Source organism: Humulus lupulus, chromosome 5 (assembly GCF_963169125.1).
Source record: "Humulus lupulus chromosome 5, drHumLupu1.1, whole genome shotgun sequence".
In the NCBI taxonomy this organism is placed as follows: Eukaryota; Viridiplantae; Streptophyta; class Magnoliopsida; order Rosales; family Cannabaceae; genus Humulus; species Humulus lupulus.
Genome location: NC_084797.1, coordinates 6,170,245 through 6,242,333, shown reverse-complemented (window position 1 = coordinate 6,242,333; position 72,089 = coordinate 6,170,245). Strand labels below are relative to the sequence as shown.

At 35.5% G+C, this 72,089-nt stretch overlaps 3 protein-coding genes and 1 pseudogene across 4 annotated transcripts; all 4 read left to right on the top strand.

Moving 5' to 3' along the window:
• The first annotated feature begins 14,175 nt into the window (after positions 1-14,175).
• LOC133834301 (uncharacterized) lies at positions 14,176-15,238 on the top strand. The gene is made up of 2 exons (XM_062263871.1): positions 14,176-14,794; positions 15,021-15,238. Exons 1-2 carry the CDS (start codon positions 14,294-14,296, stop codon positions 15,099-15,101), a joined length of 582 nt encoding a protein of 193 aa, XP_062119855.1. The 5' UTR covers positions 14,176-14,293; the 3' UTR covers positions 15,102-15,238.
• A 2,983-nt stretch (positions 15,239-18,221) lies between these two features.
• Positions 18,222-19,280, top strand: LOC133834300 (uncharacterized). The gene is made up of 2 exons (XM_062263870.1): positions 18,222-18,303; positions 18,460-19,280. The coding sequence occupies exon 2, from the start codon at positions 18,669-18,671 to the stop codon at positions 19,047-19,049; it is 381 nt and encodes a 126-aa protein (XP_062119854.1). The 5' UTR covers positions 18,222-18,303; positions 18,460-18,668; the 3' UTR covers positions 19,050-19,280.
• Positions 19,281-40,852: 21,572 nt separating this feature from the next.
• LOC133834299 (uncharacterized) lies at positions 40,853-44,783 on the top strand. Of its 2 annotated transcripts, XM_062263868.1 has the most exons (4): positions 40,853-42,074; positions 42,544-43,416; positions 43,950-44,470; positions 44,554-44,783. In XM_062263868.1, the coding sequence occupies exons 2-4, from the start codon at positions 42,634-42,636 to the stop codon at positions 44,690-44,692; spliced, it is 1,443 nt and encodes a 480-aa protein (XP_062119852.1). In that variant the 5' UTR covers positions 40,853-42,074; positions 42,544-42,633; the 3' UTR covers positions 44,693-44,783. The 2 variants fall into 2 exon arrangements, with proteins under 2 accessions (XP_062119852.1, XP_062119851.1); XM_062263867.1 differs by lacking the exon at positions 40,853-42,074 and having other exon boundaries at positions 42,460-43,416.
• Positions 44,784-62,469: 17,686 nt separating this feature from the next.
• Positions 62,470-64,100, top strand: LOC133834298 (cyanidin 3-O-galactoside 2''-O-xylosyltransferase FGGT1-like; annotated as a pseudogene).
• The last annotated feature ends 7,989 nt before the right edge of the window (positions 64,101-72,089 follow it).

Sequence of the window (72,089 nt, the reverse complement as noted above, 5' to 3'; positions counted from 1 at the left end):
TAAAAATATTTCACCAATACTCAAACAAAAAATTAATCATACAAATAAAAGGATTTGAATAAGTAGTAATCAATTTAGTGAGTTTAAAATAGTAACACAATCAATTAGTAAATAGAGAAACAAAACATACAAGTATTAATAAGATTTTAGGATTGATTAGATTAATTATCAAGATTAAATAATACTCAAACAAATAATGCTAACAATGCATAAATAAAATTCTTAGATCTAGAGCTAACCCATTAATACTTGGGATTGTTAAAATCTTACATAATTTTATTAAAAAACCCATGCAACCTTTATAAAAGAACAACAAAAACTTTTAAAACCTATACTTGCCTCTAAAAAGTAACACATTAATACTTAATATAACATGTACATACAAAAAATATAACCTATGCCAAACCATTCTTTGTTCTTCCTATGATAGAGTAGTTAGGAAAAGTTGAGAAGAAAATAATAGAATCATATAAACGAAGATCAATCTCCTCAATTTGTTGGATTCTAATATAAACAAATATAATAAGAAATGAAGAGATCAAAAACAAAAAAAAGGACTGATTAGATTGAAAACATACTAACTACAAACAACATAATCAGATTTCAAAAAAATAAAACCCACTACAAACAAAGTAATAAAAACTAAATAAAAAAAACATCTAAAATTCTTGACCCAAAACCTAAATCCAATCCTAACACAATTTTCCTTCAATAAAACAAAAAATTCATGAATAATTTCAAAAACCCCATGTCAAAAATCCAACCAAACCCAACAGACTGAAAAGCTTCACAAAAGCAATTATTCATTCTTTAATTAGTTAAAAAAAAAACCAAAAATATATGAAATCAAATAGGTTGAAAATCTCATACCGGACAGCCAGAAATAACATCACCGATCGAGATTTAGGACCAAGTGTACCCACAATTTCTAAAATCAGTGTAAGACATCTCCTTGGCTCTCTCCCTGTTGAACTCGGCCTTTTTTAAATACACATCACCAATAGATCTAGAGATCTGCAACACAAAGATTTAGGAAATTATCATTCACATAACAAGATTATCAAGTCAAATCTTAAAACATAGTATTAGCATAAGATGGAAATAAAATCTGCATAACACCTGAGAATTTTAAAGGAATACATAACCTCAAAATAAAATCTGCAATAACACCTCAACCAAGTTTACTCATTTTCATACTTGACCAACAAAAAATTTATAAGATATGATATCCTGTTGATTATTGGGCTTTAGTTAATTAGTTTGGGTTTGACCCAATAGGCTTTAATTATTGGACTTGAGTTAATTAGTTTGGGTTTGGTCCAATAATGTGTAATTTTTATTACCAATTTATAATCTTATACATATAATATTTATGTGTATTTCATAAAAATTGAAGAAATAAACAGCATGATGCACACATCAATCAAGGATATTAATCCAACTACAAAATATTGGACAATTAAGATGATAGTTTCTGAAAAGTCAGTTGTACGAACAAGCCCACAAAAACAATTAAAATATCAAAATTTGACGCTTATTGATGAAGAGGTAAAATAATTATTTTATTCACTAATTTTAAATAATATATTTATCATTTTAATTATTCATTTACAAATAAAAAAACATATTATACCTTAATAATCTCAATGTATTATTATTTTTGACACAGGGAAATAAAGTACAAGCTACAATTTTTGAGTCTAATATCCACACTTGGGAGGATTCTTTAAATGTTTACCAATCATATTACATCACCAATGCACGTGTTATACAAGCAAATCCACGTTACAAAATTGGAGACCATCCATATCAATAGACGATTAACTCAAAGACCAAAATAGAAGAATTATCATAAAATGACGACCATGTACAACAACCAAAATATGACATAGTCAATTTCAAAGATTTGGAGCCTTACAAATGACACCTAAAAACATAGATAATTTAATTTAAGTTTTGTTATAACAATTAAACTCATTTTTATTACAGATTTGTTATCGAATCCCTAATATTTGAAATCCAAAAGTACAGATCTATTAGCAGTTGTAATAAAAATGAGCCCAGCTAAAGATGTAACGACAATGCATGGAATAAAAACAATCCAAGAAATATATCTCATTGATAAGAGGTAAGAAGACAACCTAAAATAATTCAATTTTTTAAATACATAAGAAATATATATTTTTATTTAAATATTAACTATTTCAAATTTTCTTAAACTTTAGTTTCAATCCAATTTGTTTAACCATGTGGGGTCGATTTGTCAAATATGATGCCCAAAAGATATCTGAAATTGTCGATGAAAAACCAATCATATTAGCAACAAACATATCTGTCAAATCATACAGAGGTAAGTATTATAAGTCACAATCTTATAAATTATATAAAAATATATATACTTTTTCATTAACATTATTTCATTTTGAAATTTTTTTAACTTTGTCAACAACTTCATCAAGTAACTTTACCATAAATCATGCACTTCCACAAGCAACAACAATGCGAAAATGGTAATTCATAAATACATATCGATTAGCTTTTAATTAATTAAACATAATTACATAATAAGATTTTTCTAACATTTATATTTATTTTATTATTATTCGGGGCAAATAAAAATAAATTAAAAATAAGAAGTATCATTGCAAGATCTTGTACATATCCATCTGTCTCCCTATCGTCTGTTGGGATTCGTGAAATTGTTAAGGTTGAAAATATTGCAGATTTGATGAAAAGTTTACAACCAATGGAGGTAAAGTGATTTTTATTATTTTCCAGTAAATTATATTCATACCAACATTTTTACTGACTATTCCAAATAAATTGATGTAGATAGCAAAATTCTGGATTCAAGGAAAAATAATTCTAACAAAGTTAGCACAAATATTCTACTACATGTCATGTCCTGCATGTAACTCGGGAACTACAAAAATATACAATGAAAACTTTTTGTGTAAATGTGGAAGTAGATCAATTGCAACACCACGGTGTGTATTAAATAATTTAAACGTTCTAAAAAATGTATCTTCTTAAAATAAACTAATGCTCAAATGAAAATCATATCAATTTCAGTGCCAGGACATATGCGGAAATCAATGAGAACACTGGAAGTATATCTGTAATTATGTTCGGCCATGTAGCAGAAGAGATGTTGGGTTGCTCTGCAATACAATTAATGGAACATTCTGAAGAGGTTTGTTGTGTTTTAAAAAAATCAACCAAAAAAAAATCGTATATACTAAACAAATTTCAGTAATATCATTTTTCAACACTAACTAAAACCTATAAAAAAAAAATTCTCGGGAGAAGAAAGAATATATTGAAAGACTAAGCAAAAAATTGTCAACAAAGAGCTAGACAATACAAATTTATGCTGATTCAGAAAAGTTAAAGCAACAAAAATATAAGAATTTTAATGTCTACTCTATTCAAGAATTGAAACCAGAGGAAGTAGTTGAATTTTCGACTTAGTTTATAAATTACCTAACTAAATCTTTTAAATATTAACACAACGTTTTTCTTTTAATACCATGTAATATATTTTCATTATTTCACATATTTAATATTTATTATGGAATTCATATAATTTTTAAATATTTATGTTTTAAATTATTTTTGTTGACGTCGTTTTTCGTCAACAGATAAGAAGAGCACAAAAACAATGAATGACAATGGCCAAACGAAACAAACAAATCAAACACACGATTTTTTACGTGGTTCAGCAGTTAAATCTGCCTAGTCCACGAGTCTCTGTTATTAATCTCAAGATTATCTCTGAAAAATTCTTTAGCATGAATTCTCCAGAGTTTTCTCTCAAGGATCAGAATTTCGGTCCTTTATAATGGTGCATGGCTTCTCTATTTATAGAGAAGGATGCAGAATACTATCCCACATATTTTGGGTAGTTACTCTTTTGTGAATAAAATAAATGGCTTTAAATGCCTATAATCAGATAAAAAAGGAAACGTCCCTGAAGACCAGGAAACGCATAACTGATTAAATAATATCCCACGATTCTTGGGGATTTACATTAATAAATGAGGATTACATCTCATGTTTATAATACTTGTTGATATTCAAAGCGACGATCGTGTATCTCTAAGGCTCTTGCCTCCCAAGTTTCCCATCATTGCCCGAGCCAATGACATCTCCCGAGCTAACGTGGCTTTCGAGATAGTACGTCGAGCTCAAGACCCCTGCTCCGAAGTTGTTCCTGAAGATGAGGGTGCTCTCAGAGCTACCTTTCGAGATCGAGATCATTTCGAGGTCACGATACTCGAGGTCATGTATCGTACTTTGTAGGCTCGATTTACAATCCTAGAGCATGCCCTAACCCTCACGAGACCATTTATTGCGAACTCAGCTTTCGAGGTCATATTTACTATAGCTCGAAATCTTAGTATAAAAATTTTAAATTCAAACATATGTAGTGCAAAACATAACGTGCATTACACGTACATTCTAACTAGATATTTTTAACAGAAATTATTAGTTTTAACAGTTTCTTATTTTTTTAATGTTAACTTTAACAGAATATTTTTATATTTAACAGAATATTATTATATTTAACGGTAGTTTGTGACTTAAATAAAATAAAAAAATAATAATAAATGATATTTTTGAGATATTTTACAATAATAATTAAAATAAGATATTTTTAGAAATTTTACAATGATAATTATTTAAAAATAATAAATAATTAAACAAATTAAAATATGATATTTTTCAAATATTTTATAATGATAATTATTTTAAAATAATAAATAATTAAACAAATTAAAATATAATATTTTTGAGATAGTTTACAATGATAATTATTTAAAAATAATAAAATCATACGTTTTATAACTTAAATAAAATTTAATTAAACTTAAACTCACTTATTAGAATAATATCATATTAAACATATAATATAATCTACTATGAATTAGCAAAAACTTTTTTTTAAAACTAGAAAGAAACTTAAATTTAAAATCCACGTATATATTTTTTTGATGAAACCAAAAATATATTGAACCACAAGCCAATTACAAAAACAAGCTCACAAAGAGCCCCTCTAGCTGAGGAAAAAATCCACGTATAATATTTAATATTACATTAAATATATAATATATAATCTCTTGTTGTTATTCCTAAATTCAAAATTAGAACAAAAATAAATAAATTATTTAATTAAAATAGGATATTTATTTCAAAATTTATATGACATTAATATAAATTTAATAAAAATAATTAATAAATTCTATAAATAAAACTAAGCAAACGTGCACTTGTATCTAGTATATATATAAATGAGAGCACCAAAAAGATGATGTGATAATCAACAAACTCTTCAAACCACTTTATCTATTTTCATATTTAATATAATTTTTTTATTCATTTTATAAATGATAATAACAATAAATGTAATTTTTTGAATTGAAATGAGATATTTACAAGATATTATTATTTAAATATAAATAAATATCTATATATATATTGTAACATTCTTTATTAATCTCATATTTTTCTCTACTCTAATTTCTTTTTTTTTCTTACTCTCTATAAATTATTTCAATTTCAATTTCAATTTTCAATGAATTCCAATTCATATCTCCAAATTTGATTGATTTACTTGTTAATGATAACACAATCCTCTCGGGTATTTATTCAATTATTAATGTTTGTTCATCTTTAAATGTTTGATATTTATTCAATTATTAATGATTGTTAATCTTTAAAAAAAAATTTAATTATTGATCTTAATATTCTATGATCTTCATCTTATTTTTCTGTCATGTTTTAGATGTTATTAGATGTTTATATTGTGTGGGTATATTGAGATCGTTGGTAGTGGTTGGGAAAAAATAGACATCAAAGTTTTAACAAATTAGTAAGTATATAAGTTAATCGATAAATCTTTAAATAGATTCTGTAGCATCATTAATCGAAAGATTTTCCACCATCTCCAAGGGTGTGGAAGCTATTGCGAGTTCTAATATATTTATATTTTATTTAATTACTATTATTATTTTAAATGAATAAAAAATAGAAAAAAATAATAAAATTGATATAATCATCTTATTTTTTATCTGCTTATTTGTAGTTAATTAATTTACTATTATTATTTTAAATTTAAATAAGCTATTAATTTTTTATTTATAATAATATGTTCATATCTATTTTTGTAGACTTTTTTTTTTAAAACTAAAGATATTTTATAAAAAAAATTATCTTCTTGTATATGAATATAAATTTAATATTAAATAATTCATTTTTATTCTCGGTGGATATTATTAAATATTATTATTATATGTGAAGTTTTGGTACAATTTGAATTGAATCTTATAATTATGATACAAAAGTCTATAATCTCTCAATAATCTTTCCCTTTTTTCAAAAAAAATATGAGCAAATAGAATGGATAAAATCTAAATTTATACCATTCCATCAAAATATGCTATTACATAGAAAATTTAATATATATATATATATATATTGTGGTTTCTACCGACAATACATTATCAGTACAGCCTCTACCGACAACATTTGTTGTCTGTAGAAACCTGTTATTTTGTGTAGTATATGTGTACCAAATGGACGTCGTTGCTGTTATAAAAATTAAACTTGAAGTTTTGCTTTATATAATATATTAATCAAATTTCAAATATCAATTATATATATAATACTCCCGAAATTTATAATGAAAAATAATTATTATAAAATTAGAGTGAATATGTATAAATGTCATGTGTTTGAGGCATTAGACTCCTACATCGTGTGGTCACCACACAATTTAAAAACGTTATAACAATTGGCATATGTTCCTTTATATATATATATATATATAATAATTAAATAAAATAATAAAGGTGCTTTTGGTAAAATAATCTATTTTTTAAAGTCATTTTGAACTATAACCTAATTTTAATAATTATTTGTAAAATTGTCTCTTATAATTTAGACAGTTAGTCGGAAAATTTAAACAACTGGTTGAAAAATTTAGATAAATGTCAATTTACAAAAAATTAACAAAAGTAAGTCAGAGTGCAAAATCACTTAAACAACTAGACTATTTTCACTAATTTCTCATTAAATAAAAGAATTTTTACATTAGCGAATACTTTTTTTTATTACATTATTAATACGTTAAAATATATTTATATTTTCTTATACACTATAAACGTTTATTTATTTTTTTAATAAATCAGTTAGCTTTTCTTTTTTAAGTTATTTAGTGTATATCTATTTTAGTTAATAATTAATTACCACAGATTTCTTTTTTCTTCCAATTCACAAGTTTGAAGAGTCTTTTTTTTTTACTATAAACGTTTATTTTTTTAATAAATCAGTATAGCTTTTCTTTTTTAAGTTATTTAGTGTATATCTATTTTAGTTAATAATTAATTACCTGAGATTTCTTTTTTCTTGCAATTCACAAGTTTCAAGAGTATTCATTTTTTTTTTTTTGCTGTCAAAATGGTTAATACAGGCAGAGTACAGGGAGAAGAACCCCATTCCAAAGTCATTACAATTTTATTACTTAAAATAATCATAATTTTGTGAGTTACGATATTTTTTTATATAGAAACAAAATCTCCAAAACATATATACTCTAAAAAAACATAATTAAAAATAGAAATCAAATTCAAACACATACATATACTTAAAAAGTCAAAAACAAAATCACTTGCAGAAGGATATGCATGTGTATATATAAGAACATATACAGGCACAACATAATATCCTATCAATATAGTTCTCTCTATTAATTATTGAAGAAATAAAATAAGATGGTTTCTTCCAAGTTTATTATCATTGTCATGGGTGTTCTATGCATTGCGTTGCTTTATGCCCCAGGTTAGCTTCTTCTCTTATTTTTATTTTTCAATCACTAATTATTCTATATATATATTTAAGGAGCGACTACATTACATCTACTTTTTTAACAATACCAGTACATCATTTTTCTATTTTCAACACCTAGATAGATATAATCCAAAAAAAAATTATATAACGGTGCACATTGTAGCTATAAAGAACATCTTACAAATTTTTAAGAAATTCTGAATAAATTATGGTACTAAAAACAGAGTTCAAACAGTTTGTTGCACGCAAGTTTTTTTTTTTTTAATACGCGTGTAAAAGTTAATTGTTTGAACATTGTTTTCGGTATTGTAAATTATTCAAAATTTCTTGAAAATTTGCAAGGTGTCTTAAATGAATACAATATACATTGTCATACAAAAGAAATTAGAAAAAAAATTACCAAGATGTAGAAAACACAAACTAACTGCACTACTGTTCTAAAAAAAAGTAAATATGTTATAGTCGCACTATATATATATATAAATATATGTTTGGGGTTATTGCTAATATATATTAGATAATTGTTTATGAAATTATTATTGGATGAATGGCAGAGGTGGCAAGTGCAATACAACTACCGCAATATTGCATAGAATTCTGTAAGGGTGGTTACCCCTGCAATGAAGTTTGTATAGCGAGGGGCTATCGTTCTGGAGGGAAATGCTTATCTGATGGACGTTGTTGTTGTTTTAACAATTAATTAAATACTCTTGGTCTTGGAATATATATATATATATATATATATATAAAGCAGTATTGTGCTATAATTGTTTTAGAATTTTAAATTTGTATTTTTGTTATTTTAATTTATTGCATGACATATATATGTTATGCTTCTGCACTACCAAATAATAATAATAATAATTACGAATTGAAGCATATATATATACACGTGTCTCTTATAAATGTTTTTAAAATTGATGAGAGCATATAAAATCTCTTGTTATATAAAACTATGAATAATTCGAAAGAAAAAAAACTAAATAAAATGAATGTAACTTTTAGATATAATTTTATAAATGAAAACTATATATACAGTAAAGGCTTTGATCTAACAAAATAAGGAAAAAATAGTTCTTCCTTAAATTAAAGAACATAAAAGCATTCATTTAAGAATAGAGATATGATAAAATAAATAACACAATATTTTATAGTAATTTCGGCTTAAAAAATGATTTACATATACTTAGTCACTTTTATTGATATTTAAGCTTGAAGAGTCATAGTTTCCGACGAACGTACGTTATCGGTTGTTCTATAATCCTCCTTCACTTTTATATTACATAAGGATTGCTTTGTACAAGAATGGTGTTTGGGTATTATGAGTTGCCTCTTCCTATTTGGATCTCATCTCCTCAGGAGTTTAGGGTTACATTTAAATTATGGGTGTAAGCTATTGGGCTTGGCCCGTAAATAATACATACAACATTATAATGACATAAATACAGTTGTTTATTTAATTAATGGCGATTTTTTCATATGTGCTAATTCTACCACACAATAGTCTCTTTTCAACAAACAGGCATAAAATAACTATTAAATTTATACTGATTTTTTAAGTTTATTTTAAATTATGGGTTGTTGTTATATTATTTTCCAACTTGTGTATATATTTTTTGTGGTATGGTATATCTTTTTTTTTTATGATATTTAGTTTTTTTATGTTATTATACATAATAGTAGTATATAATTTTGTATTATGGTATATACATTTTAATGGTAGTATATATAATTTTGTTAGCATAAGATATACATTTTTTACTAATAATTTTGTAAGTTTTGTTGGTATATTATTTCGCAACTAAGTATATGTATTTTTTGGTATGGTATATCATTCAACAACTTATAAAAAATGAAAAAAAAAATCAAAATAACTTTAATATAAAAACTAATATACATATACCATAATATTAAAATATTTAAAATAAAATATTAATTTGCTAAAGGGTATATTTGGTAATATGTAACATTAAAAAGGTGGTTAGATTATTTTACTACAAAATTAAAAATGTGGACACCTACTTATTTCACACACCATTAAGGGTTATTTTGCACCAAGTCCAATGTAACTAAGCGACCAAATTTATCCTGTTAGCGCTTGGTAGTCTATTTCGTGAGAACAAGAATGCAATTAGTTATGTTCATCTTCCTTTAAAAAGATTTACATTTGCCGAAAAAATGGGTATACATTCCACAGGTTAATTTTTATACTTTGCACAATTCTGACTTAGTTATGTGAGCAATTTCTCCATTATTTTTTGGTCATATAAGCAGGTGACCTTTATGCTAGTAGTCTCTCTTTAATACTACTTCTAATCGTGTCCAAAAGGCATTATAATTTCCCCGCTCTTTTAATCTACTCCAAGGATTCTCATTGGAGAACAAGAGAGAGATATTGTTAGTATTGCAAATCAAATTAAATGACAATTTCAGGTCTAAAATTTCCAATTATAAAATCTTGCTTATGAGCGACGAGAGTTATGTTTAGATTTATATATAACTTTCTAAAGTGGACGTAATTTTTACATTAACTATATTATTCATTCAACTATACATATATTTGGTGTATTCTAATAATTTTATTGTTCATACACAACACATACCCAGCCACTTGCCTCAAGTGGCAATAATTTTACTTTCTTTCATATTGTTTTTCGTTATTTAAAGAGCTATTGTGTTAATTAAGTTGCATACTTATTCAGAAAATTACAATGTTCGACTTGTTTTGGCTGTCTAAGTTGACAATGAAATACAGCAAATCTAGCTAGTCATACCATTTGCTTGTGTCACCTTTAGTTGACCTACCAATTTATGTTAATAATATACGTTATTTTATTATAATAAAGTTTTTCTTTTCAGTATATATCGGGTGTTTTTGTGAGACTCATATATATATATAGAAAAAAGTTTGAATCTTCTTTTTTCTAATGGTTGTTTTTTTTTCTTTTCATAACTCGGCTAATTTTTCTTCGTATATATATAGTTATTAATGCGGAAGAGAAAGTAAAACAGAAATTATATTGAGAATGAAAAACTATGTTTACAGTAGAGAACTTACAATATATAGACCTAAACAATTACCCAAGGCTAAAGATCAAAACTAACCTACCAGAAAGACTAAGTCAACTATAACTAATTAAACAAGTAAATATTACAAAAAGTAAAGATACAGAAATGAACTAAGAATCGTAATAAACCTAATACCCCCTTTCAAGATGGACTGAATATATCATGTACAGTCATCTTGCTAATGTGTGAGGATAAAGTGGTGGAAGGCAAAGATTTGGTGAAAGCATCTGCCAATTGGAGGTTGTTGCTGACTGGTATAAGTCGTATGGCTGAGCCTTTGATTTTGTCCCTAATGAAATGACAATCAAGTTCTATATGTTTAGTCCTCTCATGGAAAGTAAGATTATTGGCTATGTGGATAGTCGAATTGTTATCACAGTAAATAAATGCCGGAGTTGAGGAAGAAACATGTAGATCTTGTAGTAGATATTGTAGCCAAGTAACTTCACTTGCTGTAGTAGCAAGTGTTCTGTATTCTGCTTCAGCAGAGCTTTTAGAAATGGATGGTTGTTTCTTTGTGCGCCAGGACACTAAGCAGTCTCCTAGGAAGATGCAAAATCTTGTCATAGATCGCCTGGTGATAGAACATGATGCCCAATCTGAGTCCGAAAAGGCACGTGGATGTAGTGAAGAAGTCAAAGAATAAAGGAGTCCTTGTTATGGACACCCTTTTAAGTAACGAAGTAGGTGGTGAACGGCTTGTAAATGAGTAGTGCGAGGGGAAGACATTGTTGGAAAAAATTGAGTGAATGAGAAATTGATGCCTAAAATGGTAATGATATTATCTGAATATTGTGTGATTTATTCTGATTGATTTTGGCAAATCACTTTGGTCAAAATTAAGATATCAAAATAGTGTGTAATTAATTCTGAATGATTGTCAGAAAATCACTTTGGGTAACAACCGATATTACCAGAATAAGTGTGATTAATTCTTATTGGTCATAAGAAAATCACTTTAGGTAACTGTTGATATTACAAGAATAAGGGTAATTAATTCTGATTGATTATCAGATATTAAGATACCAGATTTGTTAGATATTTGGGCATTAATGTACTTGATTAACACATTTTTCAACTCTCCATGAAGCCCTCTCATTCTAGGACATAGATACGGAGCATCACACACTTAGTTTTTTTTTCTTTTTCTCTTCACTCTGTGTAGTAATTTCTGGTGATAGAGGGAATGTTTGTTTCGAGTTCGCCTAAGCAGATGCAGTGGTGCATTCGTCCTGCTTGATAGCTGTTGTATCCTGGGAAGTGGATTAGTTGCTCACGAATCCACTAGCATTGTTCTTGGAGCTTTTTAACCCCTCCACATGTACAGTTGTTGCAGGTACATGTTGGTCTGTAATTTGAAAGGTTTCCCAAATTATCTTGAGCTGCGTATAGTATATGCTGACTATTTGAACATCTTGCTTGAGATTCATCAATTCTTTCCTCGGATTGAAGATATGGGGTCCATTTCTTTGATGAAATATGACCCTAAGGTCATTCTAAATCTCTACAGCTGACTCATCATACAAAATACTTGCAGAGATTTCTTTAGAAACAGAGTTAAGGATCTAATAAATAACAATATTATTGTTACGAATCCAAGCATTATACAAAATTGAGTCTAAAGGAGAGGGTTTAGAAATCGAACCATCAAGGAATCCCAATTTGTTCCTTACTGAGATTGAAAGTGTCATAGCCCTGCTCCAAGAGGCATAGTTGTCTTGGCCAGTTAAAGGCTGAGAGACTAAAATGTTACCTGGGTTGTTAGCATGATGAAGGACATAGGGGTCAGACGGGTCTTCAATCTGGGCTCTTCAATGTAAAGACTTGAGAATTGTTATTGTTATGAGATTTCAGATTGTTAGAGACGACTGGAACTTGAGAGTCAGCTAGTGGAGATGAATCATTGTCACTATCTTGAGATGTTGCCAGAGATCTTGAGCGAGTAGACATGGCACTCGGACAAAATAGTAGAAAAAAAACAAATGTAAAGTAGAAGAATATGAAAAAAAAAAATAAGAACAGAATGTTCAAGAAAAAGAGTAGACGAACGGAAATTGCAGAAGCAAACAGAACAGAATGCGTTGTTTCGTCGGAGAAGAAGACACGGCTGAACGGGTGGTTGGTCTATCGATCGATGGAAAGCTTAACTTTCCTGCTCTGGTACCATAATGCGAAAGAGAAAAGTGAAACAGAAATTATATTGAGAATGAAAAACCATGTTTACAATAGAGGAGAACTTACAATATATAGACCTGAATAATTACCTAAGGCTAAAGACAAAAACTAACCTAACATAAAGACTAAGTCAACTAACTAATCAAACAAATATTACAAAAGAAAATAAAGATACTAAAATAAACTAAGAAGCGTAATAAAACTAAAAGTTATTCTTTCATCTTTTTTCAACCCAATTCATAAAAGAATTACAGAGAGCACATAATTTTTTTACTTTGTTTCTTTCTTTCAAATAGGCAACAATATAGGCATTGAGTTCCTGGTGTGGTGTTGGCCTCACCCTTTGGGAACATCTATTGCTAATGTATTCACAATCACAAAAATTTTATGTACAAAAAAACAAAATAGGAATGATAGCTAGGGAAAGGTCCACAAACGTGTTCTTGAAATTTAGCAACCAAGTATTTCTTATCAATCTGTGTTAATATTATCCTTTCTATTTGTTTTAATTGTACATTGTAGAACACCCTTTTAAATTATTTTTTTGTTTTCTTTTTACAATGTAGCTTACATACAAATTTACAATATAGTTTATATAATAAAATAGATTTAGGAATTATTTTCTTAATTTTATTAGAAAGAAGTTATACTTTGAGATTAGAATATATACCTCTTTTTTTCTCAAAATTTTATTTCTCAACTTCCATTATTACTAATATATATTATTAAATAACCAATATACAGTATACTCTAAGTTTATATTTGTTATTTTATAATTTTATAAATATAATATATATATATATGTATAAGATTAAAATAAAATATTAATATTTTATAAATCAACCAGATTTTAGTTTTTTTTGTACCCATCAAATTTTTATGATTTTTTTTTTAAAATGATCGATCAACAAATTCACATAGGTAATTAACATTATTACATGTCTTGATGGTACTATAACCAAGGGTCCTAAGAACTGATCAAAGTCGTAGATCGTAAACCAAAGACATGATGAATCATAAAAAAAATACCATAGGCAATAATTAATAATATTGAGGCACATAGTTTTTTCTTTTTTAATAATAATTATAAAAAAGGATAGGATTGTATCATTATTTAATTGTTATCGTTGATTTTTTCTAGTCTCTGTAGTACTATATAAACACACTCATAATCAAGAGAAGTACATATATAATATACAAAATGGAAGAAGTACGAAAAATAGCCTTAGCTTATTATGCCAATCTTTCAGATGGGCAAAAAGAGAAGGTTAAGTCTTTGTTCAAGGAAATGGCAGCGGATGGAGATGAGAAAGTAACCCTAAGTGAGTATGAGAACAACTTCAAGAAATTAGGGTTGTCCTGTAACATTCCAAAAAACTCAAGTCTGTTCAAGGAGATATTTCAAGAAAGAAAGACTAGTTTTTTTATGGAACTTGACAAAAATGGAGATGGGAGTCTGGATTTTGAGGAGTTCATTACTTTATTCTACCTCTTAAAGACTGGGAGGCTGCTCTTTTGTACAGGCAATGGATGCCAAGTTTTTCTTGGAGGAATTTTCTTCACTTGTCCTCAATGCTTCGACAACCCTAGAAAGACCAATTTCACTCTTTGCTTAGATTGCTTCAGCAGCAAAAACTATAGCCATAAACATCCACTCCTTGTGGATAATTATGCCTTTCTATTGTCCAAAGTACAACCAAAGGTAATATTACATACTGTGTTATTATTATTATTATTATTTTAGCTTATTAGGTCTCTAGCTACTATACTCGATCTACTATTATTTCTTTGGTTTAACGTCGACCTTGTGTGATCAGTTGCAAAATATATATTATTTCTGTACCAATTAGTTTAAAGAGGAACATATTTTAAATGATTATTGAAGGTATAAATGCATATTAATTATATAGCAATGATTTATATTTCAGAGTGCAATCGCGACAACTTTCGAAGTATTGACTTTTGGAGCTGACGTAATTAGTGTTGCTTCTTTATGTGCCATTATGTAAGATTGCTGATCTTATAATATAAGCAATTCAGCTTATATATTATAAATTTTCTGAACCATGTAAAAATATCTCTGGTCTTCATTTATCTGTTATATTATAATTAATCAATTTGTGAAGGTGTCATTGAAATTCATATATGTTCCTGTCTGTTCATTTTCTTTTCCCGAAGAGAATGGCTTTTAATGACTTTCCCGAAGAGAATGACTTAAGCAATTATCTTTATCGATTATCAGGTTTACTTTGACTCGGTAAACCTAGCTATACTAATTGATTAGTCACCAATAAATCAATCAACAAGTAGTTTCTACCTAAAAAGTCCTCAAATGTTGAGGACATGATGAAATGATCAATACATAATTTTCAATTTCCATGTGATTATCAGTTAATGTACTTTCAAAGTTCCCTTAGTACGTAAAACACGTTTCAACAACTACTTTCAAGACTTCTTACTACTCTAATAACTTATCAGCACTTAATTAAGCTGGGGCCATGTACATACTTTTGTTGTGATGAGTATGTCAAATTAAGTATTATTTTCTTTAAGAAATTAATGTCATCAAGTTGATATTTTCAATCATTTCTTAATTAATTAAGATATGAAAAAATTGTATTATGAAAATTAAGGCCAAAGACGATGAATTATATATGGGAGGATTGCAACTTCTCTCATGCTTATTTATTCTAAATTTTCTATTTAAAAAATCATCCAATGCTCATTTTTAGTAGGAAATATAATTATTTGGTATCTTGTATTTTATCGAAATACAATCTTAGTACCCTATGTTTTTAATAATGCTCATATGGTACTCTGTAGTTTGAAATTGTACATAATAGATACCCTGGACTCAAATTTGAACAATAAAATTTTATCAATATGACCAAATTGCCCTCAATTATATGCAGTTAGGCAATTAAATATGAATTTGAAACTCATATAATTGAAGACAATTTTGTCATATTGATAAAATTTAAGCCTATGATACCAAATATGTATGATTTCAAATTAAAAGATAATAAATAAGTATATCAAATATATATTTCAATAAAACAGAACCAAATGAGTATTTACATTTTTTCAGTATGAAAATATATTGTATTTTTGTATTTTGAATGAAACTTTTTCTATTGTACTATCAATTGGGACTTGTGCATAATTTTACACATGTATTTATGTTTTAATTACTAAAATATCATTATGTGTATAATAATAAATCTATAAATGCAAGGGGTGTTAAGTATGTGTTGCAAAAGAGAACAAAAAAGGAGAATATTAGTATTAGGAGAGAATAGTCTTTTAGTTCATTTTTATCTAAATAAAATAATCTTTTAGTTCATTTTTATCTAAATAAGGATACTTAGTGCTTATTATCGCATTGAAAATTATTCACGAATCATAAATATAAAAAAAATCAAATGAAAACCTACCATACGATACTCCATTTTTCTAATATAACAAATGGAAATAAATATATTATTTAGATTTTCATATTATAGCCACCTTTTTCTTTATATACTTTTATTCATCTGACAGAATTGAGAAATACATATAAAAATATGTATATATTTTAATATATACCTTTGAGTACTGACTCAAGAATTAGGTATAGCCCAATAAATTATATAATAAGAACTAATAAAATAAATTCCACCAAAATAAGTGATTCATTGGAAATAGTTGGATTATAAATATCATATGTATATAGATATATATATATAGTGTCAGATTGTCTTATATCTATCAAGTTCCATTCTTTTAGATCCAAGTTAATGTAGATAGATACTACTAGAAACCCAAACAATATGATTAATAGTGCCATAAAATAAATACAACAATTATCAATAAAAACACCACATAGATGATGGTGCCCTGTTGTTTGTATTCCCAACTTGTGCTCCATTTTTTCTTCTATTCACAATCATTGTGTTTGAATAATAATTATTCTTTACTTCATGAATAAATACAATCAACGTATTTTCCGGGCAAATGAACTCGAGGTCGAGTTCTTCGATAGATGGAGTAAATGATCTAGGAAGGAGAATAGTCAATAATATTCTATAATAATATAATTTATTAGGCTGCTAGTAATTTATTATTTCTTTTATGTTTTATTTTATTATAGTGTCATATATGTTTGTCGGCTACATAAATTTATTATGAGAGGAAATGTAATGGAAAATTGTTATATTTTATAATAAAATCTTAGGTCATAATATATATCTTGTAATTATATATGTTACATTAATGTCATAATATATTATGTGAGGTTAGTTATATGTCTATATGATTTACATAAATTAAATTTCAAAAGCAGCAACTTAACCCCTATCAATATAATGAATGATTTTTATTTATATATTTATTATGGTCAATCTAAACCCAAATATGTATTTTAAAATTAAAAAAAAAACACAATGCCTGAATTGAATCAATTAATATGTAAAAAAAAATAAGGAAACAGCCAGTTTAAAATTAATTTAGTTATAAATAATCTAGGACAAAGTCTACATACGTTAGACTTATAGTCACTGGGCCCTATTAATTCCAAAATATTAAAAGCAATATTAACCATATATCTGTGTGTTTTTCTTATCATTATTTTGGTAGAAAAGTCATGACAACTCAAATGGGCCCTATTAACTCCAAAATATTAAAAGCAATATTAACCACATATTTGTGTGTTGTTCTTATCATTATTTTGGTAGAAAAGTTATTAAAACACGAGTGTTGTTATTTAATATCTTAGAGTGTCCAACACTATATAAGATGACACTTTATAGTTGGTTAACAATACTTTATAATATTTATTAAATTCAAATATGTGAGATCCCATATTTCATTTGCACTAATAACAATATGTTACCTATTTATGGTGTTGGGCAACAATGATGTCCATTAGCATTTCTCTTAAAAAAAAAAAAAAAAACGTGTTCAAGACTATAGACTAGAAACTACGTTTCTACAACTACGTAGTTTCAAGACTTCTTCCTACTCCAACTTTTCAACACATAATTAGGCTATATATATATATACATTGCATCACTATGTTTACCCATAGACTTTTAGTACTTTTACACATAAACTCCCGAGAGAGAGAGAGAGAGAGAGAGAAATGGGAATAATATCAAACAACATCAAAAGAAGCCAGCTCCAGCCAGGAGATCACATTTACTGCTACAGAAAAGCACACATACTCCCACCACGGTACCAAATCTTATTATGATATGTGTTATGAATACAACAATGTTTCTTCAGTTCAATATATATTATTTTCTTATGATCTGATCATATATATACACCATGCATGAGTGTTACTACGTATACTTATATGCATATTATGTATGGAAAATATAATTGTAGGAATTTACATTGGAGAAGACAGAGTAATCCATTTCACAAGAACAAGAGTTAAAGAAAGCAAAAAATCAAACTTCATACTAAAAATTATTTCAAGAAAATCCTGTGAAAAGTGTGATTACAACCCACGTAGGGACAAAGGAGTAGTGAAGTCCTGTGTTGACTGCTTTCTAAAGAAACATAGGCTCTTTCGATGTGAATACAATGTCTCCATGCCTCAGTGTCTCGTCAAAAAGGCAGGTTCATGCAGCACCACATCTTCCAACACTCCTGAGAAGGTGATTCAACGCGCCACCGCAATGTATGATAAAGAAGGAAAAAAGTTTGGAGAATATCACCCTATCGAGAACAACTGTGAGTCCTTTGTTTTCTACTGCACAACTAACTATCGTAAGAGCATTCAAGGAAATTCTTTCAGAGCTCTAATTGAGACTGTTTATCAAACGGCCACCAGTGGTGAACATGATTCTATTAGAGCCATTGGTGAGTCTTTTATAACAACTTTCTTTACGAATAAAGCCAAAAGAATCAATGATGAAGGGAAGACCGGTGAGACAAGCGAGGAGGAAGATGAAGTAGAAGATGAGGATTGAATGATCGATCTGCACCAACATTGGGCCTTGTCCAAACCCAAAAGATTTAGGATTATTTCTATATATATACATCAAGAATAAATAAATTTTTTCTTTTAATTATTGAGATGTGATTTGTGATTTGAATAATATCTTAAATATTGTGTATCTTAAATAAAGTATTTCGTGAACTAAAATGTTATCATGTTATTATTTTTTTTAATAAAAGACTATAAACCATTCATTCTTTTATTTATAATATTGTTTATTATTATTTAAAAATTTTGTATGAAAATCATAAAATTTTTATAAAATAAATCATATTTTTTTAAAATTAAACTAAGTAAATATGTATTGTATGTTGCTTGTACCAGTATATTACATTCCAAGAGATATATAAAAAGGAGGACAACAACAAACTCACAGCAATGGAGCTAGGTCGAGAATTAATGAGAGAGAGAATCCATGAGAAAGGACAAAACAAAAATTTCAAAATAAAAAACAAAAAAACTTACCCTTGATCTTATTTTTACAATTTCACAATCTCATTTTTGCTAAATCATTAAAAAAATACAACAAAAAATAACAAATCTGATTTTTACATTTTCTATAATACCTATGCAATATACAAAATTCATATTAAATAATAAATTATTTTATACATTCTTTAAATATATATACTTATCAAGAGAGAGAATGAGATGTTGTGAGGAGCTGAGGTTAAAGTTTCAGATGAGAGATGTGTGGATGGAGAGGGGTGGATAGAATGTAATGATAGGATAGGTTTGAATCATTTGTTTGGTAAGAGGGAGAGATGAATGGAGAGGGAGAAATGGAGGGAGACCTTCTTCCTCTAAAGTTTAAAGATTCAATCCCTTAAAAAATAGAAAGATCCAAGAAAAAGACAAATAAAAAATACTATGCAAATGATATATATCATTTTAAAAAATAATAAATATTTATATTAAAAAGATAAAATTGTAACTTTAATAATTTATTTCCTTTCCATTTTTCCAACTTACCTCATATACCAAACAACACAAAGGAGATCAACTATCATGTCCATCCATATATCATACTTCAGAGATAGACTGAGAGAGTAGTATGATGTTGAAGTTATATTTGGATATATTATATATTGAGATTGTTGTTTGTTTATCGAGTTTTCCTGAAACTATAAATATAATGAAAGATAAGAGCTAGAAAGAAAGGATCAAAGATAAACAAGCAGAGTTTTTACGTGGTTGGGGCGTTAATGAGCCTTAGTCCACGAGTCTATTATATTATATTTTAGAGAGATTTTGAAAATAGATTTTTCTGCAAGTTTGAGCAGAGTAATTGCTTACAAGAGAAAATATAGGATCCCCGCTACAGTGCACGATTGGTCCTATTTATAGGCAGTCAGGTGCAATGGGCTTAGGCCGGACTAATCCAGGGCCAATAGGGATGTAATTATGGTTTGCTCGCTAATAGAGTCATAATACAAAGAATGTTGTTTAATAAAATATTGTAATCAGGGCCCATTGGGTCGGCTTGGTCATGGCCAAGACTTACAGCTGCCAATAGTACATAATTTCAAACTGGTCTCCGTGGCCTTCTAAGGGATCCAGGGGACAAGATCTGTCAGAGAATTGGCAGTACTTTTTCTTAGAAATAGCGTACGTTCCGCGCGTAACCTCTTCTACAGGTTAGTTGAGGAGACCAACTTCCGTGTTTCTTGGGGACATGTCAGTGTCAGGGGACATCAAACTTGCCATATCCGGACGTCTAGTCTGAGTTCCTTTACTAATGTCCCTGTTTACTTACTAGAGTCCTGGTTCATTCACTAGGACTCGAGTTCATTCTTGACAAGGTCTATTCCCAGACTAGTGAGTCTGCCACCCTATAATGGCATCAGGGAGGATATGGGTAGGTTGGGACTGGGAAGATGAGTGGGGCCTGCATCTTGGTCCTGGCTCCTTTGTTATGGTCGCGCCCACTGAATGTTGCTGGGCCCATTGACGATTGGGCCATCAGGACTTCCTTCTTCCCTGTTCATCGGGCTCAAGATGGGCCCGGATCTCTTTAAGGGGGGCCCACAGACCCATTGCGTCATGCCACGTGTCCCGAGGGGAAAACAATGATAAAATTTACCCCCCAAGTCTTCATTCGTGTTTGCATGGTGGAGACTTGCCTTACTCTCCTGAATCAAATCCAAATATCCCAATTCGTTTTCTAAAAGTCGGGTTCATTTACTTGGGGGCCACTTGAGTGATCCCTGTCCTTTCAAATTCACAATGTTTTATACACGTGTCTTTAAGTTGATGGTGTGTCTGTGCCACTTGCACCCTAAAGACCTGGAAAGAATCTTTTGATGATCCAAGTGACCGATAGGTGTCAGCGCAATTCTCGAGATGTCCTGTATGTACGAAAAAAGTCTATTGGGTACTCGAGTGGGCTGTTTAATGCTTCTGCACCATTTGAGTCCATAGGATGGGGATAGCCTTGAGAGTTTCGACATGGACCATTGGATGAGGCAGGTGCAGATCGTGGATTGAAGAATCCATATTCGACTAGGGAAATTAAATTCATTGCACCATCCAGGACTGTTGGATGGGGAAACTCTTGGGATCCCCACTGTGGACCGTTGGATAAAATAGTGGATTTTTGCCCTATAAATACCTCGACACTCTCATTTCAAACTTTACACATTTTATATATGTAGAGCAGGAAAGGGAGCTTTTTATGTCCCAATTTGCCGACGAGCTTTTCCGGCGATTAGTTCACTTCTGTGTCCATCTGTTTCTGACCAGACCTCTTTACGTTCAGCCATCACACATTTTAGTCTTGATTCAACCAGTAGAAGAATTGTTGTATCATCTTCTCAGATTTAAGGTGGAGATTCTGCCAACTTTGTTGCCTGAAACTCTACAAATTTCAAACCCAACACCTCTTAGTAAGTTTTCTGGTCATTTTTTTCACTGTTTATTCCTTTTTTTAGTCATTTTGACCGTAATGCTATTCCTGTGACCATATAACTGTTAGGGTCGTGACCCCCGTGTAAGGTGGTTCTAGGTGGGATAGTGTAGGTTTGTATTGTAGATTTTCTAGGAGATAATTCCTATTAGTCTAGTTTTCTCTGATCAATTCGGACGTCCCAAGATTAATTTGGGAGAGTTAGAAAAAATTCTGATTTTTAGTTCCCGACTAAAGATCTTGGGATCTTTATTGATCCCAGATCTGGGTCCGGAGGGGACTTCTCCAAGCAGTTTTAGGAGAACTCCCGTACTTTAACCAATTTTCTTCGGTTTTGGTGTTAACTGCTTGGTTTTTATTTTCTTTGTCTCTTCCAAGTCCCTGATCATGAGTCGTGGTGTCACTCTTCATCTGGAAGATTTCGTTCAATCGGGCCCCATAATCCTGGAAGGGCACAAACTTCCCACGGGCAATACATGGGAAATGGATGGGGAGAAGAACGAGTTCCAGAACTATCGAATGTTGGACGCTCTGGAGAAACATCTGGGAGTGGAGTCGACTCCTAAACTCTTCTACAACCGACTGGCCCGGAAGGAGGAGAGGGCCCATACCAGCGTGGGTGAGTTCAGGGCTTGGAGTATAGGCCACGTCAGTGCGGGAGCTACCATCCCGCTCCATAATTACATTGCGAGGTTTCTTAAGTTCGTGGGGATCACACCATTCCAAATTATGCTCCAAGCGTACAAGTTTCTCGCGGGAATACGCATATTCTACGCATCGAAGGATAAATGAATGAAAGAAAATAGATAAATGAATAAAAATGAGAAGAAGAAGAAAGAAAGAAAAATAATGGAAAAATTGAAAGGAAAAAAAAAGATAATGGAAAAAATTGGTTGAAAAAAAAGAAAAAAGAAAAAATAGAAGAATTGTACTAACTGTGAGTAGCAGTTGCACTGGAAGAGGATTGTAGAGGTGAAAGAGACATTTAAAGGCATAATTGATGAGTCTCAATTTGTTTCTGCTGATTATCGTATCAGTCATGCTTACTGAGCTCTTCTCCCTGCTAAAAGTAAAGTGTTTTGGCAAGCTGAAGTATGGAGAATGCTTTCTATTCCGAGACATCGAATTTTTCTGTGGTTGGTTGTGTTGGGTAGGCTTCAGACCAGGGATAGATTGTTCAAATTTCAAGTTTGTGAGACAGTGTGTTTATTGTGTGGAAATGCAGAGGAATATCATCAACACTTATTCTTTGAGTGTTATTTTAGTAGTTGTTGTCTTAAGGAGATTAAAAGGTGGCTGAACTGGTATGCTAATACAAACTCATTACTGATGTTACTGAGATGGATCTCTAGAGCTAAGATGAAGCAGTTCAGGAAGCTAGTTTTCTCTGCTACTGTTCCTGCTCTAGTTTATCAGATTTGGAGAGTTAGGAATGAGTGTTATAGGATGCACAAGGTAGATTCTATATATACAATTGTAAAAAAGATAAAGCAGGATGTTAAAAGTAGAGTTTTAAGCATTATACCTATGAATACAACTAAAACAGACACATATTAGTTTTATTGTATTTGTGATCAAAATTAGGGAGGTGTTTGAGTTCAAGCCTGATTAAGGTGCTGCTCTTTGTACTCACAGATTTTAGCAATATAATTTACTTACTCACCAAAAAAAAAAAATGGAAGAAAAAATAAGGAAAAAAAAGAAAACTGAAAAAGTAATAAAAAATGAAGGAAAAAATTAAAAATAAAATAAAATTATTTTCAAAATAAAAAAATATATAATTATGATAAAAAAAATATAGCATAATTATATATTTTTTCAAATTTATAAGAAAAAAAATCTCATAAATATGAACATTCAAATCACAAAAAACCATAAAAAATAGAAAAATTATATGTCAATATTAGTATAACTTGAAGTCGTTTTAGACGGCTGTGGTCCTCCAAAGAAGTAAGTGTGGTCCTCCAAAGAAGTAAGTGATGACCAATGGTTTGGAAGCTAATCCGAATTATTATAAATTAAATGTCAATATTTGTATAACTTGAAGTCGTTTTAGACGGCTGTGGTCCTCCAAAGAAGTAAGTGATGACCAATAGTTGGAAGCTAATCCGAATTGTTATAAATTAATACAAGTGATACATGTGCTTAATTGCTTGGAAACATCATACCAAACAATGACAAATTAATTCACATTTTCTCTTTTAATTAATAATAAGTCAAAGGTGGGAGAACCAAAAAAACAAAGCAATAATCTAAAAAAGAGGAAATATTATCTATTGTTTTAGTTGACTGCCATCATTGACTTTATATATGTTTCCCGAGACTTATTAAAAAAATCGTATTTTTTAAACGAAAATGTGTGGTTTTGGTCTGTCACATTGATAAGAAGATTAGGGCACAGTGCCTTAATTATGTAACTATCATATTTGTTTATTTAATTATATATAAACATCTATCATCTATATATGGATTTGGATTCCAAACCGCTCTGTACTGTTGCGGTTTGGGTAATGCCCCTGATTATATATTAAAAAAATAGGGAGGTCTGACTTTGTGGTATAATAATGTGTATTTATATGAAAAATGTGTGTAGAGTAATGACTCACATAAACTTAAAAATTTCAATAGATAACTTGACGTAGCTACTGGTTATTGTTATCAATTTGTATATTTAGAATAAGAAATATATAGCTAAATGAGGGTATTTATGTAATTTTGGGCAGTAGTTGAATTTTTAATGTATTCTTAATGGTCAATTCGGTAATTTATCTAAACTTGGTGCAATGCTTTTTAAACCAAGACAAAGAATGTGAAAGAACAATGCACACTAAAGACACTATGAATCACAATTTTATTGATTATTTTGCACAGTTAATCCAGTATGAGATTCACAGTATTTTTTCGTTTTTATTTTAACCAGATTATGTTTCTTGGGTTTGTGTTATTAATTTTTTAAGTTTGAATTGAGTTCCATTGACATATTACACTTAAAGGATGATGAAGATTCGTCATTAACAAATTAAATTTGTTCATCGAATAGAGATAAGAGTATGTTAGGAATAATAAGCAAGTTTTCATAGTCAATATGTGATCAAGTTTGAATAACTCCACAACTTTATATTGTTCCAGAAACAAAGAGGAATATTCAAGTAATTAAAGGATAATACTAACGAAGTAGTGCATAGTAGTTTTTAACCTAATAGAGTTCCTTGAAGTTTAAAATGTTGTTGCAGCTCTCAACTGACATGTTGAGTAAAGTAACGCACGGTACCATAATGGTTTTCCGTTTGCTGATGTTACAAGCACGTCATAGTCAATTGATGAAATATTAGGTAAAAAGAGAAGTTCGCCTTCAAAAATGTCGCATTTGCTAACTTCTTCTGTCACAACCCGAGCCCTAGGCTGTGGCAGAATTGTAATATCCATAACTTGGGTGGTCAAAGGTCAAACTTTGATCCTCGGTGGAAAATAGTCATTATAAATGATCCTTTAATTTATAATAAATATTACTATAATTATAAGTTAAAACAATGGAATAACTCTTATAATTATATATGAAAACATTACGGATAAAAGTATGATCATTTATCTTAATACATAGAACAATAATATCCCCACAGTTATGTAGTCACCAAACAGTTAAATTTAATAAGTCATAAAACACCAAAATAATACTTAGTATCCACCATTCCTCATTTCTAACTATTACATAGCTAACTTAGATATACAGACCGATAGGTTCCAAATTAAATACATAATGTTCAAAAGATAGGACTATGGCACTAAACATATTAGCTTCAGCGATAATTCACCTTATCCACAATTTGCGTCACTAGGATCCTGGAATGGGAGAGATATAGGGGGTGAGCTTATAAAGCCCAATAGGAAAGCAACTAATAACATAGGACTCAAAAGTTCAATAAAAACCCCTGCATGGTTAGCTTTTTAAAACAAAACATACATCATCATGTATAAACCAAAATAGAGAGAAACCATAAATAATTATAAGAGCATAGCTACCAGTGCACATCACACCGTCCACTAGACCCCTAGTTTCCGTTACCCACCATAGAAAATCCGACATCCTAAACTCCTGATAACCACCACTATGATGACACAAAGACTAGGTCGTGAAACAAAAACATGCACAAATCATTATCACTATGACTCTCATCGGTATAACCAATTGCAGGTAAGCATGAAAAGAAAGAAACATATCCCCTTTATATTTTAGAAAATTGGGCAGCATAACAACTGCATTTGAATAAAACCCAAAAATCATAACCTGCATAATTAAGTGAACAAAAGAATATATTTGGCACTCAGTGCCCTCAGAACAGAACAGAAAACATGCAGATTAAGTTTTCCATTTTTCAAACATTTTATAAATATCAAAATTGGAATATGTTTAATGCAATTCAATACGAGTAAAACAAGTCCAATAGTCAAGTTGAGTCCCTACCTCTTAGGAATTTTCAATCCGAGCCCAAACCGACACTCCCAAGCTTAACGATTATCCTAAAGTGATTTAAATTGGATCTATATATCACAATTTTCCTACGAGCATCAAATGAGCAAATGATTATCATTATTGAATTTCTTATTCAAAATCGTGTCCAACGACATATAATATGACCATATTTAAAATTTCAAGTTCCGAAACCTCACCCAAGCGGTGCACACTAGCAGTTGATAGCGGTACCGGAAACGTCGACGAATATATGCATGGCATATATCAAAACGATCCTCTCGAGTAGTATATCACGGAAGTACAGATCCTTTGCCCAAATGACCTTCGATGCCACGCGGAAAATGCTTCCAAAGGGGCGGAGATACCCAAAATCTCGCCGGAGAAAAATGACGAGTTGATTGTAATGACTTAGTGGGCGACGTTCCTCCCTTCACGCTGGTTCCAACGGTGCCACCCACTCACCGAACGAAGGTCTGCGTTCGCCGGAAAGTGCGGTCAAAGTTTTGACGACGAAACTTTGACAGCTCCGTTCGTGTGTGTCTTAAGTCCGATGGCCCTGAGATTTTGGGGATGGGGTTGTCGTCGGCCACTGGTGCTCCAGCTCCGGCACGTGGCGGCAAAAGGGAACTCCAGAAACGACTTTGTGGTAGCCCGACGTGGGTTGTTGTAGAGAGAAAAAGAAGAGAAAAAAAATAGAAGAAGAGGAAGGAGAAGAAGAAGTGCTCGGGAAGAAAAAGGAAAAAGAAATAAAAAGAAAAGAAAAGAAAAATCTGCTTATTTTTAAAACAAGTGGGTCCCACCACTTAAATAATATATATATATATATATATATATTCTTTTTTTTTTCTGAGTCTTCACATTCTTCCATCCTTAAAGAAATTTTCTCTCGAAATTTATTATTATTCTTTCTTTTTTTCAAAAAACAACCTCAAGCTGAAAATTAAACAAATGAGGATACTTCTCATACATCTCTGACTCTAACTCCCAAGTAGCCTCGTCTTCTCTATGGTTTCGCCATAAGACCTTGACTACTGGAATCTCCCTATTCCTTAGCACTTTTAACTCTCTCGCCAAGATTCTGATAGGTTGCTCTTCATATGTCACGCTCTATTGAAGAGGGATAGTCTCATACTCAATGATGTATGATGGGTCTGGAGTATACTTCCTCAGCGTCGACACATGGAACACATTGTGAACGTGCCCCAACCGCGCTGGTAAGTTCAATCGGTAAGCGACCTCCCCAACCCTCTCGATAACCTCGAAAGGTCCAATATACCTTAGAGCTAGCTTACCCTTCACTCCAAACCTCGTCACACCACGCATGGGAGTAACTTTCAAGAAGACATAGTCACCAACCTCAAACTCAACTTCTCGTCGGTGGAGATCAGCATAACTCTTCTGACGACTTTGAACAACCTTAAGTCTCTCTTGGATGCCTTTGATCTTCTCTGTGGTACTAGCGATAATTTGAGGTCCAATTGTGACATGCTCATCTAGTTCTGCCCAACACAAAGGTGATCTACACGGTCTCCCATATAAGGCCTCATAAGGAGCCATGCCTATACTAGCCTGGTAGTTGTTATTATAAGTGAATTCCACCAATGACAAGTGTTCTCCCCAGCTACCCCCAAAATCCAAAATACAAGAACGAAGCATGTCCTCCAAAGTTTGGATAGTCCTCTCAGATTGTCCGTCTGTCTGAGGGTGGTGAGCGGTCTCAAGTTAAGTTCAGTTCCAAAAGATTTTTGCAATGCTCGCCAAAACCTTGATCTAAATCGAGGATCTCTATCAGAGACAATGCTGGAAGGTAACCCATGTAGTCGAATTATATTATCCACATAAAGTCGAGCCAGTTTAGAAACCTTATAATCCTTCCTAATTGGAATAAAATGAGCAGATTTGGTCAAATGATCAACAATCACCCAGACAGTGTCATGCCTTAATGGCGTAACGGTAATCCTGTCACAAAGTCCATTGTGATCTTGTCCCACTTCCATTCTGGTAGAGGTAAGGGTTGAAGCAACCTCGAAGGTCTCTGGTGCTCAACTTTAACCTGCTGGCAAACCATACACTTAGCTACAAAGTTAGCCACATCTCTCTTCATACCTTCCCACCAGTATTGTCTTTTCAAGTCTTGGTACATCTTTGTACTTCCAGGATGTACAGAAAATCTATACCTATGAGCCTCGATCATAACAGACTCTCTAAGATCAAGAATATTTGCAACAACCAATCTTCCCTTATGGTATAAGAATCCTTCGGCATTGACTGTCCATCCATCTAACTGCTCACCGTTTCAGATTCGATTCCAGATAAGTCTCAATTTCTCATCTTGCCACTGACATTGCTTAACTTGCTGAAGTAGCATTGGTGTAACCACTATGTTTGAAACACAAGCAATATATTTTCCGTCATAGTACTCTAATTCATAATCACCCACAGTGATCGCTCTTTTCCAATCCTCAAGAGCTAAACAAGCCAAAATCCCATGAGGTTTTCTACTTAATGCATCAGCGACCACATTGGCTTTTACAGGATGATATTGCAAAGTGAAATCATAATCTTCCATGTACTCGACTCATCTTCTTTGCCTCAAATTTAAGTTTCTTTGAGTGAAGAGGTACTTTAAACTCTTATGATCATAATATAATTCAAACTTTGCCCCATATAAGTAACATCTCCAAATTTTTAAGGCAAAAATCATTGCTGCAAGTTCCAAGTCATGTGTAGGGTAGTTCTTCTCATGTGGCTTCAATTGGCGTGAAGCATAGGCAACAACCTTGCCATTTGTCATGAGAACTCCTCCTAAACCAATACTAGAAGCATCGGTGAATACCACATAAGGCTCATCACTATTAGGCATAGTGAGAACAGGCGTCGTAGTCAATCTTCGCTTAAGTTCTCTGAAAGCTTCTTCACAACTATCATCCCACACAAACTTTAAATCCTTCCTTGTTAGCTTTGTCAAAGGCATAGAAATACGAGAAAAATTCTCCACAAAGCGACGATAGTAACCTGCTAACCCAAGAAAACTTCGAACCTCAGTAGCGTTCTTTGTTCTTCCCCACTGCAAGATAGAATCTATCTTTACAGGATCCATAGTAATGCCTTCTTGAGATATTACATGCCCTAAGAATTTGACCTCGGTCATCTAGAAGTCACATTTCTCTTTCTTAGCATATAATCGATGGTCCCTCAAAGTTTGCAACACAATAGTTAAATGTTTTGCATGGTCCTCAGGTGTCTTGGAATACACCAAAATATCATCAATAAAAACAACCACAAACTTATCCAAATAGGATCTAAAGATCCTATTCATAAGGTCCATAAATGTTGCAGGTGCATTTGCCAATCCAAATGGCATCACCAAAAACTAAAAGTGTCCATAATGCGCTTTAAAAGCAGTTTTAGGAATATCATCTTCCTTAATCCTTAATTGAGGATAGCCTGACCTCAAATCAATCTTGGAAAAATACTTTGAACCTCCGAGCTGATCAAACAACTCATCTATCCTTGGCAAATGATACTTGTTCTTAATTGTCATCTGATTCAATTTTCGATAATCGACGCACAGTCGCAAGGATCCATCAGCTTTCTTGGCAAACAAAACTGGAGCTCCCCAGGGAGAAGTATTGTTTCTAATGTAACCTTTATCCATTAGCTCATCCAATTGCTTTTTCAATTCAGCTAACTCTGCAGGTGCCATGCGATAAGGTGTAGTAGAAACTAGTTGAGTCCCGGGAATCAAATCAATGCAAAACTTGATCTCTCTATCAGGTGGTAGTCCTTGCAAATCCTCAGGAAACACATCTGGGAAGCCACTAACCACTGATATCCAAGGAAACTTGTCTAGAGGCCTAGACTCATCCTTGATTGCAAACAGACTCCCATAACACTCTAAGTTTCTTTTCCCACCAAAACATGCCTTAAGGATAGGATTATGCCTTACTGCATTCATGTTGGGCCGATATACTATGAAATCTCCACTTGGAGTTAAAAGAGTCACCCTTTTTCGTGAGCAATCTACAATGGCTTGGTACTTAGACAACCAATCCATGCCAAGAATCACATCAAATTTTCCCATAGGTAACACCATCAGGTTTCCTAATAAATTATGCCCTTCAAGCACAATACAAACTGATTTGCAGATGGTTAATACTTCACCATGCCCTCCCATAGGTACACTCAACTGCAGTGTAGGACTAAAAGTTTCCCAACTCAAACCCAACATGCTAGCAAACATTAATGATATAAAAGAATGCGATGCACCAGTATCAAATAATACATGAGCCCAAGAATGTGAGATAAGAACCATACCATCCACAACTCCATGGCATGATCCTCCTTGCGCATCATCACCACCAAGAGCATAGGCTTGGCCAGAGGCTTTTTCCTTTGCTTTCCCTTTTCCATGACCAGGATGGTTTGTGCTTGCACCATAACTTCCTCCTTGATTGAACCCTCTCTGACTTCCAACAGAAATAGGAGTTTGGAAACTCTGCGAGTACCCCTGGTTGAATCTTGAACCTTGGGGCTTGAACTGATGTTGATATTGGGATTGTTGCCCTGGTGTGGGTGTGAAACCATAGGATGAAGTCTGAGACTGGTTACTCGGACGCAGTTTCTCAGATGCCTAGCCAACAGCTCCTCGGAGATGCAGCACCATCTCCCAGCCAATCGGACACGCACCAAATCCGCTCGGACACCTCTTGTTGCACGGCTCCTCGGATGCACACCATCTACTTGGATCAGCACCCAGCCGCTCGGATGCATGTAGCTACTCGGACACATGCAGCCTCACCGCTCGGACATGCCTTTAGCCACTTGGACACGCATAGTTGCTTCGCTATGCGCCTGGCTACTCAGACACCACAGCCTAACCATTCGGATGCATGCCCTTATGTCCTCGGGTTTGCTCAAAATCTTTATGGTTCATGCAATTATACTTTACTTTTCTTTGTTAACTTGAAACTTTCTAAGTTTTTTTAAACTTAAAAAGTTATAAGTTTTTTGTGAATAGTAAAGTCACTCTGATGTATGCCTTATATTTTCGCATGAGTACTTAGTTTTCTAACTTAGAAGTTCTAGACATTTCATAAGTCCATACTAAGTATACTTTCTCACACTCTTATTGCTCTAACATTTTATGAGCATAATGTTTATTGTCACATGTCACACGAATATCTGCTTCTAACTTGAAATTTTAAAAAATTCCAAGTTACTTAAGCTTTGTCAAAAACAAGTTAGCTTAATGGCCTTTTTGGACTTCGAAAATTTACAAGTCAGCCTAAAAACATATATCTTAACTCGTGCTCTTATTTCCTGTGTTAAATTATATACCAGCATACCTCATGTGCCCCCCAATCGATCGAGGGTTGAAAGATTCTAGTCACTTGCTACTTGACCGAATCTGTTCGAGCAGTTAATTGCTTGTGAAACACATAGAATATATTGAAAATATTCGAGCAGTTGAACACTGCTTGAATGTATCGACTAGATGAACACTGTCCGATTTTTACCGACCAGTTGAACACTGTTCGAATAATTAACACACATACACATTTGTAGCAAGAATCGACCACGCTGCGCATAATCTCTTTTATTACTCGTAAATTAAAAAAGGGCAATACGTGTCTAATAACGAGTCTTAAACAACAAAAATTGTTCAAAAATATATGACTGGTCAGCAAATAACCAGCTCATAAACCAAAATTAAAATACAAGTTAAACAACTTGAAATTAAAATACCACTCTGAAAGCGGTATTTAGAAATAATATATTCACAGACGCTCGTCGTTCCAGTGCCTCCTGATCCTAGCACTCCCGCTCAGCATACTTCTCCCTTGCTTCGTTGCTTTCCTCAACCAAGTGTGGACCTCCACATATAGTGTCTAAGGTAAAGTCCACAGGTCCGGGCTGCAAGGGTGGAGATCTTTGTCGTTTGAACCCAGGATTGTTGCTGCCTTCTTCTCCTTAGGGTGTCTCTGCCCGGTACTTCCTCAACTTGCCCGACCAGAGAAGAAATTATATCTCTTCCTTGAGGTGATTGCATTCATTCATGTCGTGACCATAATCTCCATGGAAATGAAAAAACTTATTCATATCTCTCTTCCTTATCTCCTTCCTGATGGGTGGAGGTTTCTTGTAGGGAACCTCTTCATGACTAGCAAGATATATTTCTGCTCGGCTGGCCGAGAGAGTAGTGTAATTAGTGAATGAGGATCATACTTGGTTGGCTTTTCATTTGAACTCAACTTTGCTTTCTTTTCCTCATGGTGGTCAGACCCGTTATTTCCACGTTTCTTGCCACCATCCTTAGGAGGGCCAGTTGATCCGCCTAGATTGTTTATGCCATTCTCCTCTTTTTCGATTGCATCATCCAATTTCATATACTTGTCTGCTCGGTCAAGAAATTGTTGAAGTGTTGAAATTGGGTTTCTATGTATGTTATCCCACAAAGGGCTCCGATAAGTTATCCCAGCGGATATTGCAACCATCTTCCCATCGTCTCCTACAGCAGTTTCTCTATTGGCTTCTCTCATGAATCTCTATATATAATTCTTTAAAGACTCATCTTTTCCTTGTTTGATATCTGCCAAGTGGTTGGCATAAACTGGTGGAGTCCGGGCAGTGTTGAATTGTCTACAAAACTCCTTCCTGAATGCTTCCCAAGAGGTTATGGAGTTCGGCTTAAACTTCCAATACCATTCCTGGGCAGTATTCGACAATGTAGTCGAGAAAACTCTACACCGATAATCGTCACTTACTCCAAGCAATTCCATCTGGTCCTCGAACTTCCCAACATGTCTGATGGGATCTGCCTTTCTTGTATATATTGGCAGAAGCGGTGCTTTATATTTTGCCGGCGGCTGGGCTGCTCTAATCCGGGCACAAAATGGGCTACCACTCCCATGGTCTATCGCATCTATCCTGGAAGGTCGTTTTGATAAACCTTGCACTGCAGCTATTAGCACGTCAAGCTGGGCTTGGATGGATGGTGCAACTGATGAAGTTTCAAGGTCTTGACCGCCTGGTCGGGCATTACCATCTAGTGCACTGTCGTCAAGTATTTCTACTTGACTGGCAGGGCGGTTCAGATTTTTCCCTTCGACCGGGACGGTCCTCCTCTTGTTGGTGATAACGTCCCTCAGATCCTTCCGGGAAGCATGCCCTCCTGCCCGATCGAACACCGTACTTTTCGATTTTTCAGAGGGCTTACTACATGGGATTTGTGCTCTCCCACTACGCTGCTGGCCGGGGTGCAGTGGAGGCTTTTCGGTACGCCCCGGGTAGTCTTTTCCTCCTTGTTGGTCGTTGCCCTCCTTTTCCTTTGACTGGTCGGTGTGATTACCATCAGCCTCATCACGACCATGCCCATCTTTGAATTATGAAGTCCTCTTATCTCAAGGAGTCTTGGTATGATCCTGCCTGGGTGGAGTCTTTTTACTACTCGATCGGTGACTCCCTGATCTAGAAGTCTCTGATCGGTGGCTTCTGGAAGGGGTTCTAGAGTGCTCCCTTTGCGTCGAGGCAGTTCTGGATCGGTCCCCATCATCTTCCCAACCAGGGGGGTTACTCCTGCTTCTATCCGGTCCCCGAGAATTGGCTCTGTCAGTGATCCTCCGACCAGCATTATTATTTCTTACTCCCTGGGTGGCTGCTTGTGCTACGGCTTGAGCATTGGCTTAGGCCAATTGGGTAGCCGCTTCTAGAGAAAGTGCTTCTTCACGATGTCTCTGGTTGACCTCCTCTTGTTGCTGTCTGAGCTATTCGCTTCTGCCCTCCATATCGCGCCTTTGCTGCTCTAACACAGCTCTCTGCCTTGCCATCTCTTCAGCAAAAGACTCCTGCCGAGCATTGAATTGCATCATCTCCTCTTGGAAAGCGCCTATTGCTTCCTAGAGTTGTTCAACTTCTGGAGTGGTCTCCTCGAGAAACACCCTGGGCTCAGTCTCTGGGTTCTGCGGTCCAAGCTCTTATGATCTAGCAGGCTCCTTTGACGTGCCTGACTTTTTGGATGCCACATTGATATTCTTGGGCGCCATTTCGATATGATAGTCGTGTGTTTCTTCTCTTCAGGCTCTCAATGAAAGCACCAAAATGTTGACCGCATTTTTGGCCAACGACATGTAGACGTCAAAACGACAAAAAACCTTCAAGAGAAATAAACGACACAGACAATTTTTATAGTGGTTCAGCCCCAATGTGTTGGTAATAGCCTAGTCCACTTAGAGTTATGATTATAGATCTACACTCAATATCAGATGAACCTGAGTCAACTGAGTTTCTTTAGTGCAGATGAAATGAATACAATATTTCTCTCCAGTACAAATATTCTCTCAGAAAATTCGAATCGAATCCTCTTTATGATGCCATGAGCCTTATACTTATAGGCTCACGATCGTACAAATGAAGTCCCCCATAATCGGGATATTTTGTTATTCTCACTATATTTAATTAATAACAATATTCAAAATACAACAATACACTACTTTTGTGGGAGAATCTGAGAGATTCCCGCGTAGGCACGACTAATTCTTGGTGAAATTGTTACTGGGATCTTTTGCGTAGCATGTTCTATTTAGTCGACCCACATCACACTCAGGAGGAGAACTAAAGGACCAAAATTCCTCACTGGATAGCCAAACCTTCAGTGGTCGGCCAAGACAAGTGACTGGGCGGACAAGCACATGTCTGGTCGGCCAAGGACATGACTGGTCGGTCATGCACATGACTGGTCGGCCAAGGGCATTGACTGGTCGGTCATGCACATGACTGGTCGTCCAAGGGCATTGACTGGGCGGACAAGCACATGACTGGTCGGCCAAGGTCATGACTGGTCGGTCATGACACTTGACTGGTCAGTCAAAAATCTTCACTGGTCTACCGGGTCACTCCTAAGCCAGATTACCCAGCCATTCCTTGCCATTTGCCACTTCTATTGCCACGTCATCGAACTCCAATTTTTGGGGATAACACTTACGTTCATAACCTTGAGCCTGAAAGCTCAAGAACACCATAAAGCTTAAACAGAATTCAACTAAACAAAATAGAGTTTAAAGCTTACCTCAACCGTGGATTAATCCTCCTAGCTGCAGCTAACCTAATCCTAGTCTCAAGAACATCAACCACACCAAGCTCAAGCTTCCCATCCTTGAATTTCACTAGCTTTGCCCCAAAGCCAAGCCAACACTAGAGAGAGAGAGCCGAGAACAAGAGAGAAAGAGAGCTAATTGCATTTGGTTTTACTCTGTTTTTGGTTTCCTTCGGCTAAAGGAAAAAGTTACTAAGTCACTAACTTTGGTACAAAATGACCTAAATGTCCCTAGGGCCAAATCTCTCTCTCAAAGCCCCTCAAGGGCAATTTTGTCATTTGCCACATATCCCGTTAATCATAATTAATTCCTTATAATTCTCATTACTTCCAATCCTCAAATAGTTACCAAATAATTTTTCATTATGCAAATACAATCGTATAATAATATAACTCATATAATCATGCATAATACATAATACATAATAATACAATAAATCAGTTATTGTCTTCTTGACCCTCAAATCAAGGCACTAAGTCATATCAGAAAATTTGAATCGTTACGTAATCTCTCAAAACTAAATAAATAATTGGGGAACTATCCACTAATATTTGGCAAAATAATTTTTCTTTCAAGATATATTATCAATCGTACCGTTGATTTTGTATATCATATTCTTACTTTATGATCGATTTTTTTTATATATATAATAATGTAATATAATATTTTTATATTAGTTTTAAAATATTATTTCACATATTATTCCATCACATTATTAATACTATTATTGTGTTAGCCGCCATTTTGTTTTGCTTTCTTTTTCTTTTTTTGTGATTTTTCTTCGGAATTTAAAAAAGATAAAATGCATAGAAGTTTCATCATAGTTGACTCGACGGTTGACTTTTATAAGCATACACATAGAAAGGTCCAATCCTTCACCTTCTCAAATTGCAATTTTGTTCTTTGTTAATAGCCCTGGTTTTTTAACAGAGACATTTATCAAACAATGGATTAATATTCTACGTACCTTTGGCTCTACTTGTCTTCTGAAGTCGTATATGGAGGGCAGCTGCTGATCCACGCACTAGCAGACTCACCTTGCTCTTCGGCACCCCTGAACAGAAGTTTTAGTATATATATAATGGTGTTTTCATCCTTCTTTTTTCTAATATTTATACATAAATACACATGTATTTATATTATTTCAACAATTATTAAGCAGATTAATTGCAGTTTTCATATATATTGAGTTATGAACAATCTTGAAGGCAAGGGTTTCCCCGCATTGCGGTAAGTAATTTTTTCTTCTAAATATTTATATACATACATACATGGTTGTTTGTATTATGTCATAAATAAAGATCATCTTTCCATACTAAGAGTTTTGACTTCATAGGAATGACTTTTGACTTTTTAAGTAGGGAAGAACGTAAAATCTGAAGAATTTTCAGGTTGAAAAGTAAAAAAGGAAGGGAAAAAAAATTTAATTATATATTTAGTTTTTTTTCTTTTCTTTTTCTTTCTCTGTCCCCGACGCTCTTCTCCTTCTCTTCTTCTTCTTTTTCTTCTTCTCTCGGCAAACCATGGCAAGGCACTAGACCCAACCACCACCGGCCACATTTTTGACGCGTGGAAGCTCATCGATTTTGCCTTGCTCCGGCGACCTCAACTGCCAAGCAGCACTGCCCAACTCGCCGTCAATCGTTCGGAATTGCCGGTCAAAGTTTTGGTCCGTCAACTTTGACTGTGTTTTTCGGCCAACTCCGACCACCTCTTGACGAGTGGTTGATACCCTTGGAACCAGCGTGGAGAGAGGAACAAAACCCACTAATTCATTCCGATCAACTCACTATTTTTCTCCGGCAAAATTTTGGGTATCTCTGCCCTTTGGAAGCGTTTTCTGGTGACACCGAATGTCATTTTGGCGAAGGAGCTGTAGGAGAGGATCATTTTCATATATACCATGTTTATGGAACATCTTACTTGAGATTCATCAATTCTTTCCTCATATTGAAGATATGGGGCCATTTCTTTGATGAAATCTGACCCTAGGGTCATTCCAAATCTATTCAGCTGACTCATCTACAAAATACTTGCAGAAATTTCTTTAGAAACAGAGTTAAGGATCCAAGAAATAACAATATTACTGCTACGAATCCAAGCATTGTACAAAATTGAGTGTGAAGGGGAGGGTTTAGAAATCAAACCATCAAGGAATCCCAGTTTGTTCTTTACTGAGATTGAAAGTGTCATAGCCCTGCTCCAAGAGGCATAGTTGTCTTGGCCAGTTAAAGGCTAAGAGACTAAAATGTTACCTGGGTTGTTAGCATGATGAAGGAAATAGGGGTCAGACGGGTCTTCAATCTGTGTTCTTGAATGTAAAGACTGAGAATTGTTATTGTTCTGAGATTTCAGATTGTTAGAGACGACTAGAACTTGAGAGTCAGCTGGTGGTGATGAATCATTGTCACTGTCTTCTGAGATCTTGAACCAGTAGACATGGCACTCGGACAGAATAGTAGAAGAAAAACAAATGTAAAGTAAAGAATATGAAAAAAAATAAGAACAGAATACAAAATAGGCAACAATATAGGCATTGAGTTCCCGGTGTGGTGTTGGCCTCACCCTTTGGGAACATCTATTGCTAAAGTATACAATCACAAAAAAATTTATATATAAAAATACAAAATAGGAATGATAGCTAGGGAAAGGTCCAGCGTAACTACTGTGCCTCTATAAAGTTTTGGCCATTAATTAGAATATCAATGGTGTTTCTTGCACCACATCAATGTATACATTAAACATTAGTTTGAGAAAGAAAGAAAAATTAATGACACGTGCTCAGCTTAAATAATATCATTTGGATAAAGATCAATGACTCAGCCACTTCTACAATTTTTTTTTTGACAAATACAAAATAAAAAACCAATTAAATATATAATTTTTTTCCCTTTTATTTATAATGACTTTTCTCAAAGGATATTTCTTATCAATATGTGTTAATATTATCCTTTTTATTTCTTTTAGTTGTACTTTTTAGAATACCATTTTAAATTATTTTTTTGTTTTCTTTTTACAATGTAGCTTACATACAAATTTACAATATAGTTTATATAATAAAATAGATTTAGGAATTATTTTTCTTAATTTTATTAGAAAGAAGTTATACTTCGTGATTAGAATATACGTACCTTTTTTCCCTCAAAATTTTATTTCTCAACTTCCATTGTTACTAATATATATTATTAAATAACCAATAGACAGTATACTCTAAGTTTATATTTGTTATTTTGATTTTATACATATATATAAGATTAAAAAACTTTGTATTTACGATTATGTTACTCAATATTTTTGTAATTTTTTATATGTATAAAATTATAAAATAACAAATATAAACTTAGAGTATACTGTCTATTGGTTATTTAATAATATATATTAGTAATAATAATGGAAGTTGAGAAATAAAATTTTGAGGAAAAAAGAGGTATATATTCTAATCTCAAAGTATAACTTCTTTCTATTAAAATTAAGAAAATAATTCCTAATTCTATTTTATTATATAATCTATATTGTAAATGTGTATGTAAGCTACATTGTAAAAAGAAAACAAAAAATAATTTAAAATGGTGTTCTAAAATGTACAACTAAAACAAATAGAAAGGATAATATTAACAGATTGATAAGAAATACTTGGTTGCTAAATTTCAAGAACACGTTTGTGGTCATCACAACACCACAAAGTATTATTCGTACAATCTTTTATCAATGAGTATTGATATTTTGACACTACATGATGACGTGTTCTGTTATATTGCACCAATATAGCTTCATGTCACATTTTTATAGTTTGAATATAGATTTGTAATTATTCTATTTGGACCATCACAAATGTTTGGCTTTTTCATAAATATCTCAACTACAATTAATAATTGAGGCACATAGTTTTTTCTTTTTTAATAATAATTATAAAAAAGGATAGGATTGTATCATTATTTAATTGTTATCGTTGATTTTTTCTTAGTCTCTGTAGTACTATATAAACACACACATCATAAAGAGAAGTACATATATAATATACAAAATGGAAGAAGTACGAAAAATAGCCTTAGCTTATTATGCCAATTTTTCAAATTACCAATTTGAATGGAGATGAGAAAGTAACCCTAAGTGAGTAGGATTAGGGTTACAACTTTAACCAATTACCAATGGGAAATTTGATAAATCATGCTTACATTAGCTTAATAATTAAAATTTGAACCAAAGTTAACCACCATATAATACAAATGCTCTTCTTTCATTTAATACCAAAAATACCCCTCTCATAACAAAATCCCATACCTTTCTCTCTAAAATCTTGCAAGAAAGATACACATGGGTAAGTGATTTTCTTTGATTCTTGTTGTTGTTGGTTGTTTTTATGATTTAGAATGCTGTTTAGATGTTGGATCTGTAGTTTGTTGGTATTTTTTGCTGTTTTTTGGGTGAAAATCGTGGTCTGTGAAAATCTGCGTTTTTTTGGGTTCCTTGAGTTTTTTTTCTAAATGCCCGATAGTGTCCGATAGAGGCCCGATGCAGGAACGATAGTTGTTGAGTTTCAAGGTTAGGGGTGAGGTCCGATGGCCACCCGATGCTTGCCCGATATGTATGGTTACCCGATGGTAATTAAGGTTCGATGGCTACCCGATGGTTGCTCGATTATTATTTTCTATCTACGAACCCTTTTTAAGTACGATAATGGATCGATAGTAGTCCGATGCATGCCCGATAGTTGTTATTAAGTTAATGCGGACCTATTAGTACGAGTGTACACGATGGTACCCGATAAAAGCCCGATGCTTGCCCGATAGTACGATGGTACACGATAGTGATAAAAAAAAACTTAAATAAAAATCGTACCTTTCGGCTTTTCCCCTGCCCATTTCTCGTTCCCTCCCAAAACTCTTCACTCCCAGAAAACCATCGAGCAACATAACTACTCACACCCAACGCTTCTCTCTCCCTCACCCACCATCACCCGACGCTTCTCTCTCCCTCACCCGACTGTCGGAAAAACCCCCACCGGAGACGAAGAAAAACCAAGCCCCAACCCCCACTGGAGACGAAGAAAAACCAAGCCCCAACCCCCACCGGAGACGAAGAAAAACCAAGCCCCAACCCCCACCGGAGAAGAAAAACCGACACCCCATTACGCAAAAAAGTCTAGGGTATGTGTTTTTTTTAATTTCTTTTCCATTGGAAAATGTTATAGTATGTATTGTTGAATTTGACTGTGTGAAATCTGATAAACCGTAAAATTTTGAAAAAAATTTCTGGGTTTTTTAGAGGTATGATAGGGTACGATAGTGGGTCGATAGGGGTACGATAGTATTTGTGTTTCTCATAACTTCAGGTTGAAGATGAGTGTACGATAGGGGTACGATAGTGGTTCGACGGTGGTACGATAGGTTTGTGTTTTCTGATAACTTGAGGTTGAAGATGGAGGTACGATAGGGTACGATGTGTGCCCGATAGTGGGAACAAATGGTTGTGTTGTTATATTCCGATGGTATACGATATGAGGTACGATTGTGCACGATAATGTTATAGTTCCAGTTTTTCATTGGTGTCCGATATGGTGCGATAGTGTCCGATAGTTGCTCGATAGTATATTGCAGAATATAAAATTTGATGTTTTTTTTTGTTATTCTATTTAATTGGGTATTTATTTGTTTTATGCAGAACTTAAGACCTCCACAACTGATAGTTCCAGTAGAGGAACATTTTACGGGACGTATCACTTGGCGCGGCAGTTGGTACTTTCCAAAGATTAAAGCAAAATTTATACAGTGTGGTTTATTGGATAGGGTGAAGGAATCCCCTTTCAAATAGTTCTTCATGGCGGAACCATTAAATTTTTCTGGTGCCTTAGTCCATCAGCTGTTGTTGCACAAATTCAGAGGGGAGAAGACTGATGAAGTCCAGTTTTATATTGGGAAAAAAAGATGTAGATTTAGCCAATTGGAGTTCGCTTTAGTTACTGGTTTAAATTTTGAGGCCGGACCGTCTGAAGCTGAGATTAAAGCGAAGACCACTTCGGATCGGTTGATTCTTGAGTACTTCAATGGTCATTCCCCAGTGAGCATAGGGCAACTGCGCAGAACTTTTGAGAGTTGTCAAATAGTTGATGATGTGTACAAGATGGGTTTGTGCTTATTAGTTGAGGGTGTTTTGAAAGGTCGTGAGGAGAAGTTGATGGTTTGGACTGACATGCTGAAGATGGTAGACGACGTTGACTTCTTTTTCCAGTACCCGTGGGGGAAGATATCATACCAGAAGTTGTTACAAACTTGTCAAAAAGACTTTGTTGAAATGAAGAAGCATTTACAGAAGAAGATTGAGAAAGGAAAGACTCAGAAGGAGGCCAAGTACTCTATTTATGGGTATGCTGCAGCATTGCAGTATTGGGCTTTTGAGTCCATCATTGAGTTGGGTCAGGATTATGCTGTGAGATTGGGCCAAGGCATTCCAAGAATGATCAACTGACAGAGCAAGGAGAAAGTAGAGATACACAAAGAGCAACTTATTAAGTTGTTTGCCAAAAAGGTGAGCTTTTACTTTACTTTTGAATGTTCTATATTTTTTTCTAGAAATGCAATTTTATGGGTACTGCACGATAGGAATACGATAGGGTACGATTTGAGTACGATTATGGGGCTATTTTGTGGTTTTTTGTCAACTGTTTGAAAACTGGCTAAGGGGTACGATTTGGTACGATGATGGTCCGATTGGGGTACGATATGTATTCTTTATTAATGTAGTTATAGAGGTACGATATTGGTACGATGTTGTACGATGATGGTACGATTTTTAGCAAGTAATTCTCACTTACGGGTACGATATTGTTATGTTATGGGTACGATATGGGTACGATAATTGCATGATATGGGTACGATATGAGACGATTGGGGTACGATGGGGGGTACGATAGTGTACCATTTTTCACCGATGACAATTACTTATTTTTTATATTGTTTTACTTTCCAATCTAAATATGCATTGTTTTTTGTGGCAGTTGACAGTATACCCCTACCTGTGTGCCCGACCTGCTGAAGAACAGTATGTGAGGACCCTTACAGACAATGAAGCCCCATTGTATGTGGACATGGGGTTAGAGGAACTAGAGGTGGGTCCCGATGGACAGCCTACACAGGAAGCCTTACAGAGCCAGGCTGAAAAGCTTGCTGAAAAGTTAGCTGAGCAAGCAGAAGCAGCAAATATTTTTAAGGAGGTTCCACCAGCTCAACCTGAGGCACCTGAGGTTCCCCCATCAACACCTCATGCCAGCACCTCCTCCCAAGCTGAGCAACCAGGCTACTCTATGATTTTGGCCAGGTTGGAAAAGGTTGAAGGGCAACAAAGTGCCCTTATTAAAGGTCAGTCCGAGATCTTGGATCAATTGCAGAAGCTGATGACAATGATGGAAGATCTTAGTAGGCCAGTTCCAGATCCACACCCTCAGTCCACTGAAGAAGGCCCTCAGTCTCCTGTAGATGAAGACATTCTCCCTAACGATTACAGACCTGATGATGTAGATGATCACATTTTTCGCACACCAGAGGATATGCAAATTACTGTAATCAGAGATACTGAAGATTCTGAAGTACAATTCTTAAACATAGCTCCACCAGCACCGGAGAAGAGGAGAGAAAGAAAGAGGCCTAGGTGGTTCGATGGGTACACTGCAATGAGGAAAAGGAATAAGAAATCGAAGACAGCAGTGAATGTGGATCCATTGAGGGTTGTTGATGGTAAATTACTTATGACCTTTCACAAGTGGTTGCTTGGCACCATTGGGAATAAATATCCGAGGGAATGCTTCTCAGGGACACACGATGCTGCTTGGTTCCTGAAACTGCATACTCCGAGGACATGGCTTTCTGACTCTGTAAGTTTTCTATAACTTCATAATTAAATAATGTTGAAAATTTATTTAAATGTTTCTATATGTAGTGGTACGATATAGGTACGATTTGTGTACGATGGTAGTACGATAATTATAAGTGTCAAATTATAAACTGTGTATATGTCAATGGTACGATGGTGGTATGACATTAGCACGATAGTGGTACGATATAATTTGTTAAGTAGTTACTATTACCATCGTAATTTTAGAATTTGTAGTGGGACGATATAGGTACGATGGTAGTACGATAATGTACGACGATGGTACGATTCAGGGACGCTAGTGGGTACGATGGTGTATAATACTAGTTTTTGCCATAAAGGTACGATGATGGTACGACATTAGCACGATATGGGTACGATAGAAGGTTTTATTGTTACTATATTCATGTACGATTGGGGTACGATAATGGTACGATTGGGGTACGATAGTTACTATATTCATGTCTGATAGTTTTTTGTTTATTTATTTTGGTACGATAATGTGGTTACTGACTTAATTTTCCTTTAATGTAGCATTTAGATGCAGCATTATATCTCATGAGGAGGCGTATAGAATTTTATCCTAACGTGTACCCTCAGAAATGTGTTGTTATGCCTACAATTTTTCCCGAATCATTGAAGGGTCGGTGGGACGCTTTTCCAGGTTCTGACTACTCTAGATTTAGTTGGGATGACAGTATATTGGACCTGGTTAGGGGTGATGCAGTCCAGTTCTTACCGAGTTGGCAGAACAAGGAGTTCATTTATTTTGCCCTCTTCTTGAAAGACCAAATGCATTGGGTAGCTGTAGAGGCAGACCTGAATGGGTGGATGCTCAACATCTTTGACTCCAGTATTGGATCAATTTCCGAAAACGATTTGATAAGCTTGATGGTTGACTGGTGTACCATTTTCCCGTCGGTCTTGCAACAGTCCGGTTTATTTGAGAACCATGACGTTATACTCGCGCCTCAGTTGACAGCATCAGAGAGTCAGGTCAGACCCTTCGATTGGAAACTCATTCCACGTGAATTCGTACCGCAAACAAAATCCAGGTGAACTTTATTAAATATCACATATTAATTATTATTTCTTAATTACAAAACTTTATTAAATTATTGTTTATTTTCTAATGCAGTGGCGATTGCGGATGTTACGTAATTGAGCATATTGAACATAAGCTTCTACAACTACCATTTGATAATGTAACTGACAATAATATGAAACTTTTTAGGCAAAGGTGGTGTGTAGACTTATTCTACCAAAACTTATGTTGAACGGTCTTAATTTTTTTGAATTGTATAATTTTTTTTATTGCTCTTTTTGTAATTACTACATTTTAATGTGCTTAATCTTTGCATCGTACTATCGTCGATCATTATCGTACTCTATCGTACCCTCACATGCCTCACAAATTTCACGAACTGTACTGAAACCATACCATCGTACCATTATCGGACCAATATCGTACATTATCGTACCCTAATGTCGTACATTAACTATCGTACTACATCGAGCAACGTCGTACCATATTGTAAGATACATTTAAATAATCATACAACAAACAATATCGTGCATTTTCGTACCGGCATCGTGCACTATCGAACCAACACTGGATTATTACATATTTAAGATTTTCATAATGGAGAAAAAAACAGAAAAAAACCTGCAAAATCCAGCACATAACAAATATTACTAGTTCAAGCAGAAATAAAACATAATAGGTCAACTAGAATACAAACAAAACAAGTTAACCTCGGTACTTGCAAGACGCTTTGTTGTGCCCTTTACCACCACACTTGCTACAACATCGTTGTATCACAACCTTGTCTCCATTAGAAGGATATCGATTTTTCCTAATTCGTCTGACCTTTTGCTTCTTCGGTCGGCCTACAGGTTTCTTCTCAATCGGTACTCCAACTTGGATGCTCTTAATGTCTTCAGGCAATTCCCAATCATCCTCATCACCAACTGGCATAATTGTCCCCTCATATGTGCTCTTCCAACTCTCTCTTGTGTAATATTGAGAGCACAATGCGTACATGCTAATATTTCATTCTTGAGCAGCAGCACATGCATGTGGACAAGGAATCTTCATGATTTGGAATAGGCCGCAACTGCATTGTCGTGCCTCCAAATCAACTATACCACCGCTCTGAACTGTTCCTCCGGGGTGGACATTAAATGTATAAGGTCCAGCTCTGTCGACGCTTAAGAACCGAGATTTCTCAAATTGACATGACAAGTCCCCCTCCATAACTGGTGATAGAGTCGTGCTACACTTTTCAGCGTTTTCCTTTCGAGTAGCAAACCATGTTTGAATAGTAAACCTGATGAATTCAACAAAAGCAGTGATCGGGAAGGCTCTTGCGTCCTTAGTTTTGCTGTTGAAACTTTCAGCCCAATTACTTGTCATTACATTGTAACGGTCCCCTGGAAAGTACGCACGAACCCATCTTTCAAATCCAATGCCCTCAAGATATAGTGCAACTCGAACATCCATTGCTTTTATCTTCTCAAATTTTCTTTCAAAATCTGTCTTCTTATACGAGTATGCACAACTGTAAATATGATCCGTGAAGCAATCAGTCTTGAACTTGCTAGTCACGTTCATAATAATGTGGTGGTAGCATGCGCCATGGGGTGCATCAGGGAAGACAAGTTCCAAAGCATGAACAATGCTTTGATGCCTATCCGATACGAATGCTAAGTTCTCAACATCACCAATTGCTTGTTTCAACTTCCTCATGAAATAGGTCCAAGAGTCGTGGTTCTCACTGTCAACTATTGTGAAAGCAATCGGAAATATGTGGCTGTCTGAATCCAATGCCACGGCACACAACATTTGGCCACCATACCTAGTTTTCAAGAAGGACCCATCAATACATATAACAGGTCGACAAAACTTGAATCCCCGCCTACAAGCACCCAGAGAAAAAAAGCAATACTTGAAGCGACCCTCGTCTACCTTGAAATCAGTAATGGAATCGGGATTGTTCAACTGCAGCATGTGCAAGTACCCAGGTAACTTCGAATATGAAGCTTCAGGCGTACCCCTAACTATGTGGAGTGCTTTCTCTCTGCATCTCCAAGCCTTCTCATAACTCATTTCGATCCCGAAAGAATTCTTCATATCTTCTCTTATTTTGGAGGCTAAATAATCTGAACCGTTAACTGAGAATTTATCCTTGATCAGTTCGGCAACTACCAAAGGTGATGCTTGACGGTTATCTTTTTTTCAAACATCGAGGGAACATGTGTGTACATTTTCAAATGCTGTCACCTCGAACATGTTAGAAAGTTGCTTCTTCTTCCCTCTTAACCTCCACCCACAATCAGGATCCTTGCATGTAATATACCAAACATCAGTACCAGACTTCTTAACTATAAAGTCGAATCCCTTCTTCATTGCAAACAAGCCAGCAACCTTCTTTAAATGTTCCTTGTCTCTGAAAAACTTTCCTAAATGAATCTCCCCGCCCGATGTGCCACCCATAGATATATAGTGACTATTATCCTCAATGTCTTCTCTTGTAAACATCTGAGCTTTGAATTTACTATAATATGTCGAAGAAGAGAGTGGATCACTAAATTCTCTAGCATCATTTGTTCCGTCTGGACGACTACTACTAGTACCAGGTGTTTGGCGATCTTCTTTACGGGGTCTACTTCTACATGTTGTTTGCCTCGGTATTTGGTACGACAGTGGACTCAGGCTCAAAGCTTGAGAACGGACCTCTGTTTCTTGGTCGTCATTGCCCTCAAAATCATTTTCAGGGTCAGGACAATCAGGAAAATCATCATGAAATGGCATCTGTGCTACATGGTCAACTGTTGGTATGAAAGGGTTTGATTCAGGTATAGCAGTGGCTACCAACACCTCCGGATTTGTTTCTGGAACATAAGTCCCAACCTCACTACGAGTATCCTTAACAGTACTTGGTGGAGGATTACGATCAACAATGATATTCTTCTCCACCAAAGTCACAAAAAGGGGAACAAATTCATCTGGCTTCTTCAAAAGCATTGACAAATATAAGCTTACACCCTTGTCATTCCTTATAAGTTCAGGCCGATACATTAACCCTTTCATGTACTTATAATTCACTTCTAATTTCAGGTCATACTGCACTCTGTCAACCTCCAGCTCTGAGTACAGAAGTTCAACAAGTTGTGAGTAAGTTATGTCCTTCTCCAACTCGAACGTTAAATTTTCGGCTCCATTAAAAACCCAATCTCTACCTTCACACTCCCAAACACCATTATACATTAAGTACGCGAACAAAGTTGACCCTATCATGTACAAAGAAAAAAAATCAGTAAATGGCAACAAAATGTCGAAATTTAGTTCAAAAGTTTTGGCATCGTACCAGTATCGGGCCATATCGGCCGATATCGGGCAAAGTTTTATTTATCTTTTTGATCACTTAAAACACTAATATCGGGCACGTATCGGGTAACATCGAGTACCATCGTACTATTAGGTCCGCAGTAACTTAATAATAACAATCGGGCATATATCGGACTACTATCGATCAATTATCGTACTTAAAATGGTGTATAGATTTAAAATAATAATCGGGGCAACCATCGGGTAGCCATCGTACCTTTATAACCATCGGGTAACCAAACTATCGGGCAACCATCGGGTTGCCATCGGACCTTCATCCCTAACCTTGAAACTCAACAACTATCGTGCCTGTATCGGGTCTCTATCGGACACTATCGGGCATTTAGAAAAAAACTCAGGGAACCCAAGAAAACGCAGATTTTCACATAACACGATTTTCACCCAAAAAAACAGCAAAAAATACCAACAAACTACAGATCCAATATCTAAACAGCATTATGAATCATAAAAGCAACCAACAACAACAAGAATCAAAGAAAATCACTTACCCATTTAATCTCTTCACTATGAGCAAAAATAACACAAAGCTTGATGTTTCTCCTCAAACAATCCACAATGTCCGAATGTGTATCTTTCTTGCAAGATTTTAGTATAAAAATCTTGTGTGTAAAACGTATGGTGAAGAGAGAGTGAGAGAGAATGTATGGTGAAGAGAGGTATGGTGAAGAGAGGTAGAGAGGAAGAGGGAGAATAGAGAGGAAAGGTGTTATGAGAGGGGTATTTTTGGTATTAAATGAAAGATGAGCATTGATATCATATGGTGGTTAACTTTGGTTCAAATTTTAATTATTAAGCTAATGTAAGCATGATTTATCAAATTTCCCTTACCAATTTCCCATATTGTTTCTATACCATATCTAACACACTCTCTCATGTAAATTTAGATATGAAAGTGTAAACATAATAAACGATCTTATTAGACACAACATGGCTGAACATGAAATTTGATAGAGAAACTGACAAAACTGACTCAGGAAATTTGTGGAATATATTTGATTGAATGCCATAAAGTTTGTTGGAAAGTTTATGGGTACTATAACCTGTCGTTCGAAACAAGTCAAAAAATTCAACACGAAAAATTGACAAACATCAACCTAAAGGGTTTTAAGTGGAATTAAGTTAAGGGTAGAGTGATAGTGGGAATTTATTAGTTTTAAGTTGGAATTCCATTATTCATAGAAATGTTTTTCCTCTCAAATTGTAATATATATATATATATATATGGAAGACGTCTCAATGGTTACTACCTATAGATGACTACTAACAATTATGATGATGTGGCAGCATAGTGATTTAGTATAGCAAGTGATCAACAGGTAAAAAAAAATTCTACATTAATTTCGAATTTTAATGTATAATGCTTAACTAAGATTTTTTAAAATTATTTAATTTAATAAATATATGTAACCGTCATGTAATGAGGTAGCCTTTCCAAAAATTTAAAAAAATTAAATTTATTTTTAAAAATATTAATTAACAACTGTAAATATGGATCATTGATATTAATCTAATAGTTAATATTGAAGTAATCATCCATGGCAGTAACTATTAAGAATGTCCCATATATATATCAAACTTTAAATTAATTAGAAAAAATTATATTTGAGCTTTATAATTTTAATATTTTTTAACTTTTAACTAATTACATCTATTTTTAATATTTTTGTAATTAAACTAAATTTTAACAATTATTTAAAAATTCATTGACTTAGATATCCTAGACACAAATCTATTTTTTTGGTTTAAAGTCAACCTTGTGTGATCAGTTGCAAAATATATATTATTTATGTTAAGGAATAATTATATGTTGGTTAATGCATGGCTAATATGGGTTACGTAATTGTATTTAGCTAGTGTAATATGCACATGTTTAAATTGTGGCTTTTCTTACCTACTTTCTGTTTGTACGTTACATGAGAGAGAGGGGCATTGTGTATTGTGACCGTTGGGGTGTATTGGTGTCCGTGTACTGTAGCTTTTCTCTAAAAGGAAAACTCTAGCAATGTAACAGTGGCGTACTATATATAAAGTACTGTAGCAACTCCCTTTTTTCCTTGAGCTGGCTTTTCACCCATCAATGTCTATTACCCTATTTTCTTAAGTTGGTATCAGAGCAATACTGCTCACGCTCAGAAAATGTCCTCTAGGACCAGTCAAACAGGCCCTGCCGAGCCTACTTCCCAGCCTGGTGGACCAGCAGTCACTGCAGCTCACGATGGTACTGTTCCTGCTCCTCTTACATCGCCTTTTGTTCTTCCTGCTGCCTCGGGTCATAGTGTTTCTCACTCTCCATTTGGTAATACTCTCTCCCAGCCTTTTAGTTTCAAATTGGATCGTAATAACTACACCTTGTGGAAAACCATGGTTTCGACTATCATTAGGGGGCATCGGCTTGATGGTTTCATTAGTGGTTTGAAGATTGCACCTCCAGAGTTTGTTCCTGCTGGTGTTGCTTCGGGAGATGGACTTCCTGGTTTTGGTGTTCGCCCTAACCCCGAGTATGAAAGCTGGATTGTGTGTGACTAGCTCCTTATGGGATGGCTTTACGGATCTATGACGGAGTCTATAGCATCTGAAGTGATGGGTTGTTCTTCAGCACGATCGTTGTGGGTAGCCTTGGAGAATCTGTTTGGTGCGCATTCAAAGGCTAGGATGGATGAGCTTTGAGATAAAATACAGCTCACTCCCAAAGGTGGTATGACTATGGCGGATTATCTTCGACAAAAACGCTCCTGGGCAGACATGCTCGCTATTGCAGGGGATCCATATCCTGAGCATCACTTAACAGCCAATGTGTTACGTGGTTTGGACGTGGAGTACCTTCCCATCACAGTTCAAATTGAAGCTCGTGAATCTATTACCTGGCAGGAACTCCAGGAGTTGCTACTCAGTTTTGATAGCAAGTTGGAACATCTTCACCTCCAGAGCAGCTCCATTCAGCCTCTCCCAAATACTGGTATCAATCCCTCAGCTCATATTGCTCATAGAAATTCTGACTCTCCCTTTACATCTAGCAGGCGTCCACCTCAGTTTTCAGGAAACAGAGGGTCTTCTTCTTTTAGAGGAAACAATACTCGTGGTCGATCTCATGGTGGAAGATCAGGTGGACGAAATTCCAAGCCTACATGCCAGGTGTGTGGACGCTATGGACACTCTGCTGCGTTTTTCTATAATCGTTATGATGCCAGTTTCATGGGCCAAATTCCGTCCAACAACAACAGCAACACTCCTCAAGCCGAAGACAAAAGAAATCCCTCTGCATTCATTGCCACTCCAGAAACCGTGGACCATGCAAGTTGGTATGCAGATAGTGGAGCCACCAATCATGTTACCACAACCAGTGATGATATGCAATGCAAGATGCCATATGGAGGTACTGAAAAATTAACCGTGGGAAATGGTAATCAACTCTCTATTTCTCAAGTTGGTTCTAGCTTTATTCAATCTACTGGTGGTTCTAAATTGATGTACCTGATATTACAAAGAAATTGATTAGTATTTCGAAGTTAACTGTTGATAACAAGGTTTTTATTGAATTTCATTGTAATGTGTGCTATGTGAAGGATATCATAACAAGGAAGGTGGTGCTGGAGGGGAAGCTTAAAGATGGTTTGTATCAGCTCAACATTGCATCAACTCCAGATCTTCTCTCAAAAATCACTCCTCCTTCCTCAACTGATCCGTGTGTGTCAACCTTTGCAGCTGTTGTTGAGTCTAATGTACCAACAAATCTCTCTTGTATTTCCCTAAAAGACACTTGGCATAGACGCTTAGGACACCCCTCACCTAGAGTCTTAAACCAAGTTTTAAATCTTGCATGTGTAAAAACTTCAATGAATGATCAATTACATTTCTGTGAAGCTTGTCAATATGGGAAGTCACACTTCAATGAATGATCAATTACATTTCTGTGAAGCTTGTCACTAATATAAGATACTATATACACTTTATTGATGATCACACACGGTATACATGGCTATTTCCCTTGAAAGCAAAATCTGAAGCACTGAATGCTTTTATCCAATTCAAAACATTAGTTGAGAACCAATTTGGTAGGACCATTAAGAAAGTTCAAACAGATTCTGGTGGGGAATATCAACCATTAATAACTTTCCTTCACAATCATGGCATCATTTGCCAGCTGTCTTGCCCACACACATCGGCCCAAAATGGCCGAGCAGAAAGAAAACACCGTCATATCACTGAAATGGGGTTGACATTATTAGCTCAAGCCAGTATGCCATTAAAATATTGGGTAGATGCCTTTCAATCTGCTGTATACCTCATTAATAGACTCCCAACTCAAGTTTTAGAAGGTAAATCACCTTTTGAAATTGCTTTCTCAAAGAAACCCGATTACAGCTTCTTAAAAGTTTTTGGCACTGCATGTTATCCATGTTTGAGGTCCTATCAAACCCAGAAATTTCATTTTCACTCAACAAAATGTGTAAATTTGGGGTATAGTGATACACACAAAGGGTACAAATGTTTAAGTTCAACTGGGAGGCTTTATATTTCTAGGAATGTAGTTTTCAATGAGGATGATTTCCCTTTCAAAACTGGATTCTTAAATAATTTCACCCAAGAGTCACACGTTCAGGTTCCCATGCCAAGCTCTTGGTTCCATCTTCCGCACCAATCCGAGACCACATCTCACACAACATCAACCCAAAGTCCTTCTCAGTCCACCACATCAACAAACAGCCCAGATCACGGTTCTTCTCCTCTAGACACAGCTGGTACAAATCACATGCAAGCTAAACCTTCAGCATCATCTTCCAAGGTACAACACGGCTCAGGTACATCTCCTCAAGATCAAGTTGATATTTCCTCTAACCTGTTTGTTGACTTGAATATTGAGCCCCCTAGTTCAACTGGAAACCATTAGCATGAACAACAACAAGACTCTTGTACTGGTCAACTTTCTATGCAGTCACAGCACCATATGATCACTCGGTCCAAGTCAGGGATCTTTAAACCCAAAGTCTGTCTTGGTGCTGCTCAATGGACAGATCACTCACGAGAGCCCATCACAACGGATGAAGCATTGCAACACCCCAAGTGGAAAGAAGCTATGGATGAGGAGTACTTTGCTTTGGTTAAGAACAAGACATGGTCTCTGGTGCCGAGAGGAGAAAATCATAACACAGTAGGAAACAAATGGGTGTTCAAAGAGAAGTACAATGCCGATGGGAGTTTTCAAAGGTTCAAAGCCAGACTTGTGGCAAAAGGGTTCCATCAAAGGCCAGGTCTAGATTTCGGAGAGACCTTTAGCCCAGTGGTGAAAGCCTCCACGATAAGAGTTGTATTAACTCTTGCTGTAACAAAGAACTGGGCGGTTAAACAGTTAGACATTAACAATGCCTTTCTCAATGGGCATTTGGAAGAAGCAGTGTACATGGAGCAACCTCAAGGTTATGAAGACAAGGAACATCCAGACTATATTTGTCAGCTCCACAAATCCTTATACGGTCTAAAACAGGCTCCCCGAGCCTGGTTTGATAGCTTGAAAGCCACATTGATAAAATGGAATTTTGTAAACTCCAAAGCTGACAACTCCTTCTTCCTTCTCAAAACCAAGGCCGCGGTAATCATGGTTTTGATCTATGTAGATGATTTAATAGTCACTGGAAACAATGATAAGGAGGTCCAAGCGTTTATTGATCGTCTAAATCGAGTTTTCTCACTCAAAGATCTGGGAAATCTTCATTACTTCCTAGGTATCAAAGTCTTCAGAGATGCTTCGGGAATCTATCTAAGTCAGGGAAAATATGTTACTAAGCTCTTGAACAAGCTGAATATGTTAAACCTCAAGCCAACTCCGACGCCTATGGTTGCTGGGAAACCATTATCTGCCAAAGATGGAGTTAAACTGGAAAATGCTACGCTTTACAGGAGTGTAATTGGAGCACTCCAATACCTCACACACACACGGCTAGATATAGCTTTTGCCGTAAATAAGCTAAGCCAGTTTTTGAAGAAGCCAATCACAAGCCATTGGAGTGCAGCAAAGAGAATTTTGAGATACCTAAAAGGAACTGTTCATCATGGTTTACATATTGGGTACAGTGACAACCTGAGTATTGTTGGATATTCAGATGCCGACTGGGCTTGTTGCCCAGACAACAGGAAATCAATCGGGGGCTATTGCGTTTATTTTGGCAACACTCTTGTTTCTTGGTCTTCAAAGAAACAAACCGTAGTTTCGAGGTCAAGCACGGAGTCGGAGTACAGATCTTTGGCACAAGTTACAGCAGAAATTATTTGGCTCGAATCACTCCTTGAGGAAATACATTTCAGATCACCGTTTATTCCCACAGTGTGGTGCAACAACATGAGTGCAGGAGCACTAGCTTCGAATCCTGTATATCACACTCGAACCAAACATATTGAGCTAGATATACACTTTGTCAGAGACCGTGTTCTTCAGAAAAAGATTGATATCAGATATGTTTCCTCATTTGATCAAATCGCAGATTGCCTTACAAAAGGGTTGTCTCATTCCATATTCAAGTTTCTAGTGGACAAGCTTGGTGTGACTGCATCACCCTTGCGCTTGAGGGGTGGTGTTAAGGCATAATTATATGTTGGTTAATGCATGGCTAATATGGGTTACGTAATTGTATTTAGCTAGTGTAATATGCACATGTTTAAATTGTGGCTTTTCTTACCTACTTTCTGTTTGTACGTTACATGAGAGAGAGGGGCATTGTGTATTGTGACTGTTGTGATGTATTGGTGTCCGTGTACTGTAGCTTTCTCTAAAAGGAAAACTCTAGCAATGTAACAGTGGCGTACTATATATAAAGTACTGTAGCAGCTCCCTTTTTTCCTTGAGCTGGCTTTTCACCCATCAATGTCTATTACCCTATTTTCTTAAGTATTTATGTACCAATTAGTTTAAAGAGGAACATTTTAAATGATTATTGAAGGTATAAATGCTTATTATATAGCAATGATTTATATTTTAGAGGGCAAGACCTTTTGAAGTATTGACTATTGGAGCTGACGTAGTTAGCGTTGCTTCTTTATGTGCCACTATGTAAGATTGTAGATCTTATAATATAAGCAATTTGCTTATATTATATAACGATCTTCCAAGATATATATAGGCTTTTTTAATTTGTATGTTTATTTCTTATTGTAATTACATATTATTATATGATTGTATACATATATGATGTTACGTTATGTAAGTTTACTCTTACTCATATGCTGTTTGTGGTCAGCTCTTTGTCTAAGATATTATTAGGCATATCTCTGTAAAAATAAAAACAAAATAAAAGTTGTGCACTTGATTCGATATGAATTGATGATTTGATATCTATTACTGAGAGAAGAGAGAGAGAGAGAGAGAGAGAGAATGGGCATTTCAAAGCCAGCAAACACCAATGATTATACTTTTTTCTGTATTTTAAATTTTCCAACTTTTCTCTCTATACTGTTATTATAAAATATATCCATCAATTATCATTATATATTATTTTTAAGAGTTTTTTTTATTATATATATATATATATATACACACGTAGGGAAATTTATTTTTTTAAGGATTTCACTTTCAGCTCTACCGGTAGGGCTCTCAGTATTTTCGACCCGTGAACAGTTTTCGGCGTGAATTTTTTTATGACTATGTAAATTGTAGCTATTTAGAGCATCTTGCAAATTTTTAGAAAATTTCGAATAGTTTATAGTACCGAAAATTAGGTTCAAACATGTTGTTACACGCGTGATTAATTTTTTTATGCGCGTGAAAAACAACATATTTGAACCTAGTTTTCGGTACTGTAAACTATTCAGAATTTTTTGAAAATTTACAAGAAGCTCTAAATAGCTACAATGTACACAGTCATAAAAAAAATCGCACCAAAAACTATTCACGGGTCGAAAAATACTAAAAGCCCCACCAATAAAACTTAAAGTGAAGTACCTGTAAAAAATTGTCATATATAAATATATCTACATGTGCCTCTCCAATAAGGTAAATCTATGACAATTAATAGTATCAAAATATTCAAAATTTCAATGAGCGTGATCCTCCAAAAATCTTCTCCGGTATCATTACTTACATGATCATAATAGTCCTCTCCTGTAACAGTAGTTGTTTCAGATTAATTGTGTTTGATTAGGTTTAGATCTTAGAGTAATATGATATTTTTTATAATGTTAATGGTTCTTACCACTTGACTAAAAATAAATTATATTGACAGTAGCAACCAATTACTACCACATCATTAAAATCATAAAAAAAAATCATAAAACTAATATTATAGTAGTAATCGGTTACCACCATATATGACTAAAAAAAATTAATAGTGGCAATCGGTTACTATGACATCACAAAATAAATAAAAACTATTTTAATAGTTGTAATTGATTTTTACTGCATAAATTTTTAAAATAATTAATTCTACACTATAACCTGTTATCATCATATATAAGTAAGAAAGATATAGTAAAATAAAAATAATATTACAAAAATATAGGAAAATATCTCATAAAAAATATATATATAAAAAAAAATCATAATGGGTCTGCAACTCATGAAACCAGTTTTACATGCTTCAAGACATATGTGCACTCTTTCAAACACTCTTTTTTCTCCCACTAATCTAGATTTTTTCAAAGTTGTGCTCCTTAGATTCATGTTAAGTATCTGCCTTCAATAATTCTCAAGAATGGCAAATTAGTCTTTCACTGAACCTTCCAGTACAATCTTAACTTTATTTTTAGCTCGATAAATAACCCATGAAGAAGTTTGAGAATACTTACTATCAGAAGTCATCTGCCTGTATGAGTTGTAGTCCATGTTGGGATTGAGTCTGAACTTCTTTAGGTCGTGCTTTGATATCCAACTTCCATCTATCACTTTGTTGTTGAAAACTACCCTACCCCACAATCTTGCTTATCAACTAGAGTGTTAATCCTGAAGGTTTTGAAATCAGTTCTCATCACCCGAGCATACGGAACCCAACTGCACCCTTTGCCTTTGCATTTAGCTCGAAGTCTTTTTCAATCATTAAATTGGTAAAAGAACTCTCTGTCATTGTTAATGAAATGCTCCTTCAAAACTCCTCTTAAGTGCTCAACAGTAAGGAATAACATTCCCAAACAACACTTCAAATCCTCAGGCATAGTCTTTGGATCAAACTTCCTGTTAAACTTTTTAGGCTGAACTCCATCTTCATCATCACTTTTCACACTTCCCAAATCATTTTCCTCAACATAGCCTCCATTAGATGCCTCTTGGTCAACTTGGCTGCATGAGTCATTGACTGAACTCCACCATTTTCTAGGGTTTGTTATCCCCTCATCCTCTATAACATCATCATCAGGGCCATACTCTTCTTCCTTGAAATCTTATTCCTCTTGTTGGGCTTGTTCATTTGTCTGGCCTTCAATAGCAGGCTCACTTTCAACACCAACTTCAGCATTTGGTTGGGCTTCAACATCCTCCCGGGCCACTCCATGTTGGGCTTCAATATCCTCTTGTCCCACATCAGTATCATTGTACCCCTCAGTTTCATTCTCATACCCTACATCATCATCCCGACCATCTACAATCTGAACACTTGAATCACTCACTGCCATCAAACTCAACATCAGGGATGTGAACATAGAACTCTTCACTATGGAAGTCAGATTCACTGTTATCATCTGATTCTCATTGCAATCCTTCCTCAACCATTTTCATTTTAGCTTTTTTCATTACATAGTCCTTTGGTTGGACACTTACCCAAGCATCCACATGTACCTCTTCATCATCTGGTAAATCTTCAATTATGCATCTTCTTAAAAGTGTAGCTGGTTCCCGAATCTTCAAGTATATCTCAATAACACTATACTGCATACTTTTCATGTCTTCAAATATATTCAATACATCCTTATATGAAACCACCATGAAACCGCCATTGAGCTCCTTATCTTTTGGCTTAAACCAAAACCCAAGATGTTCCTTATACCCAAGTTGCATAGCCATCCCTTCCAGTTCAAGAATATTGAACTTGTCAAAATGACACTAATCGAATTTAGTAACATTTCCACCTTCATATATTTTCTTGCCAAAATGGTTACACCAATTACCCCATGGTGCATATTCACAGTAAAAAACAGACCTACTAACAAATTAAATTAAATAATAGCAAGTTGTCACATGCTTTGACTAAACTAGTGGTACCATCTGCAAAGATTCTCACATGTCAGTCAATGCTCTGTACCCCACATCGAATCTTACCAAAAAGCATCCCTGAGTTCCCCACCCAATACCCAGTTTAACTTCACTTACCTACCACAACCCAAAGAACTAATGTGTACTAATGTTCCCTTCACACTCATATTTGTACAACAACCAACACACTCTGACCATAACATTTTCTCACTAAAATGCAATCAATCTCTCACCATCACGCAGTGTATTTTAACAATAAAGAGAAGAAAAATAAAGAATAACGGTTGAGTTGCATACCATCGTCTACATCTTCCTCCTCGATTGCAAAACGATCCTCCTCCATTGTTAATGGGATATCTTCATCTTCCTCCCCTAAATCGTGAAAAGGTAGAGAGAGACTGAGAGAGAGGAATTTGTTATATTGAATATATCAGCTTCTAATATTTACAATTACAGAGAAAGCTTTTATATCCAAAGCTATACACAAGGGACCTATACATAAGGGACACCTGTACAGTAGGCTAACAAATATTTACATAATCAAATAGGTATTGCTAACATTACTTATCAAATCGGAACCCTAAATAACGTTTCGAATCCTTGCTGGGTTTTTTTTTCTTTTTCAACTGAGGTTAGGTATTAAGGTTTTTTTAAATGTTTTAATATTAGTTTTTAGGTTTTACAAAATTATATAAAATTGCTCTAAGTCAGTCTATCTATTTTCTTTTTTTTTTATTCAACTTTTTCTAAAAAATATATATTTTTATTCTTTTTATTTTATTTTAAAAAGACTATAATAATAACAGTAATTAATTCTACTTTATTTTGTTTTAGTTTCTATATATATATATATATTAATTAAATTAATTACTATTAATTCTATTTTATTTTATTTTCTAAATATCTATATATAATAATAGACATATATAACTACATATTGAAATATACATAGTTATATAAAGGAGAGCTCCAATGAGATGATGTGTCACTCTAAAAATGTTTTAAATGAGTATATCTATTTTATTGGTCAAAAAGTTAATTTTCTAAAATAAATGGTCGAAATGGGTAATCGGCTAAAATAGAAGGTTCAAAATGGTGTGAACCCTTACACAAAATATATATTGTATATATAATTTAATTTTATAAATAATTTTTGACATTTTTAATACATATATAGTCCAAATGTTAATTTTTATAAATAAAAGGTCAAAACAAGTTATCGGTCAAAATAGAGTGTTCAAATAATCAATCTATCTATTCCTATTTTGAACCTTTTGACAAAACACAAGGTCTAAAAGTTAATTTTTAAAAATAAAGAGTAATTGGCAAAAATAACTCTTACACAAAACATAAATTTCTTTATACATAATTTAGATTTTTTAAATAAACCATGCAAAGTGTATAAAAAGAATAATAAATATGTAAATAAAAGTACACGTACAACAAGATGTTTGAACTTCATTTTCGAAACTTTAATTATTCTATATACAATGAACACCATAAAAAAATAAAAAATAAATAAAAAGCTAGGGTCAAAATGTGTCCATGTGTCCATAAAAGGAGTATGATGTACGTGTAGGATGAAAATGACTCCCTACCACACATTCTCCCCCAAAAAAATTTAAAAAATATATATTTTTTAATCTTTATAAAAGATTGCGCAAAGCATGACCATGTTTTCTAGTATAAGTATTAATAATGAGTATTTGAGTTATAATATAATAATATTTTTAAATAATACAATATTTAAAGTTAATAAGTATAGAGGCTTAAAATAATGACTTTTACATTTTTTTTAAAATAAAAAAAACAATGAGCATTATATTTAATAGGGAATTTTTAAAAAATATGGCTTTTTAGCCATCAATGTGCAAAAGTATGGGAATTAAAATTTCCTTAATTTGTATGAGAAAATTTAATTAACAAAAACTTAGTTTATGGGAAAACTAATCACATATTAGAAACCAAAATTAAACAAAAAAACATCAGCAAAAGGAGGGGTACTATGGTAATTAACATAGCAAAAACTCATTCAGCCAAGCCACTTCTTCTCTTTCATTTTTCCCTAGCCGCCACCTCCCTGTCCTCCACTCGCCTGCCTCACCATCTCCACCATCATCTCCGGCCACCCACCCTCACCACCTACAATTCACCTTAGGCGCGCACCTCCGTGAAACCCAGCCAAGAACACCCAGTCGTACCATCGACGAACACAGCCTTAATCTGCACATATCTGCGCGATTCCATTTGCGAGCCCCCAAATCCAAAACGACGGGGATAGGCTGAGGTGAAGGATGTGCTGGTGGTGGTCGGAGGCAAGGGAGAAGGGTGGCGCCTGGGCTGAGTGCGATTCGTGGTGCTCGGAGCTGCGCAAAACGACGGCATGGCTGGAGTTGCGACGGGGTTTTGCGCCCAGGGGATGGGGGTTTCTGGTGGTGGTCGGAGGCGAGGGAGGAGATTGGTTCGTGGTTAGATCTGTTTTTTTTTTTCTATCTTCAGATCTGTGGTAACTGGTTACCTTCACGTTCTTTGTGTGTATATTTCAGGAGGTAACTAGTTGCCTTCACATTCTGATGTGTGCGTATATTTATGGGTTCTTTATGGTAACTGGTTACCTAAGTTACTAAATTATACTTACTCTTCCTAATATGAGTGACTCGTCACCCCTCTTATGGTAACTAATTACCTCTCTTATGGTAGTAGCTTACTCATCTCACTGTAACTGGTTACCTCTCCTGATACATGTTATTTAACCTCTAAGACTATTTTTTACATAACTGTGATAAATCAAACAAGTAACTGCTGGTTACCCCTCTGGATAAATGTTATTTAACCTAGCTGTAGGATTTTTTTTACATAACTTTGAAAAATCAATTAAGTAACTAGTTACCTTACTTAGGCTTTGAAAAAAAATGTACAACCTAAAAAAAGGAAAAAATGTTTATAATAAATAAAAATAATAATAAACACAATTCCTATTACAAAAAAAAATTTGCAAAACAAGCATGGAAAAATTTAATATAAAAATAGTTATATAAAATTAATATAAAAAAATCAAATAAGCTAAAAAAAATAATCAAATTACAAACATACCCTTCTAAATTAACAAAACTTGATTAAGAGTAAAACTATGGCATAAACAAACTTTTATACAAAAATATGGGAAACTAAACCCATAAAAGTGAAATTTAAAAAAAAGAAGTCATAGATGAACTTTTCTTGAAAAAAAACCATATTTTTGCACAATCTATTAAAAATCTCATATAACATGTAATTTTCACTATTTAATATCACCATATTATACAGTATCATCATATGTTTCATTAGAAATGGGCCCTAATTGGTGCTCGAATTCGGCTCATGCATAATAGAAAGCGATTGGACTCAACCCATTTGAGAAAAGGGGATGGCCCATTTAGAAAAATTCAGGTAATTATTGGCCCTTTACTTAGCCCCACATTTACAGTTCTGCCAGAGACTCCATTAAGTATTTCTCGTAATAATGTTGTTAATTTGACAATTTGGATTGTTCTAATCTCTTTTCTTAAATTAGTATTTCCTTAGAGTTGTTCAAGTAATAAAAAAGAAGGGAAATTCACAAAAATACCTAAGATTAAAAAAAAATAGTAAAAATACGGAGTAGCATAATCGTAAATACGAAGTTTTTTTTTTTTTTGTAAACAAAGTTTATAAATCTGTAACAATACTGTTTTTTTGGTAACCAAAATTTACAAATTTGTAATTAAAAGTTACAAATTTGTAACAATATTGTATAATTTTGTAAACAACATTTACATAATAAATAGAAAATTGTAACAGACGATTACAAAATCGTAAATTGTAATTTTTGTAAAATTCTGTATTTTTAAAAAAAAAAAAAAATTACCATGCTAGTTTGTAATTTTTTATGGAAAAATTGAGTAGGTGTACTCTTTCCATGGGCACATAAATGAATGATGAGTAAGAAGTTTGACTGGTGGTGAGTGGTGAGTGGTGAGCAATATTCCACACGTTTAAGGTGGATTGCAAGGACAAAGTTAGCTAAAATTTGTAGAGGGGACAAAATAATTGAAATAAAAATTATAGTTGAGATATATATGAAAAAGCCAAACATTTGTGACACTCCAAATAAGGATAATTACAATTCTATATTCAAACTAATAAAAAAAAAGAGGTATATGATTTGTGTAACATTACCTTATATTAATCGGTGTAATTTAGTATCGAGTCTTACATAAGTGATAGAATTAATTGCTAAGAGATATTAGTAGTGTCAAAACTATAAAGATGTCACATCGATTCGTATTAGTGTAATATAATATTGGTTCTCAAACAACATATCATCATGTGGTGTCAAAATATCAATACTCAATTGATAAAAAATTGTAGGAATAATACTTTATGGTGCTGTGATGAACCTTAGCGATTGTCATATGGTTTGGTTTGGTAGTGAATTAATGGTGAGTGGGATGGAGACAATGCAAGGGGAACGGTGGATGGTTTTGGTTTGGGGAGTGGGAAAAGTGAAGAATGGTGAGTAATGATGAGTTGTTTCTTAGTACTGTTTACTTTATTAAAACCATGTAATTTTGTGCCACGTGTTCTTTACTTTGACTTGGAGCTTTGAAATTTAGCAACCAACTAAGTACGTACGTAACAAGATAATATATAAATAAAAACTGAGTTGAAGTTTGAACCATGCAAATCACAGTCATCTCAGCACAACGCCATGGAAGAAGAAAACAAGAAGCTTCACATAGCGATGTACCCGTGGTTCGCCATGGGACACCTCACAGCATTTCTCCATATCTCCAACAAGTTAGCCGAGAGAGGCCACACCATCTCCTTCTTCGTACCAACCAAAACGCAGTCCAAACTGATGTCGTTTAATCACCACCCAGACCTCATCTCCTTCATCCCCATCCACGTGCCTCACGTGGACGGCCTCCCTCTCGGTGCCGAAACCACCGCCGACGTTCCATTTCCTCTCGCCACCTTCATCATGACCGCCATGGATCTCACTCGTCCCCAGCTCGAAGCTTCTCTCCAAACACTCAAACCCCACTTCATCTTCTTCGATTTCACCCATTGGATACCTGAAGCCGTCCGTCGTTTCGGGATAAAGTCCCTCCATTTCTGCATCATTAGCCCTGCAACACTCGAATACCTGGTCAGTCCCGAGAGGAGTGAATCTGACCAAGCCCATGATCTGATGGAGCCTCCACCCGGTTTCCCATCGTCGGCCATTAAGTTCCGAGCCCACGAAGCTCGAGCCCTGGCCAAGGTATCGGCGATGGAGTACGGGAGCGGGATCTCGTTCATGAAACGACAGAAACTCTCGTTGAACGACTGCGACGCCATGGCATTCAAAACCTCTAAAGATATGGAGGGAGTTTACTCCGATTTCGTTGCCGAACAGTGGAGGAAGACAGTCCTTCTGACAGGGTCGGTGATTCCTGAACCACCGAATTCGGTGTTGGAAGGTGAAACGGCGGCATTTCTTTCGAGTTTTGAGAAGGGAAGCGTGGTGTACTGCGCATTCGGAAGCGAATGTGTTCTGAAAAAAGAGCAGTTTCAAGAACTCGTTTTGGGTCTTGAGCTAACAGGTCGACCATTCATGGCGGCGCTGAAAGCCCCATTTGGGTGCGAAACAGTGGAGTCAGGTTTGCCAGATGGGTTTAGGGAGAGAGTTGGGAGTAGAGGGTTGGTCCATGGGGGTTGGGTCCAGCAGCAGTTGATACTAGGCCATGGCTCGGTTGGGTGCTTCGTGACTCATTGTGGATCAGGGTCGTTGCTGGAGGGCTTGGTGAATGAGTGTCAGCTGGTTTTGCTACCAAATGTTGGAGATCAGGTTGTCAATGCTAGGATTATGAGTGGTGATCTTAAAGTTTGAGTTGAGGTTGAGAAAGGGAATGAAGATGGGTTGTTTACCAAAGAAGGTGTTTGTAAAGACAAGAAAAGGTATTACTGCAATTGTAGAAAACTCAGCTCAAACGTGCAAGAGCAGAGTACTATTCATCATATAGGGTGGCTCAGCTATTACACAAATGAGGGAAAAGCCTACACGGTAATGACAGGTGTACAGTATGGTGCAACAACCCTATAACAGAAATATACACATATCCAAAGGTATAACAGAAAAAGCAAAAGGAATCCCATGCGTGAACAAACGGTACACCCTTACTAGCTTGCTGTATTCACCACTAGATAATAACCATTTTTCAATTTGTCTTAACACCACCCGTAAGGGTGAAGTTGTTATGCTAAGTTTGTCAACAAGCAACTGAAATCTGCTGGAAGAGAGAGCTTTGGTCAATCAATCAGCAATCTGGTCAGCTGAGGATATATGTCTTACATCAATCTTCTTCTGTAATACTCGATCACGAACAAAGTGTGCATCCAACTCTATATGCTTAGTGCGTGCGTGATAAACTGGATTTGAGGCAAGTGCTCCAGCACTCATATTATCGCACCACACTATCGGTATTGAGCTCGGTGAAAACTGCATTTCTTGTAACAGAGACTCAAGCCATACAATTTCTGCTGCTATTTGTGCCAAAGCTCTGTATTCAGATTCTGTACTGGATCTTGACACCACACTTTGCTTCTTTGAAGACCATGAAACTAAGGTATCGCCAAAATAGACACAATACCCTCCAATAGATTTTCTGTCATCCGGGCAACATGCCCAATCCGCATCCGAGTAGCCTATCAAACTCAAATCTGTGTTGCACCCAATATGCAGGCCGTGATGTATGATTCCTTTCAAGTACCTCAGGATCCTTTTCGTGGCACTCCAGTGACTCGTTGTTGGGCTCTTCAAGAATTGGCTTAGTTTATTCACTGCATAAGCAATGTCGGGGCGTGTGTGAGTGAGGTATTGTAGACCTCCAATAACACTTCTGTAATGAGTTGCATTTTCCAGTGGTGTGCCATCATGTGTCGATAAGGGTCTTCCAACAATCATTGGTGTAGGCACGGGTTTGATGTTTAGCATATTTAATTTACTTAACATCTCTGTAACATACTTGCCTTGACTAAGATACATTCCAGTAGAGTCTCGAAACACTTCTATGCCCAGAAAGTAATGCAAATCTCCAAGGTCCTTGAGGGAAAATACTTTATTCAGCTTGTTAATGAACACCTGTAGCTCCTTGTCATTATTTCCAGTGATGATAATATCATCCACGTAAATATGTACCATGATGATAAACTTCTCTGTTTTCAGCAAGAAGAACGAGTTGTCTGCCTTTGAATTCTCAAAATTCCAGCTAATCAGTGTTGCTTTGAGTCGGTCAAACCAAGCTCGAGGGGCTTGTTTAAGCCCATACAAGGACTTCTGTAGCTTACAAACAAAATCTGGATTTACCTTATCTTCATAGCCTTGTGGTTGCTCCATGTATACAGCCTCCTCTAAGTTTCCATTTAAGAATGCATTGTTAATATCAAGCTGTCTCACTGTCCATCCTTTTGCCACTGCAATAGTCAAAACTATTCGAATAGTAGAAGCTTTTACCACGGGGCTGAAAGTTTCTCCAAAATCAAGACCTGGCCTTTGGTGGAAGCCCTTTGCCACCAATCGGGCTTTGAATCGTTGGAAGCTCCCATCAGCATTAAATTTTTCTTTGAAGACCCATTTATTGCCTACAATATTGGATGACTCTGACCGAGGTACTAAAACCCAGGTATTGTTGCGAACAAGAGCATAAAACTCTTCATCCATTGCTTTCTTCCATCCTGGATGTTTGAGAGCTTCGCTAACTGAAGTTGGCTCCCTGGACTGTTCACTCCATTGCGCCTGGCCAATATACACTCTCGGTTTTAAGCTTCCAGTTTTAGATCTAGTAACCATTGGATGCAGTGACTGAGTATCTTGTGTATGATGATGTTCATCTGATTTTGACAGACTATGATCTCCTGAGATAACATGTTCTCCAGCTGGATTTGATTCTACATTTAATTCAACAAACAGATTAGATGAAACATCAGCAAAATCTGAGTGAGTCTTACCCACGCTGGCTTGTTCTTTTGTTTCTGACGGCTCCTGTTGGTGAGAATTTTCAACAGCTTGATATATATCATTCTGACTTCTGCCCGATATATTATGTGAATGCTCCTGAAATGAACTTGTAGTTGCAGCTTCGGGTTGTTCAGTTGGCAACTGAAACCATGAACTAGGCGTGGGAATTTGAATTGGTGTTTCAGCCTTATAATGATTGAGAAAACCTGTCTTGAATGGAAAGTCATCCTCATTAAACACCACATTTCTGGAAATGTAAAGCCGACCAGTAGAACTCAAACATTTATACCCTTTGTGCAAATCGCTGTAACCAAGGTTGACACACTTGGTTGTGTGGAACTGAAATTTTTGAGTTTGGTAGGGCCTTAGACAGGGAAAGCAGGCCGTACCAAATATCTTGAGAAACTGGTAATCTGGAACTTTGAAATAGATAGCTTCAAAAGGTGATTTCCCTCTTAACACTGGTGTTGGTAAGCGGTTGATAAGAAACACTGCAGATTGAAAAGCATCCACCCAATATTTTAATGGCATACCTGCTTGAGCCAAAAGAGTCAGTCCCATCTCTGTGATGTGACGATGTTTCCTCTCAGCACGCCCGTTCTGTGCTGAAGTATGGGGACAAGATACTTGCAAAGCAATTCCATGAGCCCGAAGAAAAGGAATAAATGGTTGATACTCCCCTCCTGAGTCAGTTTGTATCTTCTTAATTTTTCTCTCAAACTGATTTTCAACCAATTCTTTAAACTGTATGAAGGCAGAAAATGCCTCTGATTTTGCCTTTACTGGAAACATCCAAGTGTACCTTGTATAGTCATCAATAAAGTGAATGTAGTATTTTAGATTAGTATTGGACATAATAGGTGCAGGGCCCCAGATGTCAGTATGTATTAGGTCCAACATATTTTTGGCTCTAGTAATAGACAGAGTAAAAGGTAATGAATGCGATTTTCCAAATTGACAGGCTTCACAAAAAAGTTGCTGCTCTTTCATTGAAACTTTTACATTAGCATTTGTTAATACTTGATTTAAAATTCTTTGTGAAGGGTGACCCAACCTTCTGTGCCATATATCTTTTACAGAAGTACAAACTGGGATATTGATTACATTAGTTTGAGCAACAGCAGCAAAAGGAAATAAACAAGAACTAGAAGTTGCTTGACTTGATTGTGGAAGATGGAAATCAAAAGTTGATGTTGATGGACTGTCAAGCTGGTAGAGCCCGTCTCTAAGCTTCCCCTCCAGTACTATTTTCTTCGTATGAGTGTCCTTCACATAACAAACATCACGGTGAAACTCAATAAAAACTTTGTTATCAGCAGTAAGCCGTGAGACACTAATCAGATTCTTAGTGATATCAAGAACATGGAGCATATCTTTCAAGAATAAGTGAGAGCCAGTAGGGGATTTAAGAAAACCAGAACCAGTATGCATAATAGAAAGTTGATTACCATTTCCCACAACTAGTTTTTCATTACCTCCATACGTTGTTTTCTGAGTCATATCATCCCCTGAAGCTGAAACGTGATTTGTGGCACCACTGTCTGCATACCAGCTTGCATGATCAACGGTCTCAGGTGTGGCAACAAAATCAGAGGGGTTTTTCTTCTCTTCGGTCTGATTAGTGTGAGTGTTGCTCGGAGGAGTGCCCATAAAACTGGAGTCATATCTATTATAACAGAAAGCAGCAGAGTGACCATAGCGACCACAAACCTGACATGTGGGCTTGGAATTCCGACCTGAACCTCGACCACCTGAATACCGACCCAGATTGAATGCCCCTCTCGGTGATCCTCTAGGCTGATGAAAATGAGGTGGCCGTCTTGCAGAAGCATTAGTGGGATCTGGGTGTTTGTGAGCAAGATTTGCAGATGGAGGGTTAGAAGAGGGAAGTAGAGACCGATTTGCAGAGGTCTGAACCTGTAAACACTCCAGCTTACTATCAAAGCTAAGGAGAAGCTCTTGAAGTTCCTGCCAAGAAATAGAGTCACGTGCTTCAATTTGAACAGTAATGGGAAGATATTCAACATCCAAACCTCTCAAGATATTTGCAGTAAGGTGGCTTTCGGGATATGGGTCACCAGCCAAGGCAAGCATATCGGCCCACGTTCGTTTCTGGCGAAGATAATCGGCCATGGCTGTGCCTCCTTTGGGTGTGAGCTGGATTTTGTCTCGAAGTTCATCCATACGAGCCTTCGAGTGAGCGCCAAATAGGTTTTCGAGCGCAACCCAAAGTTTTCTTGCCGAGGTGCAGCCCATGACTTCGGTAGCAATAGACTCACTCATAGAGCCATACAACCATCCCATTAATAACTGGTCACTAAATATCCATTGGTCATATGCAGGGTTTGGACATACACCAAATGCAGGACCCTCATCTCCAGGTGCGGCGTTGGCTGGAATGTACTCGGACGGAGGCTGCTTCAAACCATTGATGGAACCTTCTAAACGGTGTCCCCTAACAATAGTGGAGACCATGGTCTTCCAAAGAGTGTAATTATTTCTATCCAACTTTAAAGCAAAAGGTTGGGAAAGTGTGTTACCGAAAGGAGAGTGGACAGCAGTACTCTGGCCAATCGGGGAGCTGGTCTGTACTGGAGTCGTCCCATCAATAGGCTGGGCAGGCGAAGAAGGAGCATGGCCAGTATGGCTGGTCCCAGAAGACATGTTGCGTGAGCAGTGATGGCTGTGATACCAAGACAAGAAAAGGTATTACTGCAATTGTAGAAAACTCAGCTCAAACGTGCAAGAGCAGAGTACTATTCATTATATAGGGTGGCACAGCTATTACACAAATGAGGGAAAAGCCTACACGGTAATGACAGGTGTACAGTATGGTGCAACAACCCTATAACAGAAATATACACATATCCAAAGGTATAACAGAAAAAGCAAAAGGAATCCCATGCTTGAACAAACGGTACACCCTTACTAGCTTGCTGTATTCACCACTAGATAATAACCATTTTTCAATTTGTCTTAACATGTAAAGCTGTCGAGACTGTAATGGAGTTGGACAGCCATGTGGGGAAGGAAGTGAGGGAAAATCACAAGAAATGGAGAGAGTTTTTGTTGAGTGAAGGGCTTGAACACTCTTATATTGATGGATTTATTCATAAACTACAAGATCTCCTCACTACCTCATGAACAAGTACCAAAATAATCACAAGATCGAACTACAAGAACTATTTCTTTGCAAGTAGTTTTTTTTCTTTCTTATTATTTTATGTTTTTTATTTTACATTAAACATGTACAACACTACACATAAGTTGACTGTTGATTAGCATTATTTTATAATGCTTATTAAATTCAAATGTGTAGGACCCGATATTAGATTGTACCAATAATGGTATGTTACATCCTTGTGGTGTTGTGCCCCTTAGCATTTCTCTTTTTATTTTTTAGTGTGTTATACCCAAATTTCGAGCCATAGCAAATATGACCTCGAAAGCTGAGTTCGCATTAAATGGTCTCGTGAGGGTTAGGGTATGCTCTACGATTGTAAATCGAAGCCTGCAAAGTACGATACATGACCTCGAATGTACTGACCTCGAAATGATCTCGATCTCGAAGGATAGCTCTGAGAGCCCCTCGTCTTCAGGAACAACTTCGGAGCAGGGATATCGAGCTCAATGTACTATCTCGAAAGCAATGGTAGCTCGGGAGATGTCGGTAGCTCGCACAATGACGTGAAACCTGAGATGCTGAAGCCTTGGAGATACGCTATGACCACCTTGAATATCTACAAGTATTGTGAGCATGAGATGTAATCCTCATTTATTGATATAAATCCCCAAGAATTATGGGATATTATTTAGTCAGTTATGCGTTTCCTGATCTTTGGGGAACGTTTCCTTTTATATCTGATTATTGGCATTTAAAGCCATTTATTTTTATTCACAAAAGAGTAACTACCCAAAATATGTGGGATAGTATTATGCATCCTTCTCTATAAATAGAGAAGCCATGCACCATTGTAATGGACCGAAATTCTGATCCTTGAGAGAAAACTCTGGAGAATTCATGTTAAAGAATTGTTCAGAGATAATCTTAAGATTAATAACAGAGACTCGTGGACTAGGCAGATTTAACTGCTGAACCACGTAAAAAACCGTGTGTTTGATTCGTTTGTTTCTTTTGGCCATTGTCTTTAATTGTTTACGTGCTCTCTTCTTTTATCTGTTGACGAAAAACGGCGTCAACAGTTTGGTGCTTTCATTGAGAGCCTCAAGCATCCATCCCAGAGAGATTCATGGCTGCAAACAATCAGAACACTCCTGAAGGAAATTACCCAAGGCGTCCTGGAAAACAACCAATGGAGAACTCGGACGCTGAAGAAAGGAGTGGGTCCTCTGATTCCTGGGGACCACCTCCACAACCAAGGGATGAGGACATGTACTATAACCCTGAGCGTTATGTCCCTATTGTAGAATTGGAGAATCGGCAGCTGAAACAGCTGCTGGCAGATGCCAACAAACGTAACGAGGAGTTGACTAGGATAGCCGCGGAGGCGCAGGTGGCTCAGCCCCCACTTCCGCGCGAAGACCAAGTCCCTCCTCCAAGGGACGTGCACGTTCCTCCCCGGAGGCCCCGTGGACGTCCACGAAAAAATCCTGCCACAAGGAGGCCAGCACAACCTCCAGCACCAACAGAGCCATCTGCTCCTTCTAGGCCTCAGAGGAGTACCCGAGCTCGGGTCCCGCCTAATCCACCTGTGGGAGTGCCTGTAGGAACTGAAAACAACCGAGCTCCTGCCGAGGCTTGGACTCAGGTTCCTGGTAGTGCACCGAACGCAACTGGCCCGTCTCGGGCAAATTCTGGACCCTCCAGGCCGAGGCAGGGACGACAACCACCGTCACCTATACGGTTTCCTCCATCTCCCATAAGATATCCTTCACCAACCCGCAGGAACGCTCAACCTGGTCGAGATCAGGATCAAGGGCGTACAGGGGAAAGACAAGGAAACAGGGAGACGTTCCAGGGGCGGAAAGGCGCGCCATCCGAGAGAAGTCAGACGTCCCGATCTCGCACTGCAGAGACAAGGCGACGTAGAAAGGATCCACCACGAAATGACCGATCGATGAGTTTCACCAGTGATGAGTCCGGAGAAACTAGGTCTGTCAGTAAACACGACCGGGGTCGTAAAAATACTGGAAATCACAAGAGCCATCCCGACCTGCGCAATCATCTGAATCAGAGCAGGGGAAAGGGAGATCAGACAAACCCGGATCTTAGGAATCATCTGAATGGGCGTAGAGATCCCTCACGGAGACGCGAGCCTGGGATCGCGATTAATGACTATCAATTCCAAACACCGCCTAAGGACCCAGTACAAGAAAGGATCGATCAGCTCGAAAAAGCCTTTAGGCTTTTGAAGAATGAACGAGGGAACGGTCGATATGAGGACTCTGATGAGGAGCTCGAGCCGTTTGCTCCCAATATTTCTAACACTCAGTTCCCCCAAGGGTTCCGGATTCCTCACGTCCCAGCGTTTGAAGGAAAAACCGACCCATGCAGCCACCTGAGTACATTCAACACTATCATGAGAGCTAGTAACGTGGGTTACGAGCTCAGATGTATGTTGTTTCCGACATCATTGGCCGGACCTGCCAAGAGTTGGTTCGAGAAGTACAAGAGACATTCTATAACTTCGTGGGATCAATTGTCTAGAGACTTCAAGAAGCAGTTCCGAGCTATGATGGGAGTCAGACCCGAAGCATCCACTTTGACTAACGTTCGACAACAACCGGGCGAAACACTGAAGAGCTACCTGACAAGATTTAATCTAGAGGTCGCCCGAGCTCGTGACGTGGATGACAGTGGGCACTTGATGGCCATCCGAGCTGGTGTTTTACCCGGGAGTGCCCTTTGGGATGACATGCAAGGGAAACCGGTGAGGTCGATAACCGAGTTTAACAAACGGGCGCAGAGATTTGTCAATGTAGAGGAGGCGAGGTCAACACTCAAGGCGACCTCGCAGACCGAAACTACAACGATAAACATTAACTCCGCCTCAACCTCGGTCGACCCAGCAGCTACACAGCCTACCTCGGAGAATCCCTCCAAGAGGAAAAAGA

Bases quoted from the DNA above. Each gene is read 5' to 3' on its own strand.
- LOC133834301 (XM_062263871.1), top strand. From the start codon at position 14,294: ATGGAAGAAGTACGAAAAATAGCCTTAGCTTATTATGCCAATCTTTCA. The intron at 14,795-15,020 runs GTAATATTACAT...TTTATATTTCAG, and splicing joins TGTCCAAAGTACAACCAAAG to AGTGCAATCGCGACAACTTT.
- LOC133834300 (XM_062263870.1), top strand. From the start codon at position 18,669: ATGCCTCAGTGTCTCGTCAAAAAGGCAGGTTCATGCAGCACCACATCT.
- LOC133834299 (XM_062263867.1), top strand. From the start codon at position 42,523: ATGCATTGTTTTTTGTGGCAGTTGACAGTATACCCCTACCTGTGTGCC. The intron at 43,417-43,949 runs GTAAGTTTTCTA...CCTTTAATGTAG, and splicing joins GGACATGGCTTTCTGACTCT to CATTTAGATGCAGCATTATA. The intron at 44,471-44,553 runs GTGAACTTTATT...TTTCTAATGCAG, and splicing joins GTACCGCAAACAAAATCCAG to TGGCGATTGCGGATGTTACG.